The sequence below is a fragment of the Amphibalanus amphitrite genome, unplaced genomic scaffold (genome assembly GCF_019059575.1).
Source record: "Amphibalanus amphitrite isolate SeventyFive unplaced genomic scaffold, NRLGWU_Aamphi_draft 001510F_arrow, whole genome shotgun sequence".
NCBI classification, from domain to species: domain Eukaryota; kingdom Metazoa; phylum Arthropoda; class Thecostraca; order Balanomorpha; family Balanidae; genus Amphibalanus; species Amphibalanus amphitrite.
Window position 1 is genome coordinate 79,827 of NW_024883003.1, and position 69,965 is coordinate 149,791.

Here is a 69,965-nt window from a genome sequence, read left to right on the forward strand (position 1 = left end):
TACCTATATTGTAGCCGTTTGGTTAAAAGCCAACAATCCTAAATGCATCATGAACTGTCAATGTCCATGATTTGAAGGCATCAATAACCATCACGTTATATAGTGTTCATGGCAAGGTCTTTCACCGGACTATGTGGCTGTTAGTTTACTAGTTGCAACTCCAAGTGCCACTCGCATAAAGCAACAGCAGGCACTTGCGTTTGGACCACCGTGACCCGCTCCATTTAGCGTGCACTGGCTCCGCGCTGCCGGGTGACAGAGTGCCCTTATAGCTGCGGCCAGGCCGGTGTGGTAGCTCGTCGGTGTCCCGATGGAAGGACCGCCGCTCGCGCTGGGCCTGTCGGAGAGCGCGTGCGGCCGTGCCCGCCGGCTGACGCGCCGTCCCATTTACCGGCAGTGTGCGCGCTCATTACCCGACGCGGAAAACAAGTGGTACCGGCAGATCAGATGAGCGTTTACCGCCCGACCGCCGGCATCCGCAGCCGATTCGCGCTGCGATTACATTGTGTTTTGCCGATGACATCGTTATTGGCCGGGTGGGCGGCCATTGCGGCCCGGACCCGGCTCCCCCGATCCTATCGCTCGTACAGGTCACGTGACCGCGCACCGGATGCCCTTCGGTCACGTGACCTGAATCATCGTCACAATGTTGTCCCGGACGAGTGCTGATGTTGTTTGGAATGACTGGTATCAGGCAATCCTGCCGTCTGTGAAATGCCGATGCCGCGTCACTCTAAACACTACCTCGGTAGAATGAAAGGTCTGGTGGTGGGCAGAGGTTAAAAAGATCGCCGATGGGCTGTAACAGCGGCTAATCACCAAGCAACCTGAGCAGTGAGCTGTAACACACGTGTGACAGTGAAGCAACACGGGTGTAACAGTGCATGGGCTGCGACACTGCCGTTGAAGCAGCCATTTATCCCATCGATCAGAAAAGCAGCGCGGCGGCTTTAACAGTGAACAACGCACTTGTTATGTAACAGTACACATCAGCAGCGTAGGAGATACACCAGTCAACAGTGTAACAGATACACTGGTCTGCGGTGTAACAGCGGTCTTACCGGTGTAACAGTGTACCTGCCCCTTTGCGGACGCGCCTCACACCGGTGAAACAGCTCCCCACACCAGTGTAACAGCGCTCCACACCAGTGTAACAGCCTCCGCCGGTGTAACAGCCTCCGCCGGTGTAACAGCGCCCAACACCACGTCGGTGTGACAGCGCCTTACAATGGTGTACCAACGCCTATCGGTGAAACAGCGCCTATCGGTGTACCAGCGCCCCCACCGGTGTAACAGCGCCCCCACCGGTGTAACAGCGACCCTACCGTTGTAACAGCGCGCCCCACGACTTAACAGCCCCACACCGGTGTAACAGCGCCAAACCAGTGTAACAGCGCCTTTCGTTGTAGTTAGTGTGGCCGCGGTCGGCGGGCACCGGTCGGTAAACACAGGCACCGTATGCTGCCGCTGGTTCGCACCATTTACTGCAGCTTTACGGCGACATCACACTAATGAAAGCCGGCCGAAATGCGCCTTTGATTGTGCACTTATTTCGGCTGAAGTAATCCAGCACTCTTGAATAGCATCAGGCGCGTCGTAATTCGGTGAGGAGCGAGGCGCTGTAACTGGAGAATTCGCTGAACTATACGGCCCGGTTATGAGGCGCGGCATTACGGCGAGGGGCGTGTGATGCACGGGGCGGAGCCGCGGCCGTGCGGCGCCGGCTGAGACGGCCTGCTCATTACTCAGGCATTGACTGTTGGTTATAATAGTGCAAACCTCCCGCGACGCTGACTGTCGGACGAGACACAGGTCTGCTTAGGCACCGACATTACATAGCGCCAGACATGTGCATGGATCCGAGAGCTGGATCTATGATCTCAGTGGATCTCTCGACAAAATAGAGGGGTTGGATCTATGATCCGAGTGGATCTCTCGACAAAATTCAGGGGTTGGATCTATGATCCGAATGGATCTCTCGACAAAATTTAGGGGTCGGATCTATGATCTCTGTGGATCCAGCGGGCAAAAATTTGTGGAGGACCTATGATCTGTATGGATCTCACGACAACATGTAGCCAATGAAACCCTTATCCTACATAATTGTACACCTTACAGGGCAATACAATTGAGAATTGTCACTTGTGGACATGGTTAAGACCAGTTGTAATCATTAGGTATCAGCATTAAATTTGAATTTAAATCAACAACATTTGTACTACATTTAAAATAAACCAAGAACATGCACATTGCTACTTTTTGTGACCAATTGTAACTTTTTCATGACAGCACTGATGACAATTTTATCAACAAGCTACAGCCACTTTAATTCAATGGACAAACAGTACAGACAGATGCAGTGGCAGCAGGGCACTGCAGATTTTCATTTTGGTCCCATTCTTTCCATGCAACGCCATAGGGCTAATGTTAAAATGCCAAAATCTATGGGGGGCACTGTACCCTAGTGCCACCCCCCCCCCCTGTTCCGCCGCCTATGGACAGATGTTAGGAAATCAAATCTGGAAGCCAAATAGGTCAGTTTTGTTAAAAATAATCCAGCAATCCACTTCTGCCATGGGTATGAAATCCCAATCGAGAATGTTCGTATGACCTGTTAGTATGTGCAACACAATTTCGATTTAGTAAGAATAGCAAACAACCTCTAATACTTTCCTAATAAAATTACAAGTTCAAAAATGGCATCAACTTCTTCAGATTACCTACTTTTGGCATCGTGCCATGTGTGGTGCCATGCTGTGCTTTCGTTATGAGAGAGCCTCCCAAAAAAAGACAAACGAAATTCACAGCTCACGTTTTGGTAATATTTTTTATTACGTCATTATCGTTTGACCAATGAAAAATCTTAATTTGACTAAAACCGTAATGATTCCAAAAGATTCCCCGTAATAGGCCTTTCAACCTAATGACGTAAGATATTGTGATGCTTTTGAAAAGTGAATAAAATAAAGATGCAAGGCGCGACCCGGCTCAGGGCCATATAATACCGTTTTAGCTTACGTTTACGTCATTAAATTCAACGCTACAAAGATGATATTCACACAGTGTTGATACATATTCACAAACAATCGTATCGTAAAATTATGTGAGGTAGAAAAAATGAACATTCTTTTGAAAAAACTCCAGACTTTTGAATTTCCAGTTTGATTTTTTATTTATTTTCATTATACTCGAAGGTAGAACGCTTAGCTCATTTGTTATTTGAAATGACGTCACGAGTTCTATTTAGATACTGAATAATCATTTTACGGTAAATATCCAAGGCCATTACAATTGATATTTCGCTTCCCATCGCTTCCGCAGAATATTTTTATACTTCTGTTTATATCTCAGTTTATTTTATCAAATATTTCTTTCAATAGATTGAAATATCTTTACCCAACCAAGCCACATGTGTCAGTATCATCTTTTATTGTTTATCAATCAATTGTGTTAGCTGGAAACTGGAAAGCCTCATGGTTGTCTAATGCAAGATTGTCTTATCAATGTCATTATGTAGATTCTAACATGAATTGTGATGTGGTAGGTACCTAGTAATGTATTGTTCATTAGTCATTACTTTGACTTACCTCTATGTTAATTGTTAATGCAAACTTTTCTGTTGGTAACAATCTTCATGTCACTCAATTCTCTCAAGTTGTGACCGTCATGAGCCTCCTTTATTTTGTATTCTGTATAATGTAACTGGATGCCTTTACTAATAAGGCCTTTGTACATATAAGATTGTTTCTAACCATACTTTGGTATTCATAACTTCTTATGAAAGAAAGTTGTTAACATTTTGAGCACCTATGAGCTATGATCCCAATGGATCTCACGACAAAACTGGGGAGCCGGATCTATGATCCGAGTGGATCTAGCGACAAAATTGAAGGGTCAGATCTATGATCCCAGTAGATCTCTCGACAAAATTGAGGGGTTGGATCTATGATCTGAATGGATCTCGGATCGGGATCCATGGGATCGGATCTCAGATCCATTTTTCCGGATCCAAGCACATGTCTGCATAGCGCCGTGGCCTATGCGACACTAGTCACATTAGTCACAGTACATAGGCCACGCAGAGGCAGTGGCTTACTGCGACACTGCTTCTGCCGACTGCCTTATCCCGTCGGTAGTGGACGAGGCTTGCAAGGTGTAATGTGCATGGTCATATAACCTGATTATTTTGCACCGGCACTGCTGGCTATTTTACTTTATCCTCGACAGCGGACAGCGTGGGAGCCGGACGGTTGTTATTTTTATCTACCAACTTGCCTGCCTAAAAGGGACACTTTCTCTAGCCTTGTAAAGGAATTGGTTTCGTTTAATTGCGTCAAAAAATCCGACTTTTGTTGGCTTCAGGAGCAGTAAAAACCTTATTACAAGGCATATCGTTATATTCTTCATGTAAAATCAAACGTTTCGTCTCTGAACAAAGACATCATCAGTGAAGTTACACACAGCAGTACATATTATGATAAAACAAGCAATCAGGCGACATAACAAGAGCAACACAGTATCGCACATAAAATCATGCATATCATAAACGTTTCATGTTTCATCGAGGACCCCTAGGTAACGATATCTAGTTTATACGCCGACAACTTATCATTGATGGAAGGCCTAGACTTGAAAATGTGAAGTGATTCCAGAATCCTTAAATTAAAGTTTGAACGTTTTTTGTCAATGATCTTAAAATCGTCCAACGAAAATGGTACGTCGCATGTCAATGAATGGTCTCTAACAGAAGAGGCTACAGGAGAGGTCAGAAAACTTCCCGTTCTGTCCGACTTGCCCTGATGCTGGCACACTCTGCTATAAAGGCGTACATAGGTCGAGCCTATGTATGTCCCCTCACACGAGGGGCAACTGAACTGATAAACAATAGCAGAGCGGCATGCTTTCGGGATTACGTCTTTAAACGAGAAAAGAGAGCCTATGCTGCGGGTATTGCGGAGAATGATCCTTGGGTTCAGGTAGGGATAAAACTTCTTTAGAGTGGACTCTACCTCAGATCTTAGTTTATTTGATTGTTTTCCAAAAAAAGGTAGCACAAAGTACCTGTCTAGCTTGGGTACCTGGAACATAGTAGAAACATAGTATGTACTGCTGTGTGTAACTTCACTGATGATGTCTTTGTTCAGAGACGAAACGTTTGATTTTACATGAAGAATATAACGATATGCCTTGTAATAAGGTTTTTACTGCTCCTGAAGCCAACAAAAGAATTGGTTTTTCGAAGTAATTTGCGAACGATTAAGTGAATAATTTAGATGTATACCGCAAAGGGAAATGAAGGTTGAGATGCTTTTCATAGGCTTAAGGGCCCACAAATTAAATTGTTTTTTTAAGCCCCAAGCGTAAATTTATAGCAAGGTGTTGCAACTATGTGACAACAAGGTGTTGCACCTATGAAGCTATATACAAGGAGAGACATTCACGAGTTTATTTTTTTCTAGCTTAACCCTAGAACGCCTAGGGGGGGGGGTTGTATCAACCCCCCCCCTGAGGTTTTTTCGAAGTGCACGCTAAACGGCTTGTCGTAGCGGGCTGAAATTTTCAATACCCTCTGGAGCAACCTTTGCGCATCTTTTGCCGAAAAAAAATTGATCGGGTCATGTCAGGTCACGGAGTTATGACGTCATAAGAGGTACAGCCTCCGGCCGACAGTTACCAAACGTGTGCGCCGAATCCCTAGGTTTTCTGCCGGTGATACCCACATTGTTTGATGGATCATGATGAAACTTCCCATGCATGTTGGGGCAAGCATTGGCTATCGTGTGGTGCAAGAAAATTGACCGGGTCAGGTCAGGTCACGGAGTTATGACGTCATAAGAGGTACAGCCTCCGGCCGGATTTTCACGAAGTGTGTACCGAGTCCCGAGGTTTTCTGCTGATGCTATCCACATTGTTTGATGGATCGTCATGAAACTTCCCATGCATGTTGGGGCAAGTATTGGCCATCGTGTGGTGCAAGAAACTTGACCGGGTCAGGTCAGGTCACGGAGTTATGACGTCATATGTGGTACAGCGTACGCCGCCATTTCTGAGAACTGAGAAGTGAGTGTCTGATAAATGCGCCCCCAGCTTTTTTACGATTGCATGTGGAGTAGTGCATGTATGCTAATATAACTTTCCAGACATGTTGGGACATCTATTGACTAACTTTTGAAATAAACAAAATGGCCGGGTCATGTCAGATTAGAGAGGTATGACGTCATGAGTGGTCCAACATCCCGTACGGTTATGTGCAGCCGTAAATTATTTGTTTTACAACGATTATATGAGCAATTATCGTTTGCTGTGAATTGATTGTTGGAAGTTGGAAATACACTTTTCTGAGTCGTTACCTACAGTATTTATAGCGGAGCAGTGGTCAACAGCCGACGAATCGGGACAAACACCGGAGGGTGATGTGACACCATATCACTCATCAGCAATAGGCCTCTTACTTTTATAGGGTAAATACACCAAAAACACCATATATGATGCAGAATTGAGTGGGGAATACGTTGTTGAAGGTTTGAAGTTAATATCTCTCACCGTTTTGCCGCAATCGTTGCGCAAAGTTGAAAAAGTTTGATTTTTTCGGAAAATTTGACCTTTGACCGGTCATAAGTAGGTCAAATGTTGACCTAGGACCAAAAAATATACCACCAATCGCGAGATCTCGTTGAGAGCAATCCGTTGGTTTTTTCCGCTAAGCTCTACGACCTTCCGTTTCGAAACGCCAGGGGGGGTCGTAACAACCCCCCCCCCCCCCCTGGTCGTTCGTGTTATGAGAAATGGCCTGGTCGTGCGAGGGTTAAATTCGCTTTAGTACGTCAACGATTAGCTGGTGTAGGGTGACGTCACCTGACATGGATTGCTACCCCCTTGTGAAAGCTGGAGAAGGGCGAATCTTCCTTTCCAACGGCTTATTCAACATCTTGCGTTTCCGTACATATTGTCAATCAGCAAAATAGCTATTCTTATATCTACAGTCGAGCCACTTATCTATGAACAAAGCCAGTCGCCAGATCCAATAATACGCCTATAGTTTCACTCCGTGATATGGGTCAGGTGACGGTTGTGCGGTCTTCTGACAGGTCCGGTGGTAGCGACCGCCCACATCTTCAGTGTTGACAGCGGTGACCACATCCTCTCCTAGTCCACCAATCGTCACCGTCCTCGTGGCACAAACTATTTAACTCTTCAACAAGCCACCGGCGAGATTTTTACGGGAATATGACGCCGAGTGACGTGTGTGACCACATAACGGCGGTGCGGTGACAGCGGTAGGGCCGGGACGCCGAGCTGCAGCCAGTAATGAGCCGGGGACACCGGTCGGCGGTGACAGCTCAGCGTGAGCGGACCACCAGCAGAGAGCGGAGACGGCGCGGTCCCGGCACAGAGAACGGACGGCGCGGTCCCGGCGGGTGCTGCTCTGTGCCGAGACAGCGGCGGTGCTCAGCTTCTGACGCTTCGCAAAATGACGCAGACAGCACGTGTCTATCCCTGTCACACGCCCAAAGAACGACACCAACTGTCGCTTAGGCAATCAGTCCGCAATCCGCCTGCTCAGCCAAATATACCGGGAGCTCGGCTACATTCAGCACAGCCATGAATACGTGAAAGACCGTTCCACCCTTGATGATGCCTTCCCTTCCTTCATTGTGTCTGGCATCGAGATCAACGGCAAAATGAATGTTCCCCGATCAAAGAATGTTTCCCTGAGCTGGAAAATTTATGAAAATGCAGCGAAAGCTCGGCAGCAAACGGATGATTCCGCACTGAGTTCCTGTAGAGGACGGTTTCCGGGCGTCCGTCTATCCATAGACCAGCAGCACGGTGCGATGAGGGCAGCACGGCCGGCTAACTGGTCCGTTTACCCAGCGGCGACGGGCTGCATAGCTGATAGAATAGCAATATGCTCCAGCCACGCAACCGCAACCGCAACAAGACCCAAATTACTATGTGCGCTCGTGGTATTTACAGGGCGAGGGAGAACAAAGTTGGCGGACAATCATTGTGGCGAGGCGCTCATTTACAGATATGCAATCCTGCTGAAATATGGTACTTGGAGTCTCTTTTGAAAATGAATGACAGAGCGAGAGAGAAAGAGAGAGAGAGAGAGAGAGGGAGAGAGAGAGAGAGAAGAGAGAGAGAAAGAGAGAGAGAGAGAGAGAGAGAGAGAGAGAGAGAGAGAGAGAGAGAGAGAGAGAGAGAGAGAGAGAGAAGGGAGGGAAGGGAGACAGAGACAGATCGACAGACAGACAAAGAGTGAGGTAGAGACAAATACTAAAAAAGTATGTTCATTGTCTAATGTGAGCTCTAGGTTTGTAGAGGAAGTAATGTTTCGCGGTAAAATGAATATGGTCGAGTAAAATGTCTGTTGTTTTTGATAATCATTTTTTTAAAGAATTCTCAGTCAACGTAAAAAAGCACAATATGATTGCAATTTCAGATATATGATACGACGAAGATGCGTAACCGAGGGGTTTATTTTCAATGGCTACGTATAGACGTATTCATACACTTAAGGCCTGGCTACACTATGCGTTTTCTGCGTGCGTTGTTTGCGGGTTTGCGCTTTTTGCGTACTATCGTTCTAGAAAAAGTTGTAAGTAGTATAACTTTCACATTATTTAGGTACAAAAGTTAATATAACTAATATTAACTAAAATCTAATATAAAAAACATCATAAAAACGTGATATCGTTTATTTTTCTAGAACGATGTTACACAAAACCCGCAAACCCGCAAATAACGCACGCAGAAAACGCATAGTGTAGCCAGGCCTTTATGAAGCTGAGCCCGCATCCACGAAGATCGGTCAATGATCGTTCAGTAACGGTAGTCATAACTGCCAATGGTCATATAGGCCACGACATGAATCGTCATTCTTCTGGCTACCACACTCAACTTAAGGTGCATTGCTTAGCCACTAATGCAGTGGATGTGAATAATGCCCAGCTTTCAGCAAGTTATTTGTGCGCATGATTATATGAATGTGCTTGCTTCATGTCAGCATCGCTGTCCACTTGTCGAATGCTAATGTAACTCACTCGAACGAATAGATATCGGCAATTACCGTAGATATTGGCCTATAAAGTCATTCAAATTAACATGAAATCGATAAGAGCACATAGCTTCATTGGTCAGCCCTCTGACCTCAGAACAAAATATATCCCGAATCTTAAGCATGGAATTTCAAGCAAAACAGCCGTAGCTTATATAGGGTAATATCCCACAATGTCGTGAGGTATGCAAATACAATTAATAATGTCCATTAATAGCGTGCTTACTTCTATCACCCCTCTTATTAACCCTCGCCGGCACAGGAGGAGGGGGGGGGGAATGCAACCCCCCTCTAAGTTTTTTTTCGCAAATAACTCGCGTAAAAAGCGGCCGATTGCGACGACACTTTCATTACCCTAGCATTGATCAATTTTACACCTACCCTAAAGATTTCGTGAGCCTGACCCAAAGGACCTTTGACCTGTGACCTACTTCCCGAGACCATGTTTAGCCGGAATCACGATTCGGCGTATGTCGGCTCGCTTTAGCCGCGCGTCTGCAAGCTTTTCGTGGTTTCAAACGTTCAAACATGTGATTTGATGTTGCTCCCATGCATCAGAGTGGATGTCAAGGCCGCCTGAAGGTCAGGTCAGGTCATTGACCTTTGATGACCTCGGTTCACTTTTTCGAGTTGTACATGTTTCTAGGCTAGCTTTTTTTTAGCTAAATTTGAATTTAGCAACCATTTGAACATTTACGAAGTAATTTTGGTGCCTTCATAGCATGTTAAGAAGCTGTCAGAGGCGGTTGACACGTGCTACGAATACCCGTCACGACCCCAACTGGTTGACCTGACCTGACCTGACCGGACCTGGTCTAAATGCTTAAAGATATCATCTGTGATCAAAATTAACACGATATTCGTGATCAGCACCCCGAAAAACCCCATAGCAGCCACACTATACGACTTTCTAACCGGTCCCGATTTTCCTGACTTTTGGGTCGTTAACCTGACCTGGAAGGTCAACCGATGACCTAGAACCCTAAAATTGGGTATCACCGGCTTCCTCTCGTGACGGCCAACACGTTCTTTTTTTCCGCGAAGCTCTAGCTCGATCAGGGGCCAAACGCGAGGGGTGGCGTACCAATTCCACTTGTGCCGTCGAAGGACGCAAAATATCCTGTGCCAGCGAGGGTTAATTATCAAGAAAACAGGGACGGAGCTTCCTATAAATATAAGGGTTAGGTAACCGGTTGGTTTGGTGGGGCCGCCGCCTTGTCACTTTGCCCCACCAACAAGCGTTTTGCCTAGCCAACTTAAATTTCATTTGGAGACTTTGCTGCTTTCTAAATCAATCTTTTTCGCATTGAGGGGTGTCTTTGTAATGCAAACGATTATCTCTCTAATGATCGAAATTGTCTCATTCGTCTAGCACTTTATTCAACTTGAAAATCGGGCATTATAACTTTAACGAACTTTGCCCCACCAACTTCCCCCTAAAAGCTCTACCCATGCAGCAAGGGAAGTGAACAAATTCAAGTTTTAGGCTTGGCCAGTTACGTCAAACAACTTTGCATAATCAGAGCATTTAAGTTCGATAATGTTTACAACGCGTTGTTTCACCTTTATAAAAAAAAACCAGATTGGATATAATAACCTATTCATGTTTTTGTCAATTAATAACTTCCCTCAGCTATCACCCTAGCATATGTTTCTAAAATGCGAATTATGATAACACTTTATTGAAACGCGAATTGCTATATGACAGGCATGGGCATACTATTTTATGTGTCAAGAGTATAAGTTGGTTCTACATATGTTCTGCTAACTCATCGTGTTGCCTCTACGTAGACCATGAGTCTTTGCTTTACATATAGTGATGTCCATTGTTCAAGGTCCATTGCCTTCTGTCCAGTTTCGTATAACCAACATTAGCCTTTCTCAAATAACGTTTGCTGTTTGCACATCTGCACCTTGCATGTATCATCATCCAGGATGTATCTGTTGTAATAGAGCTCTGATCTGCCGTTCGGTGTACCCATTGTCCGGTGTTCCGCCGTTCGTCGCCGGGCTCACCGTGTCGCCCATGCGGTCTGCAGAGACAGACCCTACATGCAAGCAGCCGTGTGTGATGTTGATTAATGACCATAATGTCGCTATTAACAGGTCTGGCGAACAGCATTTACTGGCGATAAGACGGTGGGAGGCGCTATTTTTGCGGGGCGCGTGGGCAGGCCGGCTGTGCGGGCGGGTGGCCGCTCTCCCGGATCTGCAGTGGCCGGCTGACGCGCCGGACCCCCCGGCTGGCGGCGCCCGGCGCTGGTAATTAGCCGCAACACCGTCACGTGCCCCTGCTCACCGGCCGACCCTCCCCCAGTACTCCCACTGACACGATGCCAGCCACCTACCCTCCCTCAGTACTCCCACTGACACGGCCCCAGCCCATTGAAACGTCCTCAGCCGCCGAGTTTTTTTTATCCTATCGGAAGGTCAGCGCAGCCGGCCCCGTCATAGCCGTTTTTAAATAAACTGGGCGGTAAAACTACCACCGGGATTGAGCAGCTGCCAGAATAATTAAAAAAACAACAATCGATAGCTTTTTATAGGTTATTCAAACTGTATGGTGGTCAGATTTAACCTCAACCATGGAATGCCTCAGCTCGGCGAATGTCCCTTTAAAGGCAAAAAGGAAATGAAATTGAGTTTTTTATATTGTTGTTCATTTTCTTTAACCCGCGCATGACTGGGGGGGGGGCTCTACAGAGCCCCCCCTCATGTTTTTCAGCAATATCTACTAAACAGTTTGACGGATCAACACGAAACTTGCGGTACCCTCAGAGGCATCAATTTGACATCTGGTGTTAAAATTTCAACTTTCTAGCTACCATAGTTTAGCCGGAAATGACGTCAGAGTGACGTCATGTCGGCCGATTTTCATGCAAAATACTGAATTACGGCAAACGCTCTCAAGAGCTCAGTTTTAAAGCTAGATCCATTTTCTTTGCATGATTGGACTACAAATACACGTAGCTATCGAACTGCTATCTCGAACTTTTGAAATTTTGAAAATTTTGAAAAATATTTATTTACAATTACAAAATTTTTTATTTGATTTTTCAAAAGTTTTGACTTTTCGCCAAAATCGGAATATATGTGATAGAACACACACTGATGAACTACATTTGCAAGTTGTAGCCCAATATCTTCAAAAATAGCCAAGTTATTCGCATTATTGTCAAAATTTTACAATTTCATGTTTTTCAAATCCATTTTTCAGTACGTTTTTGACGTCGTACAGCAATATAAATGGCACCATCGTGTTCCTGAGCTCAAACTGCATCTGGTAGGCACCTTTTTTTGTTGAAAAAAAATCATTTTCAAAATTTGACCTTATCTGACCTGAAAGTGACCTGACCTCCGGTAAATTCAGCTGACAATGACCTCAAATGACACAGACGACACTATTTTCGAAATCTACGAGTAAAATGGACCATAAAACATGCGTCACGTGACCGATACATGATATACAATTTTCGTGACCTAGGATGACCTGGCCTTGACCTTAAAAATTCGAAGTAAAAGTTCGGTACACTCAGGGTATCTAAGGCATCCGTCAAGGAGTGAGTAAACCAAAAGTGAGCCTGATCGGACCGGCGGTCCGGCGGTCAGAGCCTAAATTGTGAACTAACAAAAATGTCGATAATTTTTACTTTGACCTGACCTGTGACGTCATCGGTGACCTCGAGGTCAATGAAAACAGGTTTCGTTCAACAGTTTTTCCAGGGCTATCAGATGCCGTTTGAATTTTGACGATCGGCCCAGTAGTTTCGGAGATAGGAGGGGGGCTCTGGAGAGCCCCCCCCAGTCACTCGCGTTTTGGAAAATACCCCAGTCATGCGCGGGTTAAAGAAATGTTCTCTGAAATTAGACTTCAAAAATTTATGCGTTTTTGACCAGGCAAAGGATGTTTTATGGCCTCCGATGACAACAATGAATACTTTGTCATCAGGACAAGTTGAAAGCAAATAACAGAGGCGCCTCACGTCAATTTCACAAACCTACAAAGAATGGATGTTTGTCCTCTACTCCACGTGCGGATTGAAAGTAAAGGCAGCTCTGAGCTCACCAGTTATCGCTCATTGTATGGCCTTGGCTCATTGCAGTGACCAGCTTTCTATTTGAAACATCCCACCGCTGCTCATGGAATTCAGACAATAGCCGAACAACAGCCTTGCCAACACTTGAGAGTTAAGACAACACTTCAGCCGTCTGTCTGCCGGCCCGTGGTGATCAGCTGCGGCCACCCATGACTGATTTCAATGCCGCGGGCCCGTCCCAGTGGTGGGTTTTAGCTGGCCGGTCCTCGGTCCTCCGAGTCGCCGCCTCCTCTCACCGCCCTGTATCGGCCGTTCCCATCTGTCGGCCGTTCCCAGCCACCGGCGCGCACTGATTCCGGCGCTCCCACTGATCCATCTAATAATTTATCCAATTTCCTGTCCTAATGAACTGCGGCCGGCCCCCGTTTTTCACCTCATTATCCTGTTTACCGGGCGTCGCGCGACCGGTGGCGGCCGCCTCCCACGCTATGGGCGCGGGAAGGAGCTGCCTCCTCCGCGGTGACTGTCGGCGCGGCTGGTCGGACCAATCAGCCGCCACCGTGCGGCGGGCGGTGGCTGATCGCCCCGAACGCACTCTCAACTGGCCAGCAGCAGCCGACGCACCCTCAGATAGCCAAGCAGCGGCCGATCGCCCTCGAACGCGCCCTCAGATGGCCAGCAACGGCCGATGGCACCCGAACACACCCTCAGCTGGCCAGCAGCGGCCGATCACCCTCGAACGCAGCCTCAGCTGGCCAGCAGCAACCGATCGCACCCGAACGCATCCTCAGCTGGCCAGCAGGGGAAGATCGCCCCGAACGCGCCATCAGCTCTCTAGCAGTGGCCGAGATCGCTCCCGAATGCACCCTCAGCTAGGCGGCAGAGGCCGATCGCCTCCGAGCGCACACTTAGATGGCCAGGTACTGACCAGCGCATCTACCTCGCAAAAAAAAAAAAAAAAAACGCAGCTGCACCTGGCCAGCCGTTGAAATCCTTGGCTGAAGTCGCCTTTGCACGCAGAACACACCGCCAACTCAGGGCAGTGCAGCTGCCAGCTACCACTGTTTCTCATCGCAGCCCTCAACACAATTCCCGTAACGTAACGAGAGCAGACATGAGGTCTAATGTCTAAAAGGTAATTGTTAGTAAATGATGGTAAAGTTCACGATATCCGTCCAGAGGCCGCGTTTCTATTGGCCGCTGAGCGGACATCTGTTGGTTTAGCCGCGGCTGTAATTAGGGCGTGTTTTGTTGTCGGCCCGGCTAATGGGTGGACACACGGCGCTGGGCGCTGGCGAACGGCCGGAAGCCGGCAGGGGCTCGGGAAAACACGAGCGGCCCGGCTGGAGACACGGATCCCGGGTCCGGCCGGCCGGCCGGCTGCCATCTGGTCATCTGTATCGCGAGCGGTGATAGCGACACGCACAACAGATACGCATTTCGGACGACCCTGTGCTGGGCTGAACTTCATGCCTAGCAAAACTGCTAGTGCCAGTGATATTCAGGCAAGGACTCATTCCTGTTTAAAGATTATTTTCATTCGGAGCATCAGCCCTTCAGTGTGATGTCCGTAATCGCCCATCTCGGTGTCACTGTGGCCATTCCGTTGGCCGGATGGAGAGCGGCCCGGCGCCGCTCGGTGGGCCGCCGGCGGCCGACCATTCCCACCGTCCGCGCCGCCGCCGCGAGTATCAGTCTACCGCCCGCCACCGCAGGAAGCTTTTTAATTCTCACGAAATTAACACTCTTTGTAAACGCGACGGAGCCATCCAGTGAAATGCGAGTCTTTCAGGCGGAATGCTGAATACAAAGTCAGCCAACGACTGTTGTTCTACAGAAATATGGGACCACATCCAAATGGACACCTTAATAAGGCTTTCACGCTTCATTAAGGACAACAGCCGTTTCATTTCGTTCTTGTGTCCATTGTGTTCTGAGGTGACGGTAATTTCTGGCATTTGATTGTCACCGGGCTCTCATTTCCTGTGCATTGAGCAGACAGGAGCCGCCATCCGCCTCACAGACCCTCCCCAGTGACCTGTGGAGAGCAGACAGAAACCGCCCTTCATCTATACCCCCCCCCCCCCCACATCAGGGATCTAGGAATGTAGTATTGGGCGCTACACCACAAGAGGAATGCTCCCAAAAATCACTAAGATTGAAAAAAGCAGTGAATTGTATTCCCGTATTAGTTTAATATGTGACAGTAAAGGGTGGAAACATTCTTTCTAATTAGAGAAAAAAGGTAAACGTTAATGAAATTCGGACATCTCATGGAAGGCAAAGGTAAGCCTAAAATGCCCCCCGGAAGTCCTAAATCCCGCTCCAACGCATCTAAGAAAGCCGCATGAAGGAATTAGCAGCTCATCTTCCGTCGGATGAGCATGGACCGATTTTTATCTGGGCCGGGCCTGCCACCAAATAGTGACAAGGGTCGATCAGCTTCTCCCCCGTTCCAAATAAGCAGACCTTATTGGTCTTGGAATTTTGCACGTCTGAAGTTTATAAGATACCTATTGGCTTTCTGCTAGCTCGTGGTTACATAAAATACTGTAATTGTCGCTTCTGCCTTCTCTTACCAACAAAGTCATTAATTTAAGTGAAATGTGATGCCTAAAGACGAAATATGTGCGATGAACCGAATCGCGCAGGAAAAACTGCTGCAGGTTAGTTAACGTACCACACTGGGCTGGTCACCGGAGCTGGATGGGACCGCCTCCGTGTCCCGAGCTGGAGTGGAGGGTTGTGGTCTCCTGATCGGCTGCGTGGTGGTGAGGACCATCGAACTCCAACTAGGAGGACCGTCTGCTTGGAGAAGGTTGCGGTCCCCCCTCGGGGCTGCCGGTCCTCCGTTAGGGACAGTCCCCCCCCCCGTCCGGAGCTGGCGGTCCTCGGTCGGGGTCTGTGTGGTCCTCAGTCGGGTCTGTGTGGTCCTCAGACGGGGGCTGTGTGGTCCTCAGTCGGGTCTGTGTGGTCCTCAGTCGGGTCTGTGTGGTCCTCAGAAGGGGCTGTGTGGTCCTCAATCGGGTCTGTGTGGTCCTCAGTCGGGTCTGTGTGGTCCTCAGTCGGGTCTGTGTGGTCCTCGGTCGGGGCTGTATAGTCCCCCAGTCTGGGCTATAGTGGTCCCCAGTAGGGGCTGGCGGTCCCCGGGTCGGGGATGGCGGTCCCCGGGTCGGGGATGGCGGTCCTCAGTCAGGGCTGGCGGTCTCCATCCGGGGCTGGCGGTCTCCCGCCCGAGCCGGTAATCCATCCGTCCGCACACCTATTCACCGCGTGAGAAGCCAGCTCGCTGAAAAAGCCGCCCTGCCGATACAGGCAGTCCACCCGTGAAATTGCCGTTCAGCTTTCCCATCGTGTGTTTAGGGCTCAGCACATATGGCCAACGATATTTTGACACACACTAACCATATCATTTTATCACGTTTTCTCAAAATCAAAATCCAATTTCCGCCGTCCTGTGTCCGTCGCTGGGTGTGTGAGAAGCAGTCAGGGTCATCGACGTCCCAACGGAACGAGGGCGACGGCCGACCGGCGAACGGTACACAGACACACGGGCGGACACACATACACACAAACACGATTCAGAGAGACGGTCACACATGCGCACAGGCACGTAAAGGCTGCAAAAAACAGTGTGCTGTGCGTTACAGGATGCCTCAGAGAGCAGCAGTTCCATGCATGTGCGACGGGCGGCAGCTATGTATATAAAAACGCATAATACGCCCACACTAATAATACCATAATATAATAATACAATGATATATTTATGGAATATCCTTTCGGATGTCCAGGCCTGAATCATGGCCTGCCGTTGCAGAGATGCAGCATGCATGCAAAAGAACATTCCTGGAGAGGAGTACCGTCAGTACTCCTCTATCGTCAGTATTGCCGCAGGAGAGCAGCAGTGCAGTTGGTATGCATCCCTGGGGTAGCTGTGCCGTACCTATGTCCAAATGTGTAGCTACTGGGAAAGCCGTGCCGTCAGTAGGTATGGCATCACTGGGAGAGCTATGTTGTCAGTATGCAGCCACTGCACAGATAACAATTCCTATAAGTATACAATCCCTGGGGAGGAGCGCCGTAAGTATGTAACTACTGCGGGGGGAAATTCTGCTGTAAGTATATAATCACCGGCAAACTGTGCGCTATGTATGTCCGTCACGCCGTCTCGCACATTCCACCACCGCGGGGCAGTTGTCCGGCTCAGCAGCAGGGTGTCTGGGCACTGCTCAACAGCCGGGCGGCGCACAGGGTGCAGCCGCGCGGCACGGCGGTAGCCCGAGGCGGCGCCCCAGGCGCTCCCTGCGCACCGACCTCCTCCGTTGCAAATGGGAGGCCTTACTTTAAACAATGCATTAGCACTATTAACGAGCCTATGATTACAGAGCAGACCGATTTAACGATTATGGAACAATTACGTCGTAATGGTAATGTATGCAATAATGCGTTTAAACATTTCAACTGTTGGTCGTTATTTGTTGTTTACACGGAACGAGCATTAAGCAGGAGTTACGGCGGTGGTCGCCGGCAGTTTGAGGGGCGGGCCCGGCCAGCTTCAGTCTCGGCGCCGGCGCTTCCGGCGCTCTATGCTCCTTTAGGTAATTATGTGTAATTTAATTAACACTCACTGTTGCAATCATTGCGCAGGTAATTGGTAAAGTGAGAAGGCCGGCCGGCCGGTTAGCCGGACGCTGTGGATATTCATAAGGGTTTCCCGGAGACCATCAAACGCGGCCGCTTTGTAGTTGCAGACCGCCGGTGTTGAAGCCGTTTATGGCGGCCGGCCGGAGAGACGATTCGGCCTGAGGCTCGGGAGAGACGACTGACGCTCCAGAGAGACGACGCGGCCCGCGGCTCCGCAGAGATGATCGGCGGCCCTAAAGAGACGACTGACGCTCCGGAGAGACTAGCGACTTGAGAGAGACGACTGACTCTCCTGAGAGATGACCGTGGCCCCGAGACATACGGAGAGGCGAGAGAGACAACCACCGGATAGCAACTCTGCAGGGAAACGATCGTGCTGCTTAAGACGACTGGCGGTTCTTGGGGATGGGGAGACTATCGCGGCTCCGGGGAGACGAGCGCCGGTCAACGGTTCCGGGGGACGACCGTCGGTCAGCAGAGCCTCGGGCACTCCAGTGTGGAGATTAATTACCAGTCCCTGAATTTCAGTGTGAGCGGCGAGCGCTGTCCTACTTCAGTTCCTATCGCCGTATCCACGGCCCTGTTCCTGGCTCCGTGACCTGCAGAGCGTCTCTTACCTCCCGGCTCTCACTGCTACCCACCCGATCTGCAGAGTGGCAATGACAGATGACTGGTGATCGGACGGCCGACGACGGGCGCACGATTCACTGACACTTCTGTGTTTGTACACATCCCTGCTGAGGCTGGCTATCGGACCACGTCATCAAATGGCTCCTGTAGTCGGTGCCACATGCAGTCTGTCAACAGACTATGCATGGCCGCTCTTATGGCAATGACGTTTGGGAGGAAGGCTGACAATATCTAGAAAGGCGGCTCTGTTGTTCGAAGAGTGCATTTTTTGGCGGTGATTCTTTTTATTCCGATGGGATGTTGTGCTTCGAAATTTCAGCGGACTACCACTGCACGGAATTTTGCAGCACATTGGCATCTTGCAGCGAATTTACAGCGGCATCTTGCAGCCTGTTTTTATTACAATACGTGTTGTGGATTCATGGTTATGCTCAGTGCGGCATTATATATCAGTCACCGCGAGTCCAAATAAAAAGCAGCAACATCATGACGTGAGTGCAGGCCGAGTTTGTGCACTCTAAGTCCGCTTTGTTCCAATTTTTCTATCAGTGTAACCGACACAACGGATAAATCCTATATCGAGCGATAGTAGTTAAACAACTTGTAATTGGCAACAAGGTGTGCTTTAACTAAATTAGGTATATGTTTCTCAAAAAAGTGGGCAGTCCAGTATTCTCAGCGGCAACCATGTCAGCAGACTATATATCCAGCCAGTTATCTTCGAACATAATTTGTGTTGATTGGTGGCGATGAGCTGCCATGATATTACCCGAAGATTCTTATTCAATAGTTCAAACACCATTCGTTTTAATTCTCTTTCTACTGATAAACAAACCTGAGTTCCATGACATCTTTGCGAAAGCTGCCTTAGATAAGCGTAAGATCTTAACCCGCGACCGCCTGGGGGGGGGGGGGTCGGATCCGACCCCCTCCGTGTTTCTTGAATAACTCATGAACCGCTTACGTTATCAACTTGAAACTTGACATACCTTCTCCCCCATTAATTTGACGTCTCCTGTGTAATTTGTAAGAAAATTTTCCAAAAACTTTTTGAGATCTACCGATTTTAGTGATGTAACTATATGGCGTTTTCAGTCAAAAAGTGGTAAATGTTTAAAAAATCGCCAAAAATCAAGGTTTAAGGCAAATTGCAAATTAAGGACATTAATAGACGCAGCTCAACGAGTTCTTTAAAATGGCTATCTCGAATTTTCCATAAATGCGTTTTTCACCCCTAAAAATTAAAAAAAAACTATATTTTTTTGGAAAACAGCTTATAGAATCCAAAATTTTCAGAATTTCCAAAAACCGGAAAATATGTTATAGAGCTCTATTAGAACATTAGGTACCCCAAATTTCAACTTTCTATCTTGATTTTTGACCCCCAAATTGTAAAAAATAGCCCCAACATGCATAGGGCATGGTGACGTCATAAGCATTTTCGTGAATTAGAGGCACTTCTGAACATTGCATGTGAAAACAAATGGTACCAATAGATTCCTGGGACAAAGCTCGTCTAGAAAAAGGCATTTTTATGTCAAAAATAAAAGGTTGAAAAATTGACTTTTTTCGTAGCCCTCGTTTAGTTATGTATGGTATAAACAATTTGTTATGCTTTCAATGCACACTTATCACCAGCACAGTGACTTGGAGTCACATATAACCATTACCATCGGATTTGGCGTGAAAAATAAGCCATAAAACATGTGTCGCACGCCCATGTAGCAGAAAGTGAAAACCGTGACCTTTCGTGACCTGACCTGACCTTGACCCGTACTTATTATGACCCCTATACGCACATGGTACCTTCACTAGGTCTTTGAGGTCATTTTTGGTGAGTTTCGAGCAGCAGCTATCGATTCCGCTGTCCGTAAGTCTAATCATGCAAAACCCCAGAATTTGACCTTTGACCTGACCTTGACCCGAAAGTTGACCTCAATCTTAAATCTTAAGAGTGCTTAGGGAAGGTCTCGTAAAGACCTCTCGAACGCCGCCTCGCGGGGCTCGATACGACCATTGGTTCTCGAGATAACAGGGGGGGAGGTCGGATCCGACCCCCCCCCCCCAGGCTGTCGTGGGTACGGAAATAGCCCCCAGGCGGTGACGGGTTAAAGGTTAATAAGACCACTGGTCGGCAAATTTCTTCTTTGTGATGACACAAAAGTGCAACTCATTGTTTGCACCCATAGGTCCCGTCAGGTTGATCTCTTTGAAACGCTCATTTGTCTTCGGAGGCTAAGAGGCTTGTTTAATAATTCGATTAAGAGGAAACGATAAGTTCAGCTACAAAGTCTGGCTCATCCCAGATTCTTCATTACATCGAACCACTGGAAAGCGTCCCGATGGACTGGGCCTGGTGTTTTTATGATAAGGTAAGCGGGCTCGTAGAGAGTTGGTGATCTCAACTCCAGGTTGGACGGTGCCAGAGTGCGCGTCAAACTGAGCAGCACGTCTGAGAGCCATCTGCCTTTCAAATCAGTCATCCTGTGTGGTCCGGAATAGCAGGAGATGTTCGATTTATGCAATCACACCCGACTTTGTCTGGCATATACCAACTACATCGCGAAACAACGAGCGAAAATGCAGTGGTCTGCAGATGAACCATAGATTGCATATATGAATCGCATTATTCATTGAAGTGCGATGTTCGCAGAAGAGTTTACTCTCGGGGTTCGTGTGGAAAGGTGCAGGCACGGAGCTAAAGGGGAGCGCTGTGTCGTCTAGGACAACGATTGCGACAATGCCCTGCGGACGAGCAGAGAACAAAGTCAGCACCGCTGCGGAGCTGATGGTATGGCGTCACCGGGGACCCGTTCAAATGCCGCGACCGCCGCCGCCCATGGGGAAGCGCTGACAGAGAGTCACCGGCGACGGATTCACAGGATAGAGGCGCCATTCTGGTCCGTTCCACTGGCTGCTTTTGCTCGAACACATGTTCAGCGCAATCATCCGTTCAGCATAGTGGTTTAGGGTTAGTGGCGAGTGCTGCAATCACTGCCACTTCCGTGTCGTTTGAGTGTCGCGTTCATTATAACGGTCTTAATTGATATAATGCAGTGATCAATGGCCAATATTCACAGCTGATTGACCATCGGTGATCGGCTCCAAGACTCATAGGGTCGTGACGAACTGGACATTTGTTAGATCGATCCCTGTTGCGCCCCATAATGGCCTTCACACTTCACAGCGAAATTCAGAGAGCTGCAAGTTGAAGCAAAGTGCAAATCATCAGATACTGGATAAGAAGAAAAAAGCGAAACTCGCCAAAAGAAAGAAGAAAGGGGAGGAACAGAAGATAAAGATATAAGATTGACAACTATCCCCGTAAGTATTTCGAATTACGTCCGTCGGCACTGCACGGCAAGTCAGCTCAGACCGTCGGGACTTGTGTTAGCTGAGACGATCATTGATCACGACTGAGGGCAGCAATGATCCCCTCGTCAATGCCGGCATCAATGCCGAAATTGATGTCAGACTTGTTCTGCATACATTGGATTTTGTGCCATTGGGCTCAATGTGATCTAGTTCAAAAGTTATTCTGACACTTCATAGAACACAATTTGCTGCCTTCTAAATAATAGCTTGAAGCATTTTACTTCCCTATGCCCATGCGATGCAGAGCTTCAATAAGGAAAACGTTCTTTGTGACGCACGTTGGCTGGCCTTCTTTTCAGCACCTTTCATCGCCTATGGGCGATGACATTGTCTTGCTCCACTCACAGCTGAGTGAGGTGGGTCAGGTTCGATCCTGACGGCCACACGCGCTATCAATACTACCAAAAGCGTGACGAACTTTAGAAGTTCAGTACTACTTCAGGGCCCTCTTTAAGGGCATGTCTGTGCATTTAGCGCAAATGTGTTGCAAGCAACCAAACAGGTAACTAAATACGAAGTTCGAAACGATAAATGTACAACTGGGCACACACAAGAGTAGCTAACTGAGCTCTTTTGTGAAATGCCCACTACCGACGGTGAGTGGTGGCTGTGTCGATTTTCTACAGGACTGATGCAGTCATTAAGTGTATGTGTTGGTCGGCGCTGTTAGGGCGCCGCTGCCCGTGAGCTCGGTGGCTAACGTAGCCACTTTGTCGCTCGGCTCGGCGGCCATTCAGCGACCGCTGGTTATGAGGTGTAATGTGCACCTGAATGGAGCGCAACCGTGTGCTGTACGGCCGCCGCCCTAAATGGCCGCATTTGGCCGAGACTGGCGCCACGGTGCACTGATGTCGTCCCCCGTCCCCTCCCCCGACTGAGGTCCTCCAGGAGCCGACTGAAGTGCTCCAGGAGCCGACTGAACATATCCAGGAGCTGCACTAAGGCCTTGCAGGAGCCAGCTGAGTGCCAGGAGAGGCGTCCTCAGGAACTAACTGGGTCCTGCAGGGAACGTTGGGCCTTGCTGAAACCGACTGGGCGGGGTCGGCGTGGCCGTCTGTGTCAACGCTAAATGACATGGGGTTAACGACGCCCAGTCACACATAAGCCCCTACTTAATATGCAATCAAAGAAACCGTTTGGTGTGTCGGCTAATGTGGGCCGTGACAGGCGGCGGGACGCCTCCATTACGTGCCGACAGGCTGTTTGGTGGCCGCGCAGCGCCATCAGCGGCCGCTCACATCAGCGGGACGCTCATATTAGCGGGACGCTCATATTAGCGGGACGCTCGCATCAGCGGGCTGCTCATATTAGTGCCCCGCTCACATCAGCAGGTCGCTCTTATAGGCTGCCCACATCAGGGGGGTGCTCATATTAGCGAGCCGCTCATATTAGCGGGCTGCTCAAATCAGCGGGCCGCTCACATCAGCGGGACGCTCACATCAGCGGGACGCTCACACCAGCGGTTGTGCTATTTAGGGGGCCACTCATAGGCCGCTCACATAACTCACACAGGCCGCTCACATAGGCCGCTGCCCTTGTTAGAATCGTTCATTGGCCGCTTAAACACCACCAGGCGGCTTTCAGGCCGGTGGCCTATTACCCAGCCGCTCACTGGCCTTTATATCATCAACGGACCGCAAACCTAGCCAACAGGCCGCACTAGGCCACCCAAAGGCCGGTGACCTACTAGCGGACCGTTCACTGACCGCTATACAATCAGAGTGGCCGTCCAACATTTACATCACTAACTATGTCTAGATTTCAAATAAAACTATGCCTGCCTGAGCTCTGTCTTTTACCGCTATATCATTTTATGGTTTCAACTTCCGCCAGACCGTTATGGATTGCTTATTCATGGAGTTTCAGTTAGCTGCTGACAACCCCTGCATTTTGTCAATGACCCAAACAAGCATAAAGCTTAATGATAGCATGGCATTTCGCCATCATCTGTGTCTCCCAGCCCATGTCATCATTTTCCACTGGAAGTAATTGAAGTTTCACCGATCTACCGTTCTCTGGGCTGTTAAGCTGCTAGGCTCGGATCGCTGCAATTATCCTTTATTATCTTTGGCCAAACCTCTGCCCTTGTTAGAAATACAACTATATTTCATGCTGAGACTCCTCACAAGTCGCATTTCCTGTGTATCAATCATCTCAGTTTGCGGCAGTCAACATTTGCAGTCAATAGTCATGCACAATAAATTGCACAATACACAATGCACATTGCACATACCAAAGACGGTATCTTGAGAACCATGTGTTTCCAAGAGGAATGTCAGTACTCCATTTATTAGCAGAACCGGAACAACACCGCAAAACAACCTTTTCCTTTTTAATTCATTTTTGGATAAGGGTAAACAAATTACAGCTCCTTTACATGCATAAAGCTCCCAACACTATTGGTCTCCGTATACGATTTTCCAAAAGCAAATGCTGTACTGTAATCAACGACTACGGAGTATGCGGACCGGTTACTCAGTGCCACCAGCAGAACACACACACACACAAAAAAAAAACAACAACACTCAGTCCCACCAGCCTGTCATAGGTCGCAGCAGTCTGTTGCCAAGCATTGCCCAGGTTCAGCAGCTGGTCAGTGGTCATTCAAAACGTGGTTCAGTCCCGGCAGTTTCAAGTACCATGCATCACCAAATCCTCCAGCAGCTAGGGCAATACATACAACGCTCGGCCAGCGGTCCCAGCAGCTGAGAGTACCGCAAAGGAGGTTTCCAGAAGGGAGGTTTGAAACGCTGAGACGCCTCAAAATGTCATCAATTTTGGGCGCTTAGGGAGGGCAACTGCCCCAAATGCCCCCCATCCCGGATCATCAGTGACGGCAGCAGTAAGCAGCAGTAGCTGGTCGCCCGGCCGATACCCTGTCCCATTAGCCGTCCCGCAGTGCCTCAGCCGGCGGTCCGTCGGTGGTCGCACCGACACCCGATCCACGCAGTGATCGCCACCACAGCGCCGCTCCGCCCGCCCGGCGGCTCCCATCCATGATATACGGGCCGGCTAATGACAAAACTGCATCGTATTAATAACCATTAAAGGTGAGTTCACTGAAAGCCGACCCAATTAATACACGGTGCCCATGCGAAGCCGACATTTCCATAGGTCGTCCTAGAAATTAGATTTGTGGAATGGCCGTCCCGGCTGCTCATTGACATTACTTTTGCATGTTTTCGGGCAGTCTGTGCCGTCCGCTAACCCAGCCTAATACGTGCAAGGCATAAAACTCTCATGACGTCGAAATCTAGGCATAAATTTGTGGCAGTCTGGGCGGCCGGTGTAGCGTGGCAGGCTGAGCGATAAAACTGCAGCCTACTCGCCAATTATCCCTTCATTGACGGTAATTATTATTAGCGACGGCGATGATAATTGCCGCAAACAGCGCTCCACATCGTGTACCAACATAAATGTTTTACTCCCCTAAATTAGCGGAAACGAGCTTTTTGCGCGACGCGTCGGTTTCTGGTCGGCCGGAGGGGTGGCGGGGCCGCGGGGCGCGGGCGAGGGGCGGGTCCATTAGTGCGGTGCCCGCGCCCGGATGGCCAGCCGCCACGAGTCATTTACCCGCTGGCACTCGTCGGTGACGCGGCCACTGATACGCGTTTATAGCAATTACGATCATTAGCCGGAGGGAGGTGGCGCCGCCACATGACTATTGCAGTGGGTGGCGGCGGGCCTGCAGGAGAGCCGGGCGTGATCGGTCACCGGCTGGCCGAGCAGCTGGGCACGCCGACTGCGCTCCCGCATACAGCAGCGACTGAACAGGCACTACTCACGAGCCCCTCCTCCCCCGCATACAGCAGCAGCTGAATAGGCGCTAGACAGCCACACACTAGCAAATGAACCGGCCACCTCTGCTCCCCCCTACAGTGCAGTGACCGAACCGGGCGCTACCGACACGAGCAAATGAACTGACCACCTCCTCTACAGCAGTGACTGAACTATAGGCACTACACACGGGAAAATGAACAGATCACCTCTGCTCTTCCATACAGCAACGACTGAATCGGACACTATAGTACAGATGATTCCTCTTCTCCGCTACCGCATACAGCAGCGACTGGAACAGGCACTACACAGCACACATGAACGAATGAACCGACCGCCCCCTCTCTCGTATACATTAGGGCTGAACAGGCTCTACACACGAGCCCCCTCCTCCGTTCCCACATACAGCAGCGACTGAACCAGGCACTATCAACCGACCTGATGGACTGTGACGGGACCCAAACGGTCACACTGTTACACCGGACGATGGTCTGCACACTACACACATTTCACACTACACGCCAACCGGACACCGGTTGGCGGTGTTCTGTGCTTTTTTGCATTTGTCTTCACTTGCACACTCTGGGTTTTGAGCTTACTCAAGCAGCACTCAAGGCTGGGGCCGAACGTCAGTCCAAATTTAGGCAACCTTTGGGTCCAACCCCACCGGACGCTACACAGAGACCTAATCGAAGCTACACACAAAACTGACCGAAACTATCCGCACCAACCCGATCAAGTGCTTCTTATCGACGGCCGACCTGATATCCAATACCGGCCCAATCGGACACCATCCGCGCGATCGAGCACTAGCCATCGGCACTACCAACACTACTCGTACTTAAACGCCAACTTTTTGTATAATTCCTTTGTCCATTATTGAATGCTTCAAAAGTCAGGCTGTCCCAAAATTTCAAACAGCATAACAACCATATACACAGCGCTAAGAAAAACTTTTACATTCAGATAGGTATATTGATTCGAACTGATGTGTCTCCAGATTTACATGGCGGTGGATCGGGCTGAGCGCTGGCGTCGTCCCGTCGCGATAGGCCGTTACTATCAGATAGCGAACGATAGCGTCCGGCTCCGAGAGGGAAACAGTAGCCTGGTACGATTTGTTCGCACCTGTACACGGCTACCGTATTACAAAAGTACACCATTTTATCGTGATCGGGGGGAATGGAGGAAACACATGTCACCGGTCCACCGACTATCTGAGTGTATCTCGGGACCTAATGAACTGATTTGGACATAACCAGGCTTTACAGAACTGCGCAAAGTATGCCCGACATCAAGAGGAAAAGGTGCTGCTACCGGTACTTACCAGGAAAGGAATCGGTGACTGTAAGATCAGCCTGCTCCTCCAAAAGTCCGTTTCATTCTATATTTGTCCTTATCTTGCTTCACGCCCAAGGCAAAAAATCACTTTTCCCATTTCTTTTTACCTGAATAACACAGCTGTTTCTTCTTAAAACCCCTCCTGCACTCTTGCCATTGTTCGCTTTAGCATAACCGACTTTGGGATGCATTTGCTTATGACGTTTTAAAACTTAACTAATGCTTAGGAACTACTTAACGCTGTTTTTCTGGGTAGTCTTTTATGTTCGTTTTGTGCTTCTCTTCAAAAATGCATTAGGAAAAACGAAATATTGCAATTCGTAAAATTATCAAACATTTGATTTTTTCACCACTGATAAATTTTACATTTATCAGTTATTCATGCGTTTATCTATACTTAGTTATTCATGCATTTATCTGTAACAACCCAGCCAACATATCGATTTCAAAGGCAGCCTTGACAAACAAATTGAACATAAATTGAAATATTGAGAAGCATGTGTCATTATGGCATCCGAATGGTCTCAGTCTACACAGTTTCCTTCAACATAACTGTAAAATCCGGTGTGGAAAGGAAAACTCTGTAAGCGTGATTCAGTAGCGCCATAAATCAGCCGAGGTGCTAATCGGTCGACAATGGACTGTCACCTGCGCTCAAATCCCGTGATCTATGCCAAAAATCCACTGATAGGCGTCGAGCCTCAGCTTGTCGTGCCAATGCGGCGCACAGGTGTCCAATGTCCGATCCCGGCATAACTCTGCAATCTAAGCTGTCCGATTCTGACATAGTCCAGTCACAGTGATCTCACTGTCCAATCCTGGCACAGTTCAATGAACCAGCTGTCCGATCCAAGCATGACCAAGCGACCCCGCTCTCCGGCATGCGGGACAGCCTCCGCGTGCTGCGCACTGCACGGCTCTGGCCTGTCAATCTTCACACTGAAATAGTTGCCTATTCAATATTCATATACCTGTATATGGTGAAGAACTTTTCAACTTAAGTGCACTCAAATGTGTGAACTCGTTGGCTGTGCATTCTGAGGTCTGGATTTTCGAATTCTGTCCTTTTAAAAAATCAGCAAGCTCTCATGCCCCAATCCCCATTTTTCATGTTTCTGTGGGTTGCGGACTTGTGAATGGCAAGATTGCACATATTTTGCTTCTGTTCCTGAACGTTATGTATCAAGTTGTATGTAACGTACCAGGGCTGGTTGTTCGGAGCTATCTTTGCCCAAATCGCTCATTTGTTTCCTAGATACAAGCAGATACGGTGACGACGCGGTGGCGTGGATTTCCTCAATTATGACACTTGTGCCGCTATTTTCCTTTTTCTACTGGTGCCGGGGCTGGCGAACACTGGCAAATTGAGTCGGCTTTCGCTGCGTGGCACAGAAGCAGCCTGTAGCTGTCAGCCTGCAGTTGAAACATGAGCCGCGAGCTCCTGACGTCACAGGTAAGTAGATTTAAAAAGTGACCTTTTTCGCCACAGCTTAGAGGGCTTTTCTCATTTACAGTACAGCATACAAGTAAGTAATAAGATACATGAAACATATTTCTGTGATTTTATTTTAATGGGGATAAAAAGGGCCTGGGTTAGTCATCGAAAGTGTTATTAGTCCCAAACTAAAGCTGCGCTTGGCTACATTTTTTCTTCTTCAGAATCCGGTTAACTGGAAAACTTAAGACTCGCAAAAACGCGGCAGAAGGTACCGCGAAGACAAAACTACCATAATCCCCGCAGAATCCGGGTTTGAAATAGCTGTCCGAAACGGTAAACAATGACTCACGAACACCAGACCTATAAATAGCTTTGTGGGGCGGGATTGGCGGCTTAGCCGACGTTCTTCCATTTAGCCGCTAATGCATTGGCGGTTATGTTCAAATAATTTGTACCTATCTGATCATCTCACACGCTGCGGAGTGGTACATGCTGTTCGATTTCAGTCGAGCTCCCGTTACACGCGGTGTTTTCCTGTCACTGTGGATGACGGCCATGCGAACAATACATGGGCACTATCTGATCTATTCAACAGTGGAGGCTGACATATTTGCACACATGTTGCTACAACAGAAATATGCAGCACATTTTTCAGTCTATTTTTTTTTTGCAGATATGTATACTGATGAGCCATAGACCACTATGGGTGATCCAAAAAATTCGGAACCCCTAACTTAAAATGTCTATAAGTCCAAAAGTATTCATTTTATTGACAAATTGCAAACACAATTAGAAAGAGCATCAAATTCTCTATAATATCACGTGAAATTGGTGCATGTATATTGTAAAGCATTGGCACACTATTAGCTTTTGGATTGGGCGTCAGAAAACTGAGCGAAACGAAATCGCGAAATGTTAACATTGCACTTAAATCCGTTAGCACTATATCTGCTATTTCTTTTTTTGCGAATAACACCACATTAAAACTCAATTTTATTACAAAAAAAAAGTTTACACAGAAGCACACAATAGAACAGATACACGCGTCCACGGGCGTAGGAACGTCATGAAAAGTGGGTGGGCCACCCTGTCAAGGGGCCTCTTTTTCCAGAGGGCCTCCTATTTTCAGGGGCCTCCAACTTTTGCCTCGTCCTGCTGGCTGCTTTCAAGTATGACCTGCAAATCTAGCTTCTGAGATCGGGCAGATGTACCCAGGGGCTAATCGCTTAAGCGAACAGTGCGGAAAGTCCGCACCATTTTTAAAAGTTATTCCCCCTCCGATTTTTTTTTAGAATCTATTTGCCGCAAACGGCGCATGACCCCTGAAAACCCTTACACAAATGTCTTCCTCGTTTCCCAGGTGCCCCCATTAGCTTCATAGGCGCCCTCTTTGGCATATAAGCACCCTATGTATAGTCATCAGAGACATCCCTAAATGTCCCACAGTCGCCCCGTTGTCGCATACAATGTGCGCTTATCATAGGCGTCTCTGTTTTATGGACACTTGAAGGCGCCTCTCTTTGCCATGCCGGCGCCCCTGTTTCTTATGAATGCACCCCCATGGCATTGATCAATTGCAATTTGCAGACCTCTATTGCATGTGAACACCCATATATGTAGGCCTCAGAGGCGCCCCTCTTTCGCATTGAGGCGCCCCTATGGGCTTCATAGACGCCCCTCTATTGCACGTAGGTGCCCTACTGTCTCAGAACCGCTCCCCTTTGGCATGCAGACGCCCATCTTTCGTACGGAGGAGCCGCTGTGGTTCTTAGAGACGGCATGGTGCTCCCAGACGCAGATGGGGCTCTCGGAGTCGACAGTGTGGGACCTTCAGTCGCTGATGGGTGCCCGCCAGATGTGGACCCTCGGTGACGCCGGTATGGGGCCCTCAGAGATGCCGGTATGTGGCCCTTAGAGACACCGGTGTGGAACCCTCAGATACTTCAGTGTGAAGCCCTTACAATTGCTGGTGTGGAGCTATGAATGCGCTAGCTTAAATCCCTCAGAGGCCGGTACATGGACATTAGAGCTCAGTGAGAGTTTGTGTGGTGCCTTCAGTGGCCTTGTGGAGCCGTTAGACATCAACATGGTGCTCTCAGGAGCCGGTGAGTCCTCAGAGTCACCGGTGTGGGGCCTTCAGAGCTCCGAGATACTGGTGTGGGGCCCTCAGAGGTGTCGGTGTGGGTCCTTCAGATGTACCTATAGAGCCTTGAGATGCACAGGTGTGGTGGCCCATAGAGGCGCCGGTGTGGGGCCCCCAGAGCCACCGATATACGGCCCTAAGAGACACTAGTATGACCCTCAAAGGCGCCGCTGTGTGGCGCTCATAAACACTGGTGTGGAGCCATCACAGGCGGGTGGAGCCGTTAGAGGCCGGAAAGGGCCCTTAGATGCCTACAAGGAGCCTTCAGAAGCCGGCGTGGCACCCTTATGGGGATAAGCGTGTCTACTTAGGAGCCCTTGAGGTGCTCTCATGAGCTCTGTGGGGCCCTACCGAGCCGAAATATGGCCACGGCCAGTTGCCGCCGCATGGCTCTTCGGACTATCATTCTCAGGGGCCTCATCTGCCTAGTTTGAATAGAAGGGCCTCTCAGACCATCATTCTCATGGGCCTTCTCTGGCTAGTATAAATACATAGAAGGGCCTGTTAGACCATCAATCCTAGGGGCCTCCTCTGGTTAGTATAAACAGAAGAGCCTCTCAGACCATTAATCTCAGGGGGCTCCTGTGGACAGTATAAATAAAAGGGCCTCTCAGACCATCAGTCTCGGGGGCCTCCCTAGAAAAGTGTAAATGTGGATAGAGGGCCCCCTCAGATTCATTACGAGTAGACCTCTCTGACTACCTATTAGTCTCAGGGGCCTCTTGTGGCCAGTATGAATATAAGAGCCTCTCAGACCATCGGTCTCAGGGGCCTCTTCTGACTAGTGTGGATAGAGGAGGGCCCTCCCAGACCACCGGTTTCAGGGGCCTCCAGTGGCCAGTTATAAGAACAGAAGGGCCTCACAGCCATCAGCCTCGGGGGCCTCTTCTGACTGGTGTGAATATGAGGGCCTCTCATACCATCAGTCTCAGGGGCCTCCTCTGCCTAGTGTGAATATAAGGGCTTCCCACTTCCCAGGCCATCAGTCCCAGGCCATCAGTCTTCTGACTGGTGCCGGATTGAGGGACCTCCCAGACCGAAAGTTTTGGGGGTCTCCTGTGGCCAGTATGAATAGAAGGGCCTCTCAGTCCATCAGTATCATGGGCCTCTTCTGCCTGGTGTGATTATAAGGGCCTCTCAGGTCATCAGTCTCAGGGGCCTCCTCTGACTACAGTGTAGATGGATAGGCCTCCCAGACCATCAGTCTCAGGGGCCTCTTCTGACTATTGAGGATAGAGGGGCCTCCTCTGACTAGTGAGGGTAGGGGGCCTCGGCTAGACCGCCAGTGTCAGGGGCCTATTCTGACTAGTGTGGATGGAGAGGCCTCCCAGACCACCAGTCTCAAACCTCTGATAATAGCACGTGGATGAGCTATTTTTATTCATGAGCCTCGAACATGCGATATGGTCAGAACAGCAAACTGCAAATCACTCATTTGCGATAATGTTCAAAACCGTTTCACAGAGTTTCGCGACACAAATTATATAGGCATATAACTACTAACTAGGGTAATATTTAATGTAATAGTTAAGTTCAATCAGCTTGGTTTTATAGAGAATCGAACGCTCTTTCTAATGGTGCTTGCAATTTGTCGATGAAGTGAAAACTTTTGGGCTTACAACCATTTTAAGTTAAGGGTTTCATTTTTTGGATCACCCTGTATATCGTGTGGTCTATGGATGAGCATATAAAAACAAACAAGAAGTTTTAATCTGGACGAACGCGGCACTATCAGAGAAAACTAGTTGTATTTATGCTGGTAATTCTGTGAAGGGCCTGTTGCTCTTTGCCCACACAGGTGCTCACTTCGCTTCTGCAGGCCATTTTGCAATGGAAATGATTGACAAACAAGCAATACTTTTAGTGGCATGTGTAAGTACCATTCTCACCAGCTGAGTATCAAGAATGAATTAAGAGCATCGCAGCGACTGTTATCTGTATCATAAGTAAAATGAATAAAATGAATAAAATGAATAAAATGAATAAAATGCCTTTGCCGAGTCAACAGTAGTCAGCGGCAAAAGCTAAGTTAAAGAGTCTTAGAGGTCTCCAGCCTTGACTCAGCAGTTGGTGGTTAGTGAAGGAGGACTAAGCGATTGGCACTCCATCGGCCGTGTCGTGAAACCGACACCTGACCGGCCTCGTCCCTCCCTTACCCCGCTGCTGCGGAAAAGACATTGCAGCCACTGCACAGAGCCGCTTTTTATTTAAATGCTAGCGCTCTGAAACACATCTACTTTGGCTATAATGTGAGTGAGGCAATACCCCCACCAGCCATAGTTAAATGTTTCTTTTTTGTAATGGTTTGTTATTGCTTTGTTAGACAATAATAATCTAACTTTAAGATAAGAGTGAATCGCTTACGAGTGAGCACGAGAGGAAACGGCCATTTTGCCGTGGGAAAAGCGCCCAATGTACATGCCTAGTATTTTTCTCACACTGCTAATTGATGCAATCCCACATCCCTACAATATAGTTAGCTGTTAGATGTTGTTGCTCATGAATTTTAGTAACTTTTGCAACCAATTGGCAAGCACATTTGTATTTAGAAATTGACGTACCCATTATGTGTTCTTATAAAGCTAACCCTGGACAGATATGATATTCAGACACATACAGAATACTCATACAAGGTTGTTATTGGACAATGAAAGCAAACTAATAGTCTGTTTTTGAACTCATGGCTGATTTCCAAGTCATTAAGATATATTTTCTTTACATGACGGGTAAAAACTCTTGTATTGCCTCTATCCAATCTTTGTCAAAGGGATACCACGACGCAAAAATGGATGACGGCCTTGTTTGGCACCGCTTACCTGTTTACTCACCTCAAATCGAAATAACCAGACATCAGTGAAGGAAATTGATAAGTGTTCGCTACCATTTGACTGTTAAATGATCAAGTTCATTTATCTTCATCTAGAAAAGAAAGAAAAATGCCTCTAGTCGAAATGTCGTAGGCTGTTATCCCCATATTCATCTTACCGCGCGCTGAGCATGCTCTGATTGGCCATACGTTGGTTTTACCTTTGCGATTTGATATGGCGACTTCATCGCCTAGTAACTGGCGAAATTTAAAAACTACCTGCTAGGTGTCATTGCGCGTTATCGGTCCAGTAAACACTTCCTGCAAACACTCTTCCTGCAATGCGTTTTGCCATTAAGTGTAACAGAAGGAAGGGCACGGGCCCACGGGCGCGGCTAACTGACGAGTGGGGCCCAGTTTGGTCGATATGCTCTACCCACCGTATAATCAATTCAACGCTTTCACGGATGCTTGTTCCCTATGAACTAGCTTAATCATATATGTAGTTTAAAACACAGAACTGTGAATTATCTTACCTCAGAGAGAATCCCGTTCGGGTGCTGGATATGGGCGATGCAGTCCGGTCGGCTCGTGCTGCAGGGCCAGGGTGGCCGGTAGGTACCTTTTCACATTCAGCACCACTCAGAATCCAGTGCACGCCGCAAAGTATGAGAGAGAAAGGGATGTGATATTCTGTGCTAGGTTTATGATCTGAAAATAATTACATGCTATTTGCTTCTGCTGCTATTACTTATTACGCTCGTGAAACGTGATGTTTTGTGGTGTCTACGTGCGCTGATGCTGAAAACGACAATCCCGTTGGCCAATTAGTCGCTGTCTCTCGAAAGCTGCCGAGGCGGACTAGGTAGCTGAGTGATGGTGCGACATTAGTCATCATGACTGCCCGGAATGATGCACGCCCCAGCTGCCGAGTTGATCGGGAGAGATCTGCTCCGTTCACACGCCGCCAGGGAGAGGAGGAGGCAGCTCACAGAACAACAATCTTACCAGCATTCATCTCACAAAACAGCATAGCCAGTGTAGCCAGAACAGCGCCAGCAGTACATAAAACAACCAGCCACAACAGCGCCCAGCTCACAAAACAGCCAGACGTAACGTAGGTACTTACATACCAGCATCTAGCACAGCTCCTAGCATCCCATCCAGCTCCAGCTAGCTAGGTGCTTAGCCTACTATGACTACTAGCGAATACTCATTAAACGGAGCGACAAATGTGTTGCTTGTCATGGGTAGCATAAAGATTACAGAAATGCGTGCCCGTTAGCCCTCTCCCAAGATTCCACTACATATACATATGTATGCGGACTATTTGCCTGAAATAATACGTACTATCAATTAATGATACCGTTCTATTTGTTTATAACAAATTGTAAAATGCTTGTAGGTTTATAGTCGCTGTGTCGAGTTTGCTCAGTCCAAACTTTGAATCCTTATTGCTATTGGGCTCTCAATTTTCAATTATGTCAGGTGGTCTGCCGGGAATCTCACTGCTAAGCGTGAGAATCCCCCGTGAGGAACAGCCAAAAGAAAAGTAAAGCTGGATGACTTGCGAAACTGGCAACTGGCAATTGGGATTGATTTGATTCACAGCGAATAAAAGCTTTTCGTCTTTCGCCTGAGGTTCTGGTTTCGATATCTTGTTAGCATACTTCAGGCCAAGCGCCTTCGATTGCTGCAGAATGCCACCGATACCTATCTGCCTGTCCTAGAAGAATAAAACGGCCGTAGTATTGAAAAGGAGCAGAGGAAGAGAGCGTCGGTGCCACTGCTTATGGCTGGAAACGATCTGGTGCTTGAATGCTCCTCCTCATTGTGTAACGATGTCCCTCGTTTTAAGTCGATCTGTCATTTTCAATTGCCGATGAACTACTCCTTGAATTGACGAGTACCGCAAGAGTGGCACTTCTGGTTTACCAATTACCAACCAATGGTCCCTATCTTCGAGCCTCCACATTTCACTTCAAGTCACTGTGGGGCACAGTCTAGATCGCTCCCTACCCCTGTTGATCGCCTGCACTCCACACGCGTACGGTCAAATGTATCAGGTTTATTTGACTATTCGTGCACGCCACCGAGGGCCACACTGACGAATAAAAACGTATCTGCAAAGAATCACTGCAACTGTATCTGCAGATAGCATCTGCATAACGCACTTTCACGCACACAGACACCCACCCACGTACCCACACAAACACACACAACACCCACACATACACATCACGCACACGAAAGCCACATCGCACACAGCCGCGCGCACTGAACAGCATCAACAAGGAATCTGCGCTCTGTATACAGGATTTAAATAATTTACAACGCGCACTTTTGGTCAAACAAAATGGGACACTGCAGGGCCCTAATCACAGGTGGCGCACTCCATAAACTTGATATCAACATATCGTACATGGGACACTTGTACACTCGGCATCACGTCGCTGCTCGAGCCGCGCTGCTCGTGAAGCCAGAGGCTGGCGTCGGTCGGCAGCGGCGGCGGCGTCTGTGGCGGGGCGCTGCCTTGTGACGCCGGGCTGGACGGCGCGCCCGGCGCGGCGCCCGCCCGGCGCCCTTTGAGCGGGTGGGAGCGGGCCGGTCTCACACGCGACTGGTGCTCGGCGGCCGGCTGTAGTAGGAGGCCAGCGCGGCAGAGGCCGAGAGGGCCGCGGCCGGCGGCGCCAGCGACGACGGCGTGCTGACGGCGGCGGCGGCGGCGGCGGCGGCAGCGGCGCCCAGGCCCAGACCGGGCGGGAACACACGGTACGCCAGCGGCTTCTGGATGGCGGCCAGCTGGCTGTAGTAGGCGGCCGTGGTGAGCGGCGGCACGGCCGGCACGCCGTGCGCCGGCAGGCCGGGCACGGCCGGGTACGGCCACGGCACGCCCGAGCCGCCGTATATCCGCTGCAGGGCCGCCACGTTACCGGCCTCTGCCAGCAGCTCCATGCCGACGGCCGTCTGACGCTTCCACTTGGTCCTGCCGGAGGAGAAGAGGGCGGGGCGGTGAGTGGGTGCCGGCCTCACAGACCCGGGAGCTCGAGCCGACCAGACAGACAGCTAGCTGCACACTTCCAACATCCCACAATCGTAAGTCACCGAACTCCAGACTGTGTTCCGCACGACAGCAGACATACGCTTTAGACCCTTCTCCGCACGTCGCCAAAGAAACGTGAAGCTAATCCGCACATCACCAGACAAACTCCAAGCCATGTTTCGCACGTCACCGGACAAGCGTCAGGCTATTCTCCGCACGTCACCAGACAAACTCCAAGCGGTGTTCCGCACGTCATCAGACAAGCTCAAAGTGGTGTTCCGCACGTCCTCAGACATAGTGCAGGTCAATCCGCACATCCAACCACAAACGTTATGTCGCGTTCCGCATGTCATCAAGCATACATCAGGCCGTGTCCTGCACGTCACAAGATGTACGTCAGGTCAATCCGCACATCAGCAGACATACATCAGGCTGTGTTCCGCACGTCAGCAAACATACGTCAGGCGGTCCGTGGGAGCGCGTCGTGCCGCCGCCGCCACCTCCTCGGCCGAGCCCGATTAGCCGAGCGAGTGCAGCCGCGGCGCAATAACGTTTAAACCCCGCGGTTGCAGCCAGTTATTATTGAAAGATTTATGTAATTGCCACAGCATATAAATCATGATAAGTGGTGGCGAGGCCTGATAAACTTTACATATTACATCCGCTTGCAATTTAAATCGTCACATGAGCGTTAGTGCAGCGGGTCGCGCGGGCCGGCCGGCACGGAAGGTGGCCGCCGCGCCGCCGCCGCTCGGCCACGGCGGCTGCTAGACGGCAGCGGCGGGCAATTTGGAGCGACAACACTGAACGCCGCGGCATGAGAAGCCGCCGAGAGACACAAGACGAGAAATCACAGACAGCGAAACACAGCCGAGAAGCACAATGACAGCGACAGGGCCTCGGCTAACATGTTAACTGGTGGGCCAAATGGCCCACCAGTGACCCGAAATGGCCCACCAGCCTCAACGATTTGGCCCACCAGTAATTTTCCGAAAAATCTAAGTTTTCACATTTTTCACATTTCAAATTGAATAGCAGATCTTATCGTACATTTTCAGGCTGTAAAGTACCCATCGGTGAAACATATTCTTGTGAAAAAAACTTCAACCTATTGTTTGCAATATCCTCTTGGGGTAAAAAGTGAACTATAGTGGACTAAGTGGACTAAGCCTCGGTCACACTTCACCGGATTGGACCAATGGACGAGAAACGGACGGCGTCCGGATGGCGTCCGGTGATGTCCGGGGGATGTCCTTTCGTTTCCGTTGGACGTCCGTTTCTCATCCGTTCATATCCGTTCCATGTCCGGTGGTGTCCGGTGTGCTCAACCGGACACCACCGGACGTGGAACGTATATTAACGGATGACAAACGGACGTCCAACGGAAACAAACGGACATCACCGGACGCTGACAGTTCTCGTCCGTTTCTCGTCCGTTGGTCCAATCCGGTGAAGTGTGACCAAGCTTTAAATTTTATGCAATAATCGCGAAAGACGTCTGCCTCTGTCAATTACAGATAGTGTCGGCGGCTTCCAGCCGATCGAGGTCTGCAAGAGTTCTTGCAAGCTTTCCGATCGATGGAGTGGTTGCAGTCACATAAGCATCTGCCGCAGCCCAGTCGGTTACAAGAAAAACTACGAATAAAGAACAGACCAGTTCAGACGGTCGGGGATAAGCCTGCGAGCGATCTCAGACGGCTCGCCGATAGACACGATATAAGCCAGAGTCAAACTAGAGGTAGTGTCGGCGACTTCCAGCCGATTGAAGTCTGCAAGCGATATTATGCGTCTTCACCACCGGTATGATGCTTGCAGTCACACATCTGACCAGTTGGACGAATTTCGAACCGTTCACAGTCAGCGTTCCAAAAATTTATCTGAAGAAAAAATTTGGGCTGAAGATGACACTCAAGAATAAGAAGGATAATTTTCCACTCTCACATTTTGGGTGGCTCGAATTTTCCACTCAGACACCCAAGAGAAATCTGAAGTTTGGGACACTGTTCACCAGAAGTGAACGTGTTGATAACTAAGTTTTTTTTTAAAGAAAATATCAGGGTTGCACAGTGCGCTTGGGCTTTTGAGTCAATTATTTTCCATGCGACACCAATAGGCTTAATGATCATTTTCAGAGATGTTGGGGTTGCTGCTACAACCCCCTTTTGGGGGTTCCTGCTACAACCCACTTTATATATAAAGTTGCACTCGTGCTGTTCACAATTCCTCCCGATCCACCCAACAACGCCCGATCCCGTCCGACCGCTTCCGAATTAGAGGTGGCAAAAGATGAAAATTTTGGGAACCAGACTCGAACCAGACCCGGCTGGACATTTCTGGAACCAGTCAGACCCGGCCTTAGTTGGAATCGGAACCAGTTGGACCCGGTTCTCCAAAAGTCGATTAATATTTAATAGGTTCACTCTTAATACTTAATATCAGGCTCAAATATAACAAAGTTTCACATCATGTTCACTGTATTTTTCAACAACCTCCTTCATCTCTCATCATCTCTCGTTATTTCCCTTCATTTTTCACATGCCGTGCACGCGGCCTACATATCGTCCGTCTCCGAATATATTCAACTCACTACAGTACCCCCACGTGACTGAGGTTCCGCCCCGTAACCATACATTTTCAACTTAAAGGTTCTGCCTCTAACTACAACACCACACGGCACACACATTTCCAGTATGGTACACAATACGCTTGGCCATGTCTACACAAACCATAGTCCAGTTGATGCACCTTTCATATGCAAAATAAACACCTTTTCTATAAACATACACTTAACTAAAACATACACTTTAAAACAGGACAGTTTGCTATGATTCCCATGTTTCATACCTCACTGGCGGTCGAACCGCCCGACCTGACCGCGTTTCCACCACCCCTGGAGAAGACGGCCCACTTCTGCCCAGAGGAATCAGAGGCATTGTACGGCCTGGAGAGCTAGCTCCCTGTGGTAGAGGTGCACCGTTCCCTGACTGGGAAGCCCGACTGGAGCAGGTGGAATGGAGGGGAGCTTGAGGTTCTGGTTGATCCCGCTGATTGACCGGAGGCCTACTGCGTCGCCATATGCGGGTGGGATGGCCCTGTGTAGGCATATGTGAACTAGTCAGATTTGAATGACAGGGTTTGAGACGGTTGTGATGGACTGTGGTTTCCATGGTTTCACCCTCACGCGCTATGGTATAGGTCCAATTGCGGCGTTTGGCTACGATACGGTAAGGTCCTGACCACTGAGAGGACAGCTTTTTCGACTCTCCACCTTTCACGGCGTTTTGTTTCAACCAGACCCGATCTCCTGGCTCGTAGATGTGTTCGACGATGCGCTCGTCATGCCGAAGTTTGTTTTTGTTGTGAGAGCTCACACTGGTTGTGAGCAGCTGTTGGTCTGAGCGATTTAGGGTGCGCTGCAGACCTGCGAGATACTGAAGTGTATCCCTGGGCACCCTCCCAGCCGAGCTGCTGGCGGCGTCCGAGACCTTACTGTACCGTAGCGCGGTCGGCAGCGGAGCTGGCCGGCCGAAGACGCATTCATAAGGCGACAAGCCTGTAGCCGTACTCGTGTTGACGTTGGAGGCCAGAACGGCGGCACTCAGGTACCGCGGCCACTTACGCTGCTCTTCTCTGGTGAGTTTGGCCACAGTGTCCATCAGGAACCGGTGGCTGCGCTCACAGTAGGCGTTCCCCTGCGGGTGGTACGCTGTCGTGGTACTTTGTGTTATGCCCATCTTTTCGTAGAACAACTGAGCTACGTGACCCACCAGGTTTTTACCTTGGTCTGAATGCACTGACTTGGGCACACCAAAACGTCCCACGACATGGTCCATCAGCCCTTCTACTATTTCAGGCGCCTCTTGTGTTTTCAGTGGCCATGCCCAAACAAAACGAGTAAAGGCATCAATACATGTCAAGATATACTTATATCCATCTGGCTCACTAGCGGGTAGACCAGCGATAATGTCAATGTCCAGTCTGTCCATAAATTGTGTGGCCTGCAGAGAGCCGAGAGGAGCCTTTGGCGGGTGAGGAGGGTCCATGCGACGGGCACAGTCCTCGCATTGCTGACAGAATGCCTTTACATCCGCCTGCATCCCTGGCCAGTAAAACTGGCGCCTCAGTGAACTCTCCAGCTTGGCAGCCCCCTGATGTCCGCCCCCCAATCCACGGTGGTGGGATTCCATCAGCCCTCGCCGCAGGTGCTGTGGCACAACAATCTGTAAACACGAGGGAGCGCCTCTGTAGGGTTGTGCCCGTCTGTACAGTACAGATTGGTCGCCTTTGAGTACGAGGCGTTTCCACTCGCGCATAAGCTGCAGTGCGTGCTGAGTATGTACACTTTCGGTTTTTGGTTTTATGTGACGGTTTTTCCACACCATGATTTCACGTATACCTTCATCCACTACCTGTTCTTTGTGAAACTCGGCCATAGTGACTGGGACAATGGTGGAGTGCGTGACTGCGGCTGTCAAAACAGCCGGCGTTTCAGCTACATTTGACGGACTCGGGACCTGATCAGAACACTGACTGTCATGGTCATTTTTCGGGAGCATTTCGGTATCACCCGGTGTGCTTATACTGCTTCGATCGGCCGCTCCAGGCCTCGGCGGGCTGATCGTCAACTGGTCATTGCGGTTGGGCACACTCGATGCCTGAGACCCAAGATTGTGTTGCCCGAGTGTGAGTGGACACTGCGGTTGCTGTTCCAGCGCTACTGTGACCCTTGGACTGACCTGGATCTCGTCGGCCCAGTCAACCCGCGACTCTGAAACGACCGGGGCAGCTTGCGACTGAGGGTCCAGCAGCTGACTGTCAGGAGGAGTAGGTTTGCCCTGAATATCTGGCACCGGAAGGCAGACCCAGCGATACGCTGCTCCTGCTCAGTCATGGGGTGAGGATATCTCGACAGCGCATCGGCATTATTGTGGAGAGCACCTCGGCGGTGTATGATATCAAACTCCATTTCGGACAGTTGCAGCAGCCACCGAGCCAGCTGACCAGTGGGATCTTTCATGTTGAAGAGCCATTGCAGGGCCGAATGGTCGGTACGCAGTAGAAACCGACGGCCCAGCAGATACTGCTTGAAGTGCGTAGTGGCCCAAACGATCGCGAGCAGCTCACGTTTTGTGACACTGTACTGCCGCTCGGATTTGGTCAGCACCCGGCTGGCGAATGCGATCACCCTGTCGCCCTGCATCAGACAGCCTCCGACGGCCGTTCCACTGGCGTCCACATCCAGAACGAACGGGGGCGCCTCCTCACTAAACACCGGTAGTGCCAGGACCGGCGGCGAGCTCAGTGCCTCTTTAAGACTGTTGAAAGCCGTCTGTTCCTCGGGACCCCAGCGGAAGGGACGGTGTTTTTCTGTGAGTTTAGTGAGTGGCTTAGATAGCTCCGCATACCCACGGATGTGGCGGCGTAAGTACCCGCACAATCCAAGAAAAACTCTAACCTGTTTGGCGTTAGTCGGGGCGGGCCACTCCTGTATGAGCTTGACCTTCTCCTCGTCACACTGTACCCCTGATGCGCTGACCTTGAATCCTAGGAAGCTTACCTCCGTCCGGCATAGCTGTAGCTTTTTCAGGGACACAGTTAAGCCAGACCTTTTCAGGGCTGACAGAACTTTGTCCAGGTTGGTTTGCATCTCCTCCAGCGTTTTGGCGGGCACCATCACGTCATCAAAATATTGAATGACCGTTTCCGGAGGAACATCAGCCAGCACCAATCTCAGTGCCCGGTTGAAAGAATGGGGTATCCCTTGAATTCCATAGGGGGCTGTCGTGTATCGGAACAGGCCAAATTCGGTTGCGACAGTGGTTTTGACTTTGTCATGCTCAGCTACTGGGAGCTGGTGGTAGGCGCTTTTCAGATCAAGTGAGGTGAAATACATCGCCCCACTGAGCCTCTGCAGACAGGTGTCCATTCTGGGAATGACCTGGACGGAGGGAGTTGTGATTTTGTTCAGGCGACGGAAATCTCCACAGATCCTGATCTGACCCCCATTTGGCCGTTTGACTAGCACTAGGGGAGAGGCCCACTCAGAGTCGGCTACTGGCTCAAGTACCCCCTTTGCCACTAAGTCCGCTAGCTGGGATTTGACCTCACCAGACAGGTGAGCTGGCACGGGTCGGGGTCCCTGGAAAATGGGTCGATTGTCTCCAGTCGGGATGGTGTGCTCTGCCACGTGTGTGCGGCCCAGGCCGGTGAACACTTCTCGGTGCTTTACAAGGAGAGCCAAAAACTGTGAGCGTGAGGGCTCCTCCAGGTGCGCTACGGCGCGGTCAGGGCAAAATTCGGTATCTGCGTCCGCTGCATCGCTGAAAGCGGACTCATCCACGGTTTCGAAATCTGCTATTTTTGTCCCTTGGTAGATCGTGACGGGAGTTTCGGATGGGTTACTGAGCCTGACCGGCACAGTATCTTCTGAAACGGTGACTGCTAGGCGAGCCACACATAGATCTGCTTTGTTTTCAAACTCTGAATCACCCTCGATTATGCCCATTAAACTCCTGTCACTATCTGGGCCCTCCCCACAGCACAGTGAATGTCCCGGCTCGCTGGATCGGCTACATCCAAACATATTCACATTGGCAGGCATGATGATTTCACTGCTGGCGGGAACGACGATAGTGCGAGCGATCGTCACGGTCCCCGTTCGACTCCACTGTTGTGTCGCGTCTCCCTGTCCCCTTTTACTTGTCATGTGCAGTTTCTCCCCAGACACCATCATCTCACCCTTGGAAATGTCAATCATGGCCCCCGAGGCTGTTAAAATATCCGCTCCTAGCAGACAGGGCTCGCACAAGTTGTCAGCTATATAGACGCATGCACGCTGTTTGAATGGCCCCAACTGAATTTGGACATAAGCGCGGCCTACTATCCCCGTGCATTGTTCGTTGTTAGCCAGTTTTACTGGCCGACCAACAGGCAGGAGGGGCAAATCAGCGGCTAGAATGTCGCGACGAACCACGGTATGATCGGCCCCCGTATCACACAAGGAGACGATGTCTTGATCATTGATGATCAGCGGTACATACCGGCCTGGGGTAGTCGTCCTTACTGCCGGATGTCCAGTCTGGCGGGCGCCCAGTGTTGCCGCTGCGTCTGCTGCAGTGTTGTCTGCAGCCCCGGCTCCTGCTGTGACTCGGGAGGGGACGGCTGTTGCAGTGGCATCCACGACTGCGATGTCGGCGTCTGCAGTGCTCCCGGCCCGTGCTGCGACTCGGGAGGCGGCGGCTGTTGCAGTGGTATCCACGGCCTCGCCGACTGCAACAGCGGATTCTGCTGGTGCTGTGTTGGTGTCGTCAGTTGGTCCTCTCCGGTCCACGTCAGAGGGGCCACGGTACTGCCGTTGAAGACAGTCTGCCTCGGGCCCCGTGGGGCAGACTGACGACCGTTTCCCCAGCTTCTCCCTGGAACCGATCCGCGTCCACGCGACTGCCGAGGCCTTCCCCGACACACGGTGCTGAGGTGTCCCCGTTTTTCGCACTGACCACATATGTCGTTTTGAAATGGACAGGTGCTTCGGACGTGATCGGGCAGACCACAGACATAGCAGGCTCTGGAAGGTGCCGTAGGTTGCGGCTGCGTCGGTTGATGGGCGGTGGAAGTGCTGCTCTGGGCCCTGTTCAGGCCCGCGGGTGGGAGCCGGACAGTGGCATCGGCTCGCTCAAAGGCCCGGATGCGCTCCACCGCGGTGTCTAGCTGGTCCACTCCTGCCCTGATGAGGTCTCGCTGGTACTCGGCAGGTAAAAGCTTCTGAAGGTGGATCCAGGTCATCTGATCTCTGTGAACCTTGTCCGTGATAGTTGGGTACGCCAGCTGGATGAGGTCTCCGATGGACAGCAGGGTTTGTCCGACATTGCCGTTGTAGCACACGGAGTCCAGCTGTCGGATGGCAATGATCGGATCCGGCGTCCCACCTAGCAGCTTCACGACGGCTGCAGACACAGTTTCGAGTGTTGCTGTGGGTGACTCGGAACATATCTGTCTGACGCAGTTCTTGATGTCACCGGACACAAAGAAACGCAGGTTGGCGACCAGCTTATCTGAGTTCCATTTCTTTAGTTGGCCGTAGATGCAGTAATCTTCTAGCCACAATTTCCAATCATTCACTGTACCCACACTGAACCGTTCAATTGTCAGATGGTCCGCCATACTGACAAGCACACACCGCTGCCACCACTTTAATAGGTTCACTCTTAATACTTAATATCAGGCTCAAATATAACAAAGTTTCACATCATGTTCACTGTATTTTTCAACAACCTCCTTCATCTCTCATCATCTCTCGTTATTTCCCTTCATTTTTCACATGCCGTGCACGCGGCCTACATATCGTCCGTCTCCGAATATATTCAACTCACTACAAATACAAACTACTTGTAGGTATCATTAGTTGCATCATGTAAAACAGCCTATTTCCCACTCATGAGCTACTGTGTGCCAAGAAATATTCACTTCATTCACTTCATATTTTGCAATAATGTGTAGTGTGCAAGATGTACAGTTTATGGTAGGACCCGGTTGGACTCGTCAGAAAATTTCCAGGAACCGGTCTGGACCCATATGGGTCCAGACTGGTTCTTTGGACCGGGTCCTCGGGTCCACATTTTGCCACCTCTTCCGAATCTTCGACTAGTCGGCGAGCGATCCACTCACGGCCGAAGTTATCGTCCAAAGTTTTATAATCTGCGTCAATATTGTGTGCATACTTGTGCCACGGAATATATAGTCTACGACATGTCGATATGTACTACGATATGTCGTAGACTAAATATTCCGTGCTTGTCGATTTTATGTGCACCGCGGGACTAGCACCACTGAGAGGGTTGTGGGTCCCTACTCTCTCCTCTCTCTCTCTCTCTCTCTCTCTCTCTCTCTCTCTCTCTCTCTCTCTCTCTCTCTCTCTCTCTCTCTCTCTCTGAAGAGTCGGGGGGGGGGGGGTCGAGCCCCGTTTTTTTACATTTTTTAATGCCATCCTGACGTTTTTTTGCAGAATGAAGTGGCCGAAATCTGGGGAGAAATCGAAAATTGGGGGGGGGGGGCTATGGCTGCGAAGGTCAGTCCATGTCACTGCCCAAGTGGCCCACCAGTCAAAATTCCTTAGCCGAGGCCCTGGACAGCGAGACACAACCGAGACAGGAAGACACGGACCGAGGCGAGAAGGGAGACTTGTCTTTCTGCAAGCTCATATTGAGGAACAAAGGAATGAAACCCACCTGCCTGAGAGGCAAGGGAACTCAATGCTGAATGTCAGCTTCATGAAGCTTTGTGCATTCAATGCGGCACAGAGATCACGTATAGCTGTGCCTTGGCTGTGTTGTTGCCATGCCAGTGGCCATGTCATGGTGGCAGCGTCTTTACCGGGTGCATACGAAGCACGCACAGGAAACAGTGGACTTTGTTGCGTAAATCGAGTAGCATGTACGACATGCCGTTCATGATGTATAGGTATCACGGACCAGGTGTTCCTTTGTGCCAGAGTTCTTCGCACCAGCGCGGTAGGTGCCGACACATGTTCAGTGCCGCCAGGCGTCAAAGACAGATTCGGCGCACTTCACTGGCGCTCACTCGACCCAGCTCAAGGTTGACAGAACCTCAGGCGAGGCCACACTGGCTGAATTAAGGAAGCCGCATCCTTCGTCAACCAATTGTCCGGCCGGCTGAGTCGGTTCCCGCGGAGCGGCGCGCGACCGGCCCGCCGCCGACGCCGCCGCCGTCGGAGCGTGATGAATAGGGCCGGTACTCGGGCCGTCATTAGGTGCCGCCGCTGGACAGAGTCATTACACGGCTCCGGCGGTGCTGCTTTCCAGCGCGGCCACCCTTTCCGCTCCGATATCGTCCAGGCACTGATTACCGCTCCACATTGAATGCGACCGCGTACACCCAGTAAATGTGTAACTCGTGTCGCCAGGCGAAGTTGAACGTGTTAGGGAGTTTCGGAAAGGGTTATTAATCATTTCGAGGACGGAACGTTTAAAAGTTTCGGTCTGTAGAAAACTACCAGTGGGTGGGAGTGCCTGAACGACCGGGTCTTGGCTGCTCGCCTACTGTGGTGCCAAGCTGGCGGTGCAGGGAGCCAGGCCGATTAGGAACTAGTGACCTACAACGATTTCTACTTTAAACAATGTTGTCGCGGGGGTAACATCATAAACTTATTGAACCAACAGAAAAGCGGAACAGCCATCCCATCTGTTCATGCAAGCACACTGACAGTCACAGCACACCAATCACATCAAACATGTACTGCTCAAATTATGTACAGAATGTCTCTCACCATGCTGTCGGCTATGTTCTGATTTAAAATTGTCGAGGATTTCAAATTTGTCTATAATGTCTATTTATAAAAAAGGAATGTAGACTTTTCTAACAATTAGTTATTCTGAATGGTTGGTGTATTGACAAAGTTGTAAGAACAAACCCGATGGTTGCACTCACCTCCTGTTCTGATACCAGGTTTTGACCTGTGTGTCGGTCAGGTTCAGACTGGCAGCCATCTCCATCCTGTCCTGGACACTCAGGTACTTTTGCCGCTCAAAGTTCCGCTCCAAAGTCTGCAGCTGATGGTCGGAGAAGGCTGTCCTCGCCTTCCGCGACTTCTTCGACTTGAGCGTGCAGCCGTTCTGACCTTGTGACGTCGGCGATAAACCGTCTTTGTCTGTGAAAAATCAAACACTGTCGTTAAATGGGTGTGAGCATGTCGGTGAAGACATTACCAGTGAGCTCAGATTGTCTTCCCCGTCTCTGGGGGAAACAGAGGCAATGGTAGGCACGTGGTTTTGATTCCATCGTAGCGAAACGGCCCTGCCGACACGCTCTGGTGCCCAATACCAAAAAACAGCCGCTCGCCGGATATCATTCGTCTTTGGAGCCTTTGTTTTTACAAATACAGGCCCGGCGGCCACTCTCGGCCGGGAACGGTGTCGGCGCCATCCATCAGGCCGCCAGATGCCTAACTAAAGCATAAGTTAATTCGCTGAAAATACCATAATTACAGGTCATCAGCGCGCGTTCCGGCGGTGTCGCTTACCGGCCGGCGGGGGGCCGTTTCTGGTCCGGTGATGGGGCGCCGCGCCGCGCCGGCCGGCGTTCCCACCGGCGGCCCTGGGCCGACACCTGGCCGGCCGGCGCGGGGACGGTACAGCACAGCACACACACCGCCCCCGCGGCCTACACACGGTCAGGGCAGGTGACACCGGCCACACGGCCACTGCAGGGGACACTGCCCCCGCGGCACACACCCATTACGGCACTGTGGCCGCCTGAGCGAGCGCCGCACGCAGCCGACTCTGCTCAAAGGGCCGGCATTGTGCCGCCGGCCGGGGCCAATGATAATCCATTAGGTGATCGCGCCACACAAGCCGTGTGTTTGCATTAACTCAATCATGGCGCTGCCGGACAAAGGCGCCTCTGTAACGGGCTCCATTAGTTGAAACGTGGTGACGGCCTGGCGTGACGCGGAAAATTGCCCCCCTGGCCGACAGAGCACCGGCTCGGCTCGGACACGTGCGATTGACGCTGCCAAAGTCGCGCCCGGTCAACGCCCTCGAATTGGACGCAGACAGGTGGAGCGCGCCCGCGCCGTTCACGCTTAAACAAAGTTTTGATACGAGGCCGGTAAATTATTCAGGTGTCCGGAGCGGCAGCGGCGCGATGGCTGGACAGCCGACCGACGACCGCCGCGCCACCACTGCCGCCGCAGCGCCGCTAATCGCGCCACCGATTGCCCGGCCCTATAATTAAACCATGCCGCCATCGGCTCGGCTGGCACTAAATCCTAATTTGTATCGCATTCGCTAGTGTCGTGTCCAGTTGCACTTGGCAATGCCGCTCCGCATTAATTTTGCATAATGATACAGTTAAAAGGTGGAAATGTTGTTGTCGGAATTAGCCGTGTGCATAAATCGGCCTTTACGGCGGCGGCGGCGGCGGCGGCGCTGCGAGCTGGGCGGCGCGGCCGGCGGCCGCACCGCGGCCCCGGGCTACGGCCGGCGGTACGGCGGCGGCGGCAGAGGTACCGCCGACACCGCCCCTCTGCCCGGCCAGCCGACCGACACAACGCCATCACTCTCCACTGTCCAATCTTCTCTATTAATTGGTAAACGACGACAATAGGTCCGTGTGTGTCGAATGGCGGTGTCACGACCCCAATATGTATAGCCGGACCCGGCGGCTGCTGGCGGCGGCCTTTAGTGCCGCGACCATCCACCTCCAGGCCGCGACCATAGAGCGGGTACCGCGATTACCTACCTCTAAGAGCGGAGACCGGAGAGCGAGTGCCGTGAATAGTCAGGTATAGAAGAGAGGCGCTCGAGTACCGAGTTACGGTCGGTACTCGGGTGGCCAAAGCACTGCGCGAGCAAAAAGAAACCAGAGAAATGAACAAATTCCCAACCGGACGGACGCGGGGACTTATCCGGAGGGCTCGGATCACAGTCAGAAGAATCCCTGGAGTGTGAAAAGCGCGGTGTGAGAAGCGCATCCAGCCCGGCCGGCGCTGGGTATTGCGGCGTTGCGCGTTGAAGTCTCCCTCACTGGGAGGAGGGCTGTCCCGCAGTGCTTGGAGACTGCGCCGGCTACGCGTAGGACATAACACTAACACCATCCGAAGATTGGCGGCGGCCCGATTGGGATATTTGAGTCGGGAAATGCCGTCTTGAAACTGCTTGTACAGTTCTTAACGAAAACTTTTAGTTCAAGACTTCCAAGTGCTGCTCAAGTCATTGGATGTCAAGTTGGTGCTACTGCATATATCTGTAAGTAAAGACAAATCGGACTACTGCGAAGGGAAGTGGTAAATCAACAACAAAAAAAAGAAGAAGAAGAAGCAAACAACGTTTAGAAAACATATTAAACTTGATCAACTGTAAGTGCATATATCGAAGTTCATGAGGGAGCGTTAGCCTGGCGACCTCTCCTCACGCCCCTAGACCTCAAGGTTGACTACTCACCGATGGTCTTATTTAGCTGTGGCTAGTGAACAACAGTTCATATCAGACCTTTCTCATCGTCCGCGTTTCTATCAACCACGAAATGAGTCGATGCCTTTGTCGGCACTCAAACCGGATACACACTTTAAAATGTTTATGATGTAATGGAAGTATGAAATAGTAATCCACATCTTTCCACACTGCACAATGCTCCTTAAATAGCTGATAAAAGATGAACAGTGGGCATAATATTTTATGACATGAGCATTGGTTTGCGGCCTAGTGGTTTTTCTTTGTTTCTTTATACACACTGTTGCATCAATCTTCTGTTTTGCAGTGCACTAAACCCAAAGTCCGCTAATTTTGGAAGCGACTTGTGGTCGATCAATAACTAAGAACACCGTTTCCCGTCGTTGTTTTGTCAGCTCTCGTCGATGTGATGTCATCTCCTGCCTCCAACAGTTCGACGACGGTGGCTTGGGGCGGGGCGTCGTTCTTCAGGTTGGGCGCTCGTTGGGGCGCTCGTCAGGGCGCCGGTGATTGGGGGTGGGCGCCGGTTGGGCGCTCGATGGGGAGCCTGTTAGAGTGCCGGTGTCGGTGGTCTCCGGCCGTTCGCTGGAACGCCGATGGATACCGCTACCACAGTGTCCTGGACAGTGGACGGCTGCGGTTTGGATGTCAACACAGACAACCGGTCTCCGGTTAAGCCATTTTCTGTGGTTTCTTGACGACCCGGGATGACAATGTCAATTACTCTCTGTTAGGATGATTATCGGTGTACTAGCGACCAGGAGGTCTCATGTCGGCAAACTGAGCTTCATGTCGGCGGGAATAATTTTATCGCTTGGGGGAGGGGGCTGGTAGAAATATCATTAGTAAATATAAGCTGATATCAAGGGGCGTCGCCGACGGGGGGGTCGGGGGGGGGGGGGGGGGTCGTGACCCCCCCACTCTTGAAAACTGGGGGTGTCGACCCCCCACTTTTTGCGATGCTGAGTATGCTTTTTTAGTTTTTATGTCAGTGAAGCAGGCGTCAGCAACACTAACAAATACATCAGATTCAGAATCGCTTCAAGAGCTCCCTAAAGCCAATTAGCCAATTAGCTAAAGGTCAATAGCTGTGGGCGGGGAACACCAGCACAACAATGTTTTTAAGTAGCCACCATTCTAGTACCTTTTTATCCCTCAAAGGATTGGACGCGCCAAAACTGCCCCGAGCGTTCGTCTGATCGTTTAACCCTCGCCCGTAAACGGTGTTTTGCCACCTTCGCCCATGCAGGGGGGGTTGGTGCGACCCCCCCTGGCGTTTGAAAACGGAGCGTCGTAGAGCTTAGCGGAAAAGACCAACGGATTGCTCTCAACGAGATCTCGCGATTGATGGTATATTTTTTGATCCTAGGTCAACATTTGACCTACTTATGACCGGTCAAAGGTCAAATTTTCGGAAAAATCGAACTTTTTTCAGATTTCCGCGCCGATTGCGGCAAAACGGTAAGAGATATCGACTTGAAACCTTCACTATCGTGATCCTTGATCAATTCTCTATCGTTTGGTGTGTATTTCGATGTCATAACTCTAAAAATGATGCGTTGGGAGCATCGGAAGTCTGCAAGGTCATTTGTGCATTGGGTCACGTCAGGCGTGTGACGTCACTGACCTGACCCTGACCCAAAATGAACTACAAGAAACAACCGACGATGCCTGAAATGGATAGCAAATTCGAATTCAGGGCATCAAAATACCCCGAAAAGGCATACAAGTGCAAGAAGTCATTACAGGTCAACCGAGGTCACTGACCTGACCTTGACCTTTAGTAACCTTGAAAAGGTCAACGGACATTGTGCCAATGTCAAATCAGCCAGTTTTGATTCTAAAACAATCCATCAGTGTGTCAGGTCAGTCGGCATTTATACCAATGTGAAGCAATCTCCAATTTAGCGTAAATCTGGCCGGAGGTTGTTCCCTTTATGACGTCATAACTCCGTGACCTGACATGACCTTGACAAAAAAAATACCAAAAGTTGCGCAAAGGATGCCCCATAGGGTACTGAAAATTTGAGCAGGCTATCTGAAACGGTTCGGCGTGTAGCTAAGAAAAACCTCAGGGGGGGGGGGGTTGCACCAACCCCCCCCCCTACATGGGCGAGGGTTAAAAAAATGGTCGCAGTCGATTCGTCGGATCAGTACCTAACTACAAAACTACAAACTAGCCTCAGCCCCATGGCTACCGTCACAACTAGCTGTACAGTGCACACTGCACATGTAGGGGAAAGGGAGTCAGATGAAACCGTCTCGGGCTTTCGCAAAGAAGTCGCGCAAAAAGGAGCCGATTGCAACGGAACTTCCGGTGCGCTCGAGTTAATCACCTACTTAAAAATAATTCGATATCCCTGATTCAAATAAAGATTACCTTGGTTCACTTTTTCATAACTTGCTTTTAATTTAGTTATAGGATAGTTTTTGGAGCTGATTTTGAACTTAGCGCCCATCTGAACATTTAAGAAGTAGTGTTGCTTATACATATAACATGTTAGGAAGCAATCGGTGGTGGTCATCCACTATTAGGTACTGGTCGATCTGACCTGACCTGATCAACCCCAAATGCATGGAGTCATCGTCTTCGTTCAAAACTAAGATAACATTCGTAATCAGAACCTCGAAAAACCATCACAACTTACATTCGCGAAGTTCTAGCAGGTCCCGAGTTTCCCTACTTATGTATTGGCGATGACCTGAGTCCTGAGATGACCCGAAACCTTGTAAATGGGTATCATCGGCTTTCTCTCGTCACGGGCAGCATGCTCTTTTTTCCGCAAACCTCTAGATCGATCAGGGGTCGAAAGCATACCTCAGCGTTACTTAACCCGGCAGGCGGTGGGCCTACCAGCCACCTTCCGCGCGGTGGGGGGGGGGGGCACTTTTTTGCCCCCCCCCCGTATCTCCGAAACTACTGGACGGATCCGGAAAATTCAAACGGCGTTCGATAGCCCTGTCAAATTCGTTGAAGGAAACCAAATTTCATTGACCTTGGGGTCACCGATGACGTCACAGGTCAGGTCAAAGATAAAATGTTTCACCGTTCACGGGGCTTCTAGGGAAAGCGCTATAACACCGAGTAAAACGCATTTTGTCGAAAATCAGCGATAAGGCGTCAGTTGTCTAGTACATATGTTGCTATTAGAGGTCACTGGTCATACCAGGTCAGGTCACAGGTCAGGTCACCAAAGGTCACCAAGGGTCACCACATGAGCCCAACTTTACTAAGGTTATGCGATGCATGTTTTATGGCCAGTTTTTCATTTCCAACTCAATGGTGTTGGTAATAAGACCATCAGGTACGGTTTAGGTCACTTTCTGGTGGAGGTCAGGTCAAGGTCAGGTCAAAAAAGGTCAAATTTCAAAGTTGATATTTTTGCATAAAATGGGTATTGATTCGATGCAGCTCGTCACGGGGAGTCTAATGGTGGTCTTTGTTTTGCGCTACGAGGTCTAGAATTGCTAACAATTGAGTTTGAAAATTTGACGTCATCAATTTTGAACAGTTTTTTCGCTATAACTTGGCCAAAAAAAGAGGTATCGATCTCAAATTTGGTATGTGGATAGAAGGCGGTAAGGGCTATCACATATATTCCGGTTTTTTCGAAATTCAAAAAACTTTGTGGATTTTTGGCTATTATATTCAAAAAATCTATTTTTTGATTTTTGGGGGTCAAAATCCAAAAAATTCGAAAAACTGAAATAGCAGTTTTATAGCCCTTTTGATTTCACACCTTTTATGTTTGACACATTTTTCTGTATCTCTAAAGCTGTAGGCCTGACAGCTCTTCCCGCGAAACCTTTTTTTGGGTCGAAAATGGCAAAAATGACGTCACTCTGACGTCATTAGCGGCCAACCTATCATAGCCTTTTGAAAAATTTTTGGTCACCATGTGCGCTAGCTGCTCCCGGGAGGGTACTGAAAGTTTGGTGACGATCGGCGCAGCGGTTCTCGAGATATATCGAAAAAACTAAAGGGGGGGGGCAAAAAAATGCCCCCCCACCGCCTTGAGGGTTAAGTATACGCTATACGTTAGCGACTGGGAACCCACCAATAGAAGGGCTACAGTGAAGCAGAAAACATTCGATAGCTCTTTCAACGCTCTTTCGCTAGCTTCGCGTCAGATTTCATCTCAGGTCTATGTTTTGCCCATAGAAGGCAAACAGCTAACTGGACAGATTCTGCCGAAACATTTGCTTTGCAATAACTTTAGATTCCGTGAATTTGTATGGTATTTACATATGTTGTCTTGTCACCACCGTGTTTATCTCTTTGAGACGCGTCACATGAGTTAAAATTTGACCATTCAGAATTAACGTTAAAACGACCTCAGGTCAACGTTATGTCCTGATCGAAAAAGGACTTCCTGCTGCATATGAATGGATCCGTGTTGTTTAACTGAACAGTGAACACCTTCCAGGTGCTGTCATCGCTCTACCGCGTCTTCGTCAAAAGTTGTAGAAATAATGCTGGTGGCCATCGATGGACATTTCCACTAATGACCTTTCGAGTCATCACTCGCCATAAGTTGCACCCTGTCCCTGGCAATGATGAGCTGATTTGTCATGGCTCCAAAGATATTTTGCGTTTCTGACGAACTTTTTTAAAGCAGGAGGCATTCGTGCTTTTTCTAATTTCTCATTATTTTCTAATGATGAGGTCACGTATTTGACCTGCCTCCAGATCATAGATGTAAATCCTCAGAATCATGAATTGCTGACACGTATAACCCCATACATTAGGTATACAGTGTACCAAATTTCGAAGTTATGGGAGAAAAGCTTCAAGAATGGCGAGAGGGGAAAGTGTGATAGAGGTATACCGTACAACTGAACTTGACATGGCGACCTGACCTTAAGTGACCAGTGATAATTTTTACGCAAGTGATGTAGGTAGGTATACCTACCTAATAGGTTATACCAAATTTCGCGGCGCTGCGCGCCGATTTGTTACACGCGCACACACACATACGCACGCACAAAACTGGGAAGTGTGGCAAAAAAAAAACACCCCTACCCATCGGGTGAAGACTAGAAACCCGACCCCCCCCCCCCCCACTCAAAAATCCGTGGCGACGCCCCTGCTGATATCAGTTCGTGGCATAAGCCGATATGAGCCGATATAAAGTGTAAGGTTTTGTGAAATTGATGTAAGTTTAAAGTTGCATTCAAATCCATAGCTATTAAGCCTTCTAGTCGTTTATCGTCCGTTGTTTGCTGTCTTTTGTCCACTCAGTCAGTCTGAAGCTTTTTATACACTTCAGCCCTCTGTTGCGCTCAGCATTGTTCTCTTCGAGTTCGGTCTGACTCTGACCGCGGGACAGCCCGCCAGCAGTTTTGGATGGCAGCTTGCCCCAATTACCAACGTACCCGCCTCAAATTAATACTTGTAACTATGATATGTTTGACTCAGAGTTTATGCCACCTGAGTCGCCTTGCTCCGTATGTCGGCCCGTTTCGTATGCCGGCGCGCTCCGTACACCGTTCGCGGTATACTGTATGTCGCCTGGCTCCGTATGCTGGCGCGGTATACCGTATGCCGTCTGCAGTACCGTATGCCGGCGCGGTCCGTACGCCGTTGGCGGTATACCGTATGTCGCCTTGCTTCGTATCCTGTCCGCAGTATACCATCTGTCGCCTGGCTCCGTACGCCGTCCGCGGTATACCGTATGTCGCCTTGCTCCGTATGAAGGCCCGTTCCGTATGCCGTCCGCAGAGTATACCGTATGTCGCCTGGCTCCGTATGCTGGCGCGGTCGGTCGGCCGCGCGCCGTCGCCGGTCTGATTTATTGTGCCATTTGCGCGTCGGCCGATAATCGGGTGCGGTTGCAGCGGCGCGGCGCGAGCGGCGCGGCGAGCCACCGCATTAGGTGGCCGCGCGCGGCGGCAGCCGGCCGTCACGAGCGGCCGCCCCCGCCGCCGCCGCCGTCGTCTCAGTCGCCTCTGAGGCGACACGAGCGGCCGAGTCGGCAGCGCTGCCAGCAGTGCGGGGATGGTGACGCCGCGCCACCGGCATGGTGGAGATGGCAGCATCCACGAGCTGGGATGCTGCTGATGACCAAAGCACGCCGCCAGTTACACGCTTGCACCTATCCCTTCGCTCTTTGAGATTACCAGTGAGCCGCTAACCCGTTAGCCATTCGTCCAGGCTATAATTTTCATTTCCATTTGATATTCAAAGTACATGCCTTCTAATTACAACTAATTTGCCTCTATGCAGCCGTGCAGAGCGGCCGGTCCGCTGCGGCAGCTCGGCAGTAATTGAGCGCCACTCGCCACTGCACCTAATGCGCCGGACGCGCCCGTCTGCCCTCCTAAATAGGACTAATTAGGGGGAGAGACCAGTCATAAGCGATATATAAAATATCTGGTCGTTAATATGCTACTGGTGGCCGGTCGGCGCATGTGAGCGGCCCGCCAGCCGCCGGCTCGGCCCACCAATTACTCGGCGGCTACTTTGATCAGCCGCCCAGCCACCTTGGAGGTGTTAAATACGCCGGCCAGAGGCAGCGGGAGGCGGCCGGCCGCGGCGGCGAGAGGCGGCGGCGAACGGAGGGCGGCGGCGGCGGCAGGCGCGCGTCCAGCCGTCCGTAAAACAAGGGCAGGGCGGAGCGACCGCACGGCACATCCGGCCGACAGCGACACGCCGGAACAATTTCACGAGCGGCAACGCGACAAATTGAGCTCCTGCCCGTGGTCGGGTGGCGCCGGCGCGGTGGCAGGTGTCGGCCGGCCGGTCGGGCGCTGCGGCAGTGGGCCGGGCTGCGCCCACCGGGGCTGCCGTCGCCCGGGCTGCGTGGGCCGTGCAGCCACCAGCACCACTGTGCAGCAGCATGCTGACGCTTGTAATATGTGGTTAATGGAACACGTTTCCTGGCATTTTAAGCACTCAATCAAACCAAACAGAGAGCCAGATTATCCAACTTGTTTTTGATGATAAAAATGTCACCAGCTGAGCCATACCAGCAGCGTGCAGCGGAATTCAGTCGTCAGGATTCTCGACTCTGTCGTAACGCTCAGGGCGATGTGTCGTGTTAGTGCTGTTCAGTCCGGTGTGCCCTTCTCAAAGCCTAACTGTTGTAGCGTCCATACCACAGGGTGACTGTTATGCGTGCTGTGGCTGTCTAGTCTCACAAATGTCATGTCTCATGCTGTCGATTAGCGAAACCAGGTGTTATATTATGTGACCGCTGGGTTTAACGTCGGTAATGCGCAACGGTCCTTTTGCCTCTGAAGTAATTCCACACATTCTTTTGATAAATGTGGCGTCACTTTGCAAAACATCCGTCAAATGTTTGAGCCTTTAGAGTAGAGGCCATAAATATCGAATTAAAAGCTAACTGCTGCAATGAAGAGGATGCGGTGGCCGGTCTGCCTCAAGCTCTGTCGCATTCTCCTTCAAAACCAGTCCCTCTTGGCTCCGATTGCAGAAGGTAAAAAGTGAGGGGCGCGACATGCAGAGTGTTTGCCAACTGCAAAACTGGTCTTGGCGTATCTTTTCCACCACCATTAGTGTCCGAGTGCAAAATGGCCGACCATAATGCTTAAAAACAAACATCGAAAGATACTTTTCATTTGTGTGTCGAAACGTGAACTGCAGGAAAGCCGGTGAGCCGGGAGTATCGATAAAACGGGGCTGGTAGAAGAGCGCCAGCCGCCTGCAGTGTGCAGTGTGCAGGGCACACGAAAGAGCGCCGGAATCCCCCGCTGGCTCGAGCGTTCGGTTTGCGCTTTTTTCCTGGCGTTCCGTTTTCGCGATTACTTTGCAGGCATTAAGCACCACCCCGTATCGCTTTTTGTCATGATTAGACCCGGACCGGACGTCAGCCGCCCTTCCCCACCCCCGACACGACCACAGGCCCCTGAACCCGCTACCACCTGCCGGTCCCGACCGCGGGTACCGGGCGGTCAGCGGTGGCGACAGGCGGGCAGTTTACCAATGCTGAGCCGAGCAGCCGAGCGGCACCGAAGAAAGGGACAGGTGACTCTAACTCCGCTAATGAGGTGTCACTGACCGCCGCGCGGTGCTGCCCGCTCTCAAACACAGACCCCACCCCTCCCCCAGCGGCCGGGACCCCCAGTTCCGGACCACTGACAATCCTTTAATAGCCGGAAACTTTGATCAAAGGACCAGCGCATTTACCGATTTGCGGAGGCAAAGGGGCAGCAGCTGAGACCGATTGGCGCACGGCTGGCAAGTGGTGCCCCCTGCGGAGCGCATTGATTTATCGATTGGGCCGCGTGGCCACTGGGCTCCTCTCGCTCCGCCCCTGTTATTCATTGTTGCGCACACGTCGCCGATTTTACATTGTCCATTAATTACGGTGGGCGCCGGGGCGCACATTACCATGCGGGCACGTGTCGCCGATTTTCGCCGCGCGCCCGCGAGGTGCGGCAATTATTTCCACAAAGGCTGGACATGCGTCCCCTCTCGTCGGCGGGACGCAAACAGCGCCGGCCGCGTGCTCGAGCGGCGCGTCGCCGCCGGCCGACGCTGCTCTTTCGCCGGCCCGCTCTTACCGGCACGTGCCAGTTGTGTGAGCACCGGTGCCTCGCTGCCGGCTGCCGCGCTGCCATAGCAATGGCAAATTTCTCACGCGATTGGCGGCGCGGGTGCCTGATGGGGATGGCCGGGCATCCAGGGGTGTGGGGGAGGGGACGCACTGCCCCAGTCACCTCTGCAGGAAATTAGCCGCTCGCCGGAAATGAAAGAAACGGCCGTGCCTGACCGGGGTCCGCGGACGCCGGCACCTCCGGCTGGCCTGTCGTGCGGCAGGTTAGGGCATGGTTAGGGCACGATTAGCGTAACGGAAGTTAAACGCAGTCGGCCTGGCTGAGTCAACTGTGAACGGAGCCAGGTGCACCAGCCGCGGCTTTTTTCGCTCAGGTTCAGCTCTCAAATGCAGCTACTGCATGACTGTGACGGAAGCTTTCTACATATACCATGGTTCAATTGATACGGTGAAACATAGATAACTGCGATGCAAAAGAGGATGGTAAGCCATTGCACATGTCTTTCCACAATATTCTAGACAGAGCTTCCAACATCCGGCTGGTCTGTCTTACTCGTGTGCACTGTGCAAGGTCGTTCACTCAACTCTAAGCCCTAGAACAAAATGTGTCGCACCACCAAAGCAGCCACAGGACGGGACATTATTCGTATCGCTAGGGCAGTCCTCAGGCGCCTTGAGTTGCACCGTTTCATGAACCCATGACCGCCCCCCCCCCCCTCCACCCTCCACCCCAGTCTGACTACGGATGGCATGTCGCCCGCCACTCGGAGAGGGCCCCGGGTCGTTAACTGCAATTTCGCAGTCGTTGCACAGTGCGGGGGCAATTTGCGGAAATGGCTAAATGGACGGACACATTAGCCGGGGTAAACACAGTTGGCGACGGACGGCCCACATGGCTGACGCACCGGACGACCCCGGGGGGGGAGGGGGGGGGGGGGAGCGGGGCCGCTGTTACGACCCGGGCTGGAGGGGGACCACTATAGGTTCACAGTCGCAGTACGACAACGTCCCAGCAACGAAGGCATATGGCAGACTAGCCGTGGTGTGAATGACATTGATGTCATGACAAGTTATGGCAAAGCTAGCCAAATGTCCTAATGAGAGTCGTATGTTGCCGTCATCCTGTAGACAAATCAAGAGTCTGCAATGTGGACCGTCCCTTGCCACCAGCGCGAGCCCGCTCGCCCGCTCCACCGCCCGCGTGGACCACCCAGCCGAGCGCCGGCCGCCCGGTTATCCCACTTTGCAATCCAAATGGGCGTCGGACGCGGCCGCCAGGACCGGTGGGTATGTGACGGGACTGACGTATCGGAGCCGGACGGACGCCCATAAACGCTCCTCACACCCCGCCACTCGTCAACGGTCACCCGTCCAAGGGAGGCCAGGTGCTTTGGTTCAGTGATACAATCCAGCGTAGGACGCCTAGTGCCAAACGGACCCACCGGTGGTCGCATAGTGAGCGACAGGTCCGTGCATTAGACATGAAGTGTCCGGCAAGCGGTGGACGCCCAGTGTCCGATGGGCCCAAGCAGTGGACGTCCCGGCACCAGAAGACACGTGCAGGGGGCCCAAACAGTGAAGTCTGACGATAGTTGGGCCTATTTAGTGGACGCACAGCACCCGATGGGCTCAAGCGATGGACGCAAAGCTCCCGATGGGCCAAGCAGTGAGCGCATCCCACGGCACAAGCAGTGGACGCACATCGCCCGATGAGGCCAAGCAGTGGACGCCAGTTTCGTATGGGCTCAAGCAGTACCTAAATACACAGCGCCCAATAAAAGAAGTATTGGAGTCCCACTCTAGCGGCCCCGAGCAGCAATAGCAATGGGACGCGGTGGGGAAAGCGATAGGGAACGGTGCGATGGTGGGTGTGACACACTGGCAAAATTGACGAGCAGCCAGCAGGTGGGAGGCCAGTAGGACGACGGTGAAAACAGGGCGCCTGGGGCTATTTGACCAAGGTTCGTGAAATTCACACGTAGCATGTAGAAGGCCCACGAAGGGAGAGAAGGTCCAAATGTCACGTGATTAATATGCCCTCCGGCGCCCTGTTTTCACCGGCGTCCGGCCAGTATCAATCAGACATGCTGGAAGCAGTTCATAAGCTCATAAACATGGTTTTAATCTTAGATGAAAACACATTTTGCTTCACCGTATCACACTGAACATTGAACAACGGCTAAATGAGTAAGGGATAAGGGGGCTGAAGGCAATATCCAAAGTATTCAGGCCGCTTCCCCAAGACACATGCACGTAGCCAAGAGTAATTAAAAATCATTTATGACACCACTTTGTAAGAGGATTTAACGAGCAAGGAAACATCGGAACATGGAAACCTAACACGAAAAGGCAAACAAGGCACAAACACTGCCCCTGAGCCACCCCGCCCGCTCTGAGCCACCCCAGCTGACCTGTCGCCGCCGATGGCTTCAGTCGGTCGCCCTCGTCGGTACCGTCGCAGTCGCCGTCGCTGTCGTCGGCCGTCTCGGCGTCGGGCCCCGTTCGGACGGTGAGGTCGGTGGGCGACTCGGGCGGGCCGGGCGGCTCGGCGGGCGGGCCGGCCGCCAGCCGAGACCGCCGCTCGGGCTGCTCGTCGCGCCGCGTCAGGCTCAGGATGTCGGTGATCATGAAGCCGCCGGGTCGCGGCGGCGAGGCGGCGCCGGCCGGCCGCTGGCCGCCGGCTCGGCCGCCCTCCTCGGCGCGTTTGATCTCCACGGTCATGTCTGCCGGCTCCACAGTTTCCACAGTCATGCCCGTCGGGCGGGCGGGCGGCGGCGGCACGGTCGCGGCGGCGGTGACGGCGGCGCGCGCGACGCTCCGCACTGGCTCGGTCTGACTGGTTGCCGGCGCCGACAGGTGACGCCCGCGCGGCGCCCCGCTGGCCCCGCCCCGCGCACAGCGACAGCCAATCGGCAGCCGGCCAGCAATCGGTCGACCAATCGGAGCCGGCAGCCGTCGGCAGGGGGCGGTAACCTGGCGCCCAGCTAATTCTATTTAGATTTGAGGTAATTTGACGGGATCATTAGCACATGCATAATTGGGTTAATGACAGGAGGCAGCCACGAGGAGATTAAATGACATTTGATAGCTCCGCTTAACAGCTGAGCATTCGTCTCATCCCGTGTTAACTTCTGTCGAAACTCGAAGCCAACCGTAAGTGAAGATTGATACTTCACGCAATAATGTTTGAGTCTAGGCTTGTTTGATTGCCGCAACTCAAAGAAATTTGTAATTGTGAATTTGTGCATTCCCATTATTGTACAAATGCAAAAACGAATTGCACTGAGTCAGCAATTTTGCGATTATGTCCAATCTTCGTTGCCTCTGAGTACCTTACTATGCTAAAGTTTTATCTACATTAACGAATAACAGCCTGTTAAACGGATAAATCACTTCAGTTTCTCTCTCCTTTAACCACAGGCATTAGCGGTCTTGCGTTGTAAGACTCGTTTCTTGCAAGAGTTATCTTCTGAACAGAGCGTGTATCGGTGTTCAACAAGGCATGCGACGTCGGAAGAATGTCCTGCACTGGCCTATCGTCGCCGGCGTGTCCGGCCGCCGCGCCGGCGACGGTCACCGCTCGCGTGCTACCCGTGCGTAACGAGCGCACCGTCCGGCTGCAGCAATTAAATTGTCTTTTGTTAAGCGATATCTTGATTAATGGCTTTCTGTAAGGCATATTTTCCTGATCGTGGCTCAATATAAGCGATTGCGGCTGCTGGTGGGAAAGTGGACCGTACCGGTATTTCTACGGCTTCATTGACACCGAGGACCACCCGAGTGCCTACGTTACGTAGCAACGGAAAACTGACAGCGTGCACTGTGCAACGTGCACTGCGTACGCATCGCGTGCTTCGAGCGTGTGGCGAGCACTTCGACGGTCGCAGGTCGCTCTGTCGTGCGTGCAGACTGCATCCGGTGAGCCAGACTGGCTGTGGGTCAACTTTCATTGTAGGCAATAATTAGTGATACCGTAATGGTAGTATCATCATCGTCTGAATACCTGCAATAAGCTGCAAGTGCAAGACCATACGGAAGCTATCGCTTTGCCATCGACCCATTACAGGTCAGGTGTTTGTGTACCTACCTTGCCACGTTTTATCATTGCCACTACATCATAAATGGGCTTAACCCTCGCCCCGTTGGGGGGCCCATTTTGGCCCCCCTGTGGTTTTTCCTGAATAGCAAGGAAACGGCGGCGCACAGCGCCGCCAAATTTTCAGTACCTTCCCGGGCATCAATTTGACACCTTCACACCAAATTTCAAGTCTTAGGTCACCTTAGGTCAGGAGTTATTGAGGTCAAACTGAGGTCATGTTCGAGCAAAAATGAGCAAAAAACATGCAATCTTGAAACGCTCACCAAATCTACAGTTATCAAGCAATTTCAAAGTTCTTTATATGGTCTAGTAGACAAAAAGTGGCGCTACAAAACTGCTATCTCGGATTTTCAAAATTTTGGGTTTTTGACCCAAAAATTTTCAAAAAATCAATTTTTTTTAGAAAAACTAAAAAAAAATCCAAAATTTTCCCGAATTTCGAAAAAACGAATAAATGTGATAGTCCCTGCGCTCTTCTATATACATACCAAGTTTCAGATCGATATCTCGTTTTTTGGCCAAGTTATAGCGAAAAAACTGTTCAAAAATGATGACGTCAAATTTTTTAACTCAATTTTTAGCGATTCTAGACCTCGTACGGCAAAACAAAGACCACCATTGAACTCCCCGTGACAAGCTGCATCGATTCAATACCCATTTAATGCAAAAATATCAACTTTGAAATTTGACCTAATTTTACCTGACCTTGACCTGACCTTGACGTGACCTCGACCAAAACGTGACCTAAGCTGGCCCCAAAGGCTGCCTGACCCACATAATCGCATTTGTCATGTAAAATGGCCCATAAAACATGTGTCACACGACACTTTCATATTGTGACCCCCCAGTGACCTGACCTCTGTGACCTGACCTGGTATCAGTGACCTCAAATAGCAAAATATGTGTTTGAAGAACATTTCCCCATCGATGATTTTCAATGAAATGCATTTTACTCGATTTTACAACGCATTTCTTGAAATGCCTGTAAACGGTGAAAATTCGACCTTTGACCTGACCTGTGACGTCATCGGTTTGACCGAGGTCAATAAAATTGGGTCACAAGGTAGTTCCCTGATAGGACTATCCAACACCGTTTGCCGCTTGTCGCTAGGTTGCGTGGTTCTCGAGACTTTGGGGGGGGGGGGCAAAATGCCCCCCCCCCCCAACGGGGCGCGTTGCTCGGCAGAGCCCAACGGGGCGCGGGTTAATTCTTTGACGTTGTTTACTTTGTGAGCCACTCTGTCGCCGATAGATTCAAATATATGTATGTTGAGACCATTCGGACAACTTGAAAATAAGCTGAAAATAGCGATTAACATGGAGCTATGTCACAAAACATTTTTGTTTTTTTGTGTCGAAACTGAATACCTTGCATGCCAAGTCTAAATATTTTATGAAAGATGAGATCATCGTTCCATGTAACCAAATCGCTGGGGCCTGGCAAGCAGTGCCAGAACAGTGGATATCAATTAGTGGTGTCAATCGGTTACCAAAATTTCGGTATACCGATACCGAACCAATACCGATTCGGTATTCGGTATTATATACCAAAAGCATTTGGTATTTTGTCGGTATCATGAAAATCAACTACTGTCATAAAATATTTGAAAGCATTTTTGATAAACCTTCTGAACTCAAATTTGATTTTGCTAAATGACACTGGATGAAGAAAAATGGCAATCATGACACATTTCTCCCAAATGCATGATGTCCTAACAAATGGGCAAACACATCAACTGTAATATCAAATACATTCAGTCTACCAATGTTAAATGGCAACTTATCAGTGTTAGCAAATTCCAATACCATGAGGATAATTATCCTACAAAGAAAGCCAATGTGCAAGACATAAACATGAATTAATGTTTAACTCACTGTATGCTGGAAAACATACTTAAACTACCTTTCTCAAAATTTCCAAAGCATTTATTAGCAACAAATTTGACTTTGTTTTGAGGAGTCTGTGATTGATCTTGACCTTGTCTTCCTCTCCATTTTACTGCAATGCAATTACATTATCCAAAACCCTGTTTAATACAGCACTAGCTTCACCATTATCATCAAATATTTAAGGCAGCATTTGTCACTTCATCGTCACCCGCATCACCCCACAGATCTTCAACTTTGCTGAACTTCAAAAAGCCTTGTAGTGAGCGATGCTGTCATGATCCTGTGGATAATTTATTTTCTTCAATTAGTGTTCTCTTTCCTGCTCTCTCAACAGATACAGATCGCTAGCAATTTTATCAAAAGCATTTATAAAATATGATTGGCTTTTGGCTTGACTCGCACACAGCAGTTTCAAAACTGAACACATCTAAAAACATTTAAAGGTAGTGTGCCACCTTTGAAAGGTTTCCCATTTTATTTTTCCTAGGATAAGAAGCTTCTGTTTTTACCTAATATCGCAAAAAAAATCAAAAATGGGCCTGGAATAGTGCCTTTTTCGCCTAAAAGTTTATCGGTTTTTAGATATGTATAACAACTGTAGTGGGCTCACCTGCAAACAGGCGTCGGGCAACAATCGCGAATGCGGCGCACTTGTGACAATAAGCAAAGGTCATTATAGTGTTACGACCATACGACGTACGGGAATGAGTTATCAGCTGTCTAATCGTAGACAACACAATGTCGAGCCTTAAACTGTAAGCCCGTATTGGTATTGTTTCTTTTATTTGGCTGTCGAACATTATTTATGGTTTGAAATATGATTTTATGTAAAATAATTGATATGAAAAAGCCGTCTTATAAGTTATGACCCCATTTCACCACACGCAAGTGGCAGAAATGACAATGATCAGCTGACGCATTTTTCTTGGCCGAAGTCAGAGCGCGCAGCCCGAGGCACCACCACCGCACCACAAAGTATGAGCAGAAGCCGCGCCCAAAGCCAGGGCCCCGGTAACGTGAGGTAGCCGAGTCGGGGCAGCGTGCGCTGACCCAAGCCGGGGCCGCAGCTTTGGGCGCGGTCTACCGCATCCCCGCGGGCAGCCCCGGGCTATCACATGACACCGGGAGGACGCGCGGCTCCGGCTTGGGTCAGCGCACGCTGCCCTGACTCGGCTACCTCACGTTACCGGGGCCCTGGCTTTGGGCGTGGTCTACCGCACCACCTAACAGGCGTGTTCGAAACCGCAGGAGCTGATGATGAACGGGTTTATCGAAACTTGATTGGATGAGCATATCGGTAATAGCGATTTCAGTGTGTGCATTTATTGTTCATAGTGGTGTGAAATGTGGTTGGGGTACGACCGACAACCCGTCGGGGCGAATTTCGCACTGGGGTACTCAAAATTTGAAGAATTTAAGACGTTTCCATGAGTTTTGAAGGTATGGATAAGTTCTAAAAATCCGGTTCTCCTTATCTGGGCCATTAACTCCATACGGTCCAAGAAAGCTGGCACACTACCTTTAAATGTCGCAGCTGCGCCAGGTTGAGGAACCGATATAGCTCAATAATTAATTGAAAATAATTGAACAACTATGTTTTTCTGGTGCTTCATGTTTCAGCAAAAGCGGCCTACAACTTTCTTGAATTAATTTTAAGATGTCAAAATTTATACAAGGAATTTTGATTTAAGTGGACTTAAGCAAAAAAGAAAAGAAAAACTTTATTTTATACAGTTTAATCATTAATGCAAATGGCCGCCGCCTGTAAGGCCGCCATTATGGAAGAGATGACACGTGACGTCTGTCAATGCTTTCGTAAAATTATGGACATTTTACTTAGATTTCATCGCGATATCATTACAGTGGTGTCTGCTATCTATCAGTGTGCCTCGTAAGTAATTATTTATCAAGTTTTGTTGTGTTACACATTTGTTTATGAAGAAAAATTGGCTGCGTCAGTCGTCACCAATCACCATGCTACTTGGGTTTAACTGTAGGTATCATGGGCTTTGTTTAGCCAGCCCAAAGTGTAGCCCATCATTGTCAATTGGGTCACCACTTTTGGATCATGATAACACACTTAACCCTGTCTTGACCGGACTCGAAATGAATGACTTGAATTGAAAGAAGGTTTGATGGTTCAGGCATGGACAAGATTCAGGGTTCAAATTATTTTCCTAACACCTCATGCAGTTGACTTGAATCCACATTCCAGTAAAATAACTGACCTGAATATTTGTTAATAGTTACAAAATAAGTTATAAATGTTTTTTTGCAATGCAAATAATTAACAGATTGCCTTTGTTTTTGTTACCTTATTTCAAAGTATTAGGTACCTTTCAAGGGTTATCATATGTCTTGAGAAAGTTTGAAGCATTTGTTTGATAATTCCCTGATTTCGGTATCTAGTCGGTATTTCCCCCTATTTCTGAAAATCGGTTCGGTTTTGGTATACTCTCAGTGGTTTTGGTCGGTATCGGTTTGGTATTGGTTTCCAAAATTTCTGAAATTGACATCACTAATATCAATTGATGGCATACAAATAATTTCAGTGTGAAAAAGTTTTGCACATCAACTGATGGAAACTGACTTAAAAAAAACTTGATTTTTGTGTGTGTATGATTTTATTCTCACAAAAATCAAAACCGATTCGCATCGTTAGCCGCAAGCTAACGAAACAGGCGCAAGGCAAGGCCGCGGTTGTCGCTAGGTCTCAGTCTGTTCTGCACTTTTGCCGTATGTGTAAACCTTCAAATAGACGTTTGCGTGATATTTGCTGTTTTGTAAGTTTCAGTCGATCATACAAATATTTCAAAAAATACATAATAGAAATAGAAATAATAGAAAGACATACTAAGCGTGCGAATGCCGAATTCTATGTTTAACTAATGTCCTCACTCCTCACTCAGAGAAGCTATTTTCTGCTTGGGTTTCAAGCTTTGATGGCAAAGAGATGTAGGGGTTGTGTCCTGTCACTCGGATACCGCATCGAAATAAGCAGGTGTCACCAGCATGAGGTTACGTTCTGCACAAGGGTCCTGCGCTGCAGACATCACCATCAGCCTGCCTCTGCAACGTCTGGTCCACCAAGTAAGAATAACGTTCGACCGGCTCAGTGGCGCCGTCTGGATGGGAGGTTACACCGACAGTTACCTGTGGAAGGCCAAGCAAGCACTGAAGGCTGTGTGCGGGTCACGCTGATTGTCAAGTGCTGCTCGAGACTGTGTAGTAGTATAGGTAAGTACTTACGGGTCACTTATAATCACTATGGTCAGAATCCCGGCGGCAGGCGGCAGTGGCACCGTCTAAACGGGAGATTAGATCGACAGTCACCTATTGAAGGTCGCTGGAGGCTTTTCGTAGACCGGTCATCAATAATCACAGTACGGTCGTTGTAGGTATATATGTTACAGGCCGTATGAAAACTCAGTCCGTTTCCAAACGGCCTGGCCCGATTCAGGCCGTTTTCAAAGGGCCTGGACAGCCCAGTCAGTATGCAAACGTACTGAAAAGTCAGGCCGTTTGAATACGGGCTGAAATTCCAGGCTGTATGCAAACCGCCTGAACTTTCAGGCCGTTTGCAAACCGTCTAGGCCGTATGACAACTTCCCAGACACCAGGCCGTTTGCAAACGGTCTAGGCATTTTGAAAACATTCTGGTCTGCATGAAGTTACAGCTGGACAATGTTGAGTTTGTTGAAGCACGACCGTTTCATGACATTACATGGCACCATGAAATCCTGAGGTGCATTCGGCATCCGGAAAAATATTGTCACTCGGATATTCTCCGTCGGAAAATTATTGTTGAGCGCCTATCTTCAGCATGTCTCGTTATCGCGATACCGTTCGTGATCCCCGATGATTCTCGCTAGTTCCAGAAAATTCTCCCTGATTTTCCCGATGACGAATGCAGGCCTGGTCAGGAAGAGATTAGCAGAACTGAGACCCGGCCCGTATAGCGCCCGGTCGACCCGGGCTTCCCCCGGACTTCACCTAGGGTACCTCCAAATCTACTTTTCTCACCGGTTTTAGGCCACTTATTTTTCAGACCTTGGCCTTAAAAAAACGAAAATATTTGCAAAAAAAGTCAGGTATTCCGTCTCAGCTGAGTGAAGAAATTACCGTTTTGGCAACCTAGAATAAAGGTTTTAATCCGCCAGATGAGTTGCCGAGCCAGTGAAAGAGGTGAATTTTTCACTTACATGCTTTCTTCCTTTGTGACCCACAACCCCTAATTTTGGGAGGACAAGCTGCCCCAACGGTTCCTGACCTCATGAAAAGTTGTGGGGCACCACCCCCACGGCCCCAGAGCTGTGGGGGCAGGCTTCCCCCACTGCCCCCTCCCCCGGTTCCCGCGCCTATGTATGAATCTATGAAATTATGTTGGTAGATTTCCGATTTCGATTCCTCCAGCTGGGGGGGGGGGGGGGCTCAAATACATTACGAGCCCCCCAGCCGAAAAGTTGGAGGGGCTCAGCCCCCGCTAGCCCCCCCCCCCCCCCGTTCCCGCGCCATTGATGTGAACTCTGATGTCCATTGCGCGCTCCTGCGTTTTATGCCGCAAAATAATCAGTGAGTCTTGTAATGATACGTTTAATTAGTTTTCAAACGGTCTTGCGAAGTACAACAGTCTCTGAAGATTGAACCTAATGGATCCAGGCTGGTCGATGATCAGGTTGCATCCATGTGAATGCTTGCGCATTCCATGCCGAATGACTCGTCTACATACGTCGAACATTTCTTACTGTGCTGATGCTCGGCCCGGGCGTTTTTCGACAATATTACTAATTATACAAGTTCACGGTCCGCGGCGCCTGTGTACGGCCATCCAGTTGATGGAGCCTGGTGAAGCCACTACTGGTGAGGTCTGGTGAAACGTATCACTACAAGACTCACCGATTATTTTGCGGCATAAAACGCCGGAGCGCGCAATGGACATCAGAGTTCACATCAGTGGCGCGGGAACTGGGGGGGGGGGGGGGCTAGTGGGGGCTGAGCCCCTCCAACTTTTCGGCTGGGGGGGGGGGCTCGTAGTGTATTTGAGCCCCTCCCCCCCCCCCAGCTGGAGGAATCGAAATCGGAAATCTACCAACATAATTTCATAGATTCATACATAGGCGCGGGAACTGGGGGAGGGGGCAGTGGGGGAAGCTTGCTCCCACAGCTCTGGGGCCGTGAGGGCGGTGCCCCACAACTTTTCATGAGGTCAGGAACCGTTGGGGCAGCTTGTCCTCCCCAAATTAGGGGTTGTGGGTCACAAAGGAAGAAAGCATGTAAGTGAAAAATCCATCTCTTTCACTGGCTCGGCAACTCATTTGGCAGATTGAAACCATTATTCCAGGTTGCCAAAACGGTAGTTTCTTCACTCAGTTGAGACGGAATACCTGACTTTTTTGCAAATATATTCGTTTTTTTTGTTGTTGAAAAGGCCAAGGTCTGAAAAATAAGTGGCCTAAAACCGGTGAGAAAACTAGATTTGGGGGTACCCTAGGTTGATCTCTATTATGGTTCAGCCCCCCCCCCCCCCCCCCCCAGTCTGGAAGAAATTCCCACGCCACTGGTTCACATTAGAGTCCTCAGCGCGCCCGGTCGACCGCCGGCGGCTGGCCGGCGCGGTAGCGTACGCCGGCAATACTTGACCATTGCGGTGGAAGGCGAAACTTTGAAGTCCGGGGGAAGCCCGGGTCGACCGGGCGCGATATATACGGGCCGGGTCTCAGTTCTGCTAATCTCTTCCTGTGACCAGGCCTTTATTCGTCATCGGGAAAATCAGGGAGAATTTTCCGGAACTAGCGAGAATCATCGGGGATCACGAACGGTATCGCGATAACGAGACATACTGAAGATAGGCGCTCAACTAATTTTCCGACGGAGAATATCCGAGTGACAATATTTTTCCGGATGCCGAATGCACCTCAGGATTTCATGGTGCCATGTAATGTCATGAAACGGTCGTGCTTCAACAAACTCAACATTGTCCAGCTGTAACTTTATGCAGACCAGATTGTTTCAAAATGCCTAGACCGTTTGCAACGGCCTGGTGTCTGGAAAGTTGTCATATGGCCTAGACGGTTTGCAAACGGCCTGAAATTTCAGGCGGTTTGCACACAGCCTGGAATTTCAGCCCGTATTCAAACGGCCTGTTTCAGTCCGTTTGCATACTGACTGGGATGTACCAGGCCGTTTGAAACGGCCTG

At 50.1% G+C, this 69,965-nt stretch overlaps 1 protein-coding gene across 1 annotated transcript; it reads right to left on the bottom strand.

The window, feature by feature from the left end:
• Positions 1-35,305: 35,305 nt before the first annotated feature.
• On the bottom strand, positions 35,306-60,612 carry LOC122373526 (homeobox protein B-H1-like). The gene is made up of 3 exons (XM_043351665.1): positions 60,191-60,612; positions 46,739-46,958; positions 35,306-36,238 (listed from the first exon to the last, which is right to left on the bottom strand). Exons 1-3 carry the CDS (start codon positions 60,528-60,530, stop codon positions 35,863-35,865), a joined length of 936 nt encoding a protein of 311 aa, XP_043207600.1. The 5' UTR covers positions 60,531-60,612; the 3' UTR covers positions 35,306-35,862.
• Between the last annotated feature and the right edge of the window lie 9,353 nt (positions 60,613-69,965).

Bases quoted from the DNA above. Each gene is read 5' to 3' on its own strand.
- LOC122373526 (XM_043351665.1), bottom strand. From the start codon at position 60,530: ATGACTGTGGAAACTGTGGAGCCGGCAGACATGACCGTGGAGATCAAA. The intron at 46,959-60,190 runs GTCAGCTGGGGT...GATTTTTCACAG, and splicing joins GAAGCCATCGGCGGCGACAG to ACAAAGACGGTTTATCGCCG. The intron at 36,239-46,738 runs GTGAGTGCAACC...CTCCTCCGGCAG, and splicing joins ACCTGGTATCAGAACAGGAG to GACCAAGTGGAAGCGTCAGA.